We start from the raw sequence: 71,853 nt of genomic DNA, 5'->3' as shown, positions 1-71,853 counted from the left end.
GGATAGAGCGTCAGCCTGCGGACTCAAGGGTCCCAGGTTCGATTCCGGTCAAGGGCATGTACCTTGGTTGTGGGCACATCCCCAGTAGGGGGTGTGCAAGAGGCAGCTGATTGATGTTTCTCTCTCATCGATGTTTCTAACTCTCTATCCCTCTCTCTTCCTCTCTGTAAAAAATCAATAAAATATATATATATAAAAATCTAAGCGACCGTTAAAAAAAAATTTATTGGTCTTTTCTAGGAAATTCTTGAAAAACCTTATAACAGTAGTTTTGAACTCTATATCCAGTCGTTTGTTCTCCTCCATTTCTTTTGTTTGTGATCTGTTTCCTTGTCTCCTCATTTTTGCTGCTTCCCTGAGTTGGTAGGGTGGCTTTGTGTTCTTAGGTGTCCTAAATGGTTCAATGGGTCAGCCTCCCAGTTACCTGAGGTGGACACTCTTGGTGCACCCCTTTGTGGACTGTGTGTACAGCCTTGTAGTTAAGTCTTGATTGTTGTTGGTGTCACTGGGAGGAATTGACCTCCAGGCCAATTGGCTGTGAGGACCCGCTGTGTCTATAACAGAAGAATTGCTGTGGTGGAGACATGTTTATGGGGTAGGACTTGTTCCAGTGGGGCTTTGGTGCTCACTGAGTCTGCCTCTTGAATGTGTCCCTTATGAGAGTAGTTGAAATCTGGTGTCATCTCAGACCACTAGATACACTAGTTCTGGATCTCCAATGGGGTGCAGGTCAGCTACGTCTGAGGACACCCAGTAGGAGTAACAGCAAGAACTACAGTTTTCTCCTCTTTGCTTGGGATTTGGAGGTTTTGGAGCTGTCTGACTGGAGCTGCAGTTTATTTGGTTAAGCTTCAACAGGGCAGGCCATTCATATGCAAAAGCCGCTGCGTGGAGCTTGGGTGTGTTTGTAGATTGTGCGGGGCGGGGTCTCAGGGTGTCACTAGGCTAGGGCGTGGCAAACAGCGATGGCTGCTAGTCTGCCTTCTCTGCCTTTCCATGTTTCCAAGTACCTCGTCCCGCGCTCCAGCACAGTAAACAACGATTGCTGGGCGCACCTCTGCAAGAAAATCACCCTCACTTTCTGACCTGATGGCCGACAGTCCAGCTTCTCCCCGTAGGCGTCTGGGTCCCCTGCGTCTCCCCAGAAACTGGATTTCAGAGTAATTGGGAGCTTGTTTCCCTTCGGGTTGAAAAAAAGCATCACGCCACCAGCCCGATTTGCGTGCCTCCATACCTCAGCTTTTCAGTGCTGTGCTCTTTTCTCTTTCCTTCTAGATGTAGAACTTGCACTCAGCCAGCTTTCCTGTGGTTCTGGGTGATAGACGTTTTGTCTTTTAGTTGTAGTTTTGAAATTGTTGTGCGAGGCGGCAGTTTAGGAGTTTACCTTTGCTGCCATCTTGGTTTCTCCGAGTTTCACTTGTTTTGGCAGCACTTGCTGCACCTCCCACAGCCCATTAGCTACCCAGGAAGGATCTAGGGAGTGTCATAAGGTCAAACTTAATTATATTAAGAGGACTGTGCCCTCTAAGCTGGGACTTGTTTGTGGCTTTGCCAACAGGTCAGTCCGAGGCTTAACCCTATAGCTGCTCCCTACACAGCCATCCTGAGAAAGAAGAACAAGCATGGAAGAATCACAATACCAGATATCAAGTTGTACCACAAAACCACTGGAATCAAAACAGTCTGGTACTGGCACAAGAACAGGCATATAGATCAATGGAACAGAACAGAGACCCCAGAAATCTACCCAAGCCATTACACTCAATTAATATTTGACAAAGGAGGCAAGAGCATACAATGGAGTAAATATAGTCTCTTCAATAAATGGTGCTGGGAAAATTGGACAGAAATATGCAAAGAAATGAAACTAGACCACAAACTTACACATACACAAGAATAAACTCAAAATGGATAAAAGACTTAAATGTAAGTCGTGCAACCATAAAAATCCTAGAAGAAACTATAGGCAGCAAAATCTCAGACCTTATAGCAATATGTTTACCGATACATCTCCTGGGACAAGGGAAACAAAAGAGAAAATAAACAAATGGGACTATATTAAAATAAAAGGCTTCTGCACAGCAAAAGAAACCATCAACAAAATGAAAAGGGAGCCCACTGCCTGGGAGAACATATTTGGCAATGATACATCTGATAAAAGATTAATATCCAAAATATATAAAGAACTCATACAACTTAACAAAAAGAAGACAAACAATCCATTTTAAAAATGGGCAAAGGACCTAAATGGACACTTTTCCAAAGTGTACATACAGATGGCCAAGAGACATATGAAAGAAAATGCTGGAAGTTATTAATCATCAGAGAGAGAGATGCAAAATAAAACATGAAAATGATGTATTACCTCACATCTGTCAGAATAGCATTAACAAATGACAAATGCTGGCGAGGATGTGGAGCAAAGGGAACCCTAGTACACTGCTGGTGGGAATTCAGACTGGTGCAGCCAGTGGGAAATAGTATGGAGTGTCCTCAAAAAATTAAATATGGAACTTCCTTTTGACCCAGTGATCCCACTTCTTGGAATATATCCTAAGAAACCCGAAATACCAATCAGAAATAATGTATGCACCCCTATGTTCATAGCAGCACAATTTACAATAACTAAGATCTGGAAAGACCCCAAGTGCCCATCAGTAGATGAGTGGATAAAAAAGCTGTGGTACATTTACTCCATGGAATACAATGCAGCAGTGAAAAATAAGGATCTCTTACCCTTTGAGACAGCATGGAGGGACCTGGAGAATATTATGCTAAGCAAAATAAACCAGTCAGAGAAAGACAAATATCACATGATCTCATTCATACCTGAGATCTAAAGAACAAAATAAACTGATGAACAAAATAGATCCAGAAACCAAGAAGCATGGAACAGACTGCAGAATCGCAGAGGGAATGCGGGGGTGGGTGGGAGGGAAGAGGTTAACCAAAGACCTTGATGCATATATGAATAATCCAGGGTACACAGACAATAGTGTGGTGAAGGTTTGGGGCGGGGGTGGGTGCGAGCTAGAAGGTCATTGCGGACAAAAAAGAACATCTGTAATATTTTCAACAATAAAGATTTAAAAAACAAACAAACAAATAAATAATTAAAAAGAAATTGTACGACTGAAGTCCCTGTTTCTTTGTTGCCTATCATTTGTTGTCTGGGCTTTACTCCTAGAAGCTGGTCACATGACTTCTCATGCTTTCTATATTTCCTTCCTCAACCAACTATGGATCAAGTCTCATATTTTGAATCTCTTTGACTTCCATTTCTGCCACATCTCTCTCACACCAATGGGAGTTCTCTGCTTTTAAGGACTCATGTGATTAAATTGGGTCTATTTGGATAATCCAGGATAATTTCCCATTTTTAAAAGTCTTTAACCTTAATGACATTACAGAGTCCCTTTTGCCGTGTAAAGTAACATATTCACAGGTTCCAAAGATTAGGGAGTGGACATCCTTAGGGAGCCATTCTGCCTATCGTAGAAGGCTATGTTCTGATTTTAAGGTAGTGGCTATCTATGGGTAGATGAAGGGAATAGTATAAAGAAAACTTCAGGATGTAAGGGTGATCTGGCTGCGACATTTGTCACCCCACTGTTTGCCAGGGTTGATTAGGCTGATCTGGCTGGCTAGTTGGGTGTCCCCCCTCCTCCGTCACCGATCCATGTGTGTCCCTCCCAAAGCTGCTCGCTCAGTATGTCAAAGAGGACTACCTTACCCCCAGAGGAGAAGACCAGTCTTCAGTCAAGGGTATACAAGTAGTTGTGCTCCCCTGTTAGAACCTCCAAACAAGCTCTCAAGAAGACTTCAAGCCTATAATGTCCTATTTTTTAAAAGGAATCTAAAGCAAATATGGTAAAAGTTATGATTGTTAAGTATGCATGGTATAATGGAGGTTCTTTATATTTTCAAGTCTTTATGCATGTTTGAAAAATTACATAACATAAACACTTTTAAAAAATACACAACAAAAACATTGGAAAATATATAAAATGCTGTTTTATACATCTCAGGGTTGAGAGCAAATTCATACTGGTTTCAGAGATCATTAGTAAACCATAGAGATGCTTCAGGAGAGTGGTTGATGCAAAAATGATAGCCAGGTAATACAATTATTACTTTAATATACTTGGGTGTGAGAAAATGAGATAATTTAGTCAGAAGCTACAAGGGTATGTGGGGCTGGGAAAGTATTTTAATTTTAATTAATTAATTAATTAATTAATATATATTTTTATTGATTTCAGAGAGGAAGGAAGAGGGAGAGATAGAAACATCAATGATGAGAAAGAATCATTGATTGGCTGCCTCCTGCACGCCCTCCCACTGGGGATTGAGCCTGCAACCCAGTTACTTTCCCATGTGCCCTTGACCGGAATTGAACCTGTAACCCTTCAGTCTGCAGGCCCACGCTCTATCCACCGAGCCAAACCGGCTAGGGCATGGGAAAGTATTTTTAGAAAAAAAAAAGTTATGATACATGCAAATGGAGAAAATAGTTTGAATGTGCTAATTATTAAATGCAAAACACGAAGAAGAAAAATTAAATATCAACTGGAGAAAGAACAAGTTTGAAGACGCTAGATCCCAGAGGAAGCAGAATGGAATACTGTCTAAAGCACAGGTGGAGACATTTGTCTTGGATTGAGAAGGAACATCTCCTGTAGTATATTAGCTCAGGCTGCCATAAAAAAATACCATAGACTGAGTGGTGAAGATTGACAGAAAGCAACTTCTCTGGTCTCTTCTCATAAGGGAGCTAACCCCATCATGAGGGCCCCACCCTCATGACCTCATGTAAACCTAATTACGTAAACCTAAAGTTAATGGGAAAAATGGATTTCAGGGACCACCAAAGGTGTGGGTTGGAACCTCAAAGGGTAACACCCTGAAGTAAAATTGGATTGGAAGCTGGCTGGCTTGGCATGGGCTGAAACTCAGCTTCATCTCAGCCCCTGAAGTTACAAATAATGATCCAGAACTGATGACATCCATGCTAAATGAAAATTCTCTCTGGACGAAGAGACTGCAATCCAGAGTCTTTTTTTTTTTTTTTTTAATATATTTTATTGATCTTTTACAGAGAGGAAGAGAGAGGGATAGAGAGTTAGAAACATCAACGAGAGGGAAACATCGATCAGCTGCCTCTTGCACACCCCCTACTGGGGATGTGCCCGCAACTAAGGTACATGCCCTTGACCAGAATTGAACCCGGGACCCCTCAGTCCGCAGGCCGATGCTCTATCCACTGAGCCAAACCGGTTTTGGCTAGAGTCTTGATTAATTTCCATAATTTCATAATAATATCCTGTTCTCAATAGAAAAAAATTAAACAAGAATATGGGAAACAAAAACTAGAGTCATTAGAAACAGATCCAGATACACTACTTTAAAGTTTAAACTATTTATGGAGATTGAAAACAGATTGAGAATTTTAGCATATTATTTTTGGAAACTATAAAAATATCTAAGTGAAAATTCTAGAAATAACTCAATGGCTGAAATTAAGATCTCAATGTATACATTTAAAGGAGATTAGACATTGTTGGGAGTATACTAGTGACATGTAAGATAGGTAAGAAGAAAATAAGTACAGCAAGACACAGAGAAAATAAAGAAAAAAAATACAGTATGACATACATAATGTATAGAATGCATTTTCTGTCTTGTGAATTTTTCCTGAGCTCAGAGTCATACCCATCATGTATGTGGAGTTCCAAGGAAGAGAGAAAGAATGAGTAATGGATGAGAAAATGGGGCAATATATAAGATAATGGGTGAAATTTTTCTAAACTGAAAAAAAAAATACAGGGTGTCCCCAAAAATATATACATACTTGAACAGCTGATAGCTCAACTTTAAAATGTATTTTAATACAAAATGAAATGTATTTTAATAAATGCTGCCTTTTTAATTATTCAAAGTGTGTGTATACATTTTTGGGACACACTATATGTCAATTACAAATGCTAGAAGTCCTATAAATAAATTCCAAATATGATAAATAAAAAGAAAGTCACACATTTTCACATCATAATAAAATTACTAAATCAAAGGACATAATACTGAAAGTGGCAAGAAAAAAAAAAAAAGACAAATTAACTCCAGAGAAGTACAATTAGACCAGAGATTTTCAACCTTTTTCATCTTGTAGTACATATAACATCTATATATATAAAAGCCTAAGCGACTGAATGACCGAACAACCAGTTGCTATGATGTGCACTGACCATCAGGGGACAGACGCTCAATGCACAGGATTGGGCTCCCTCCTGTCTGGATTGGGCCTGCAAGGATCAGGCTCCCTTCTGTCTGGATCAGGCCTGCGAGGATCAGGCCGAAACCAGCTATAAGACATCCCCTGAGAGGGCATAGGCCAGGCCAGGGGACTCCACCAGTGCACGAATCTGTGCATTGGGCCTCTAGTATTATTATATTTTTTGCCAATCCAACAAAAAATTAATATAATTTTACTCATTCACACCAGATAGCTTTTGTCGTGTTGATTGTTGTCATTTTCTTATTTGATAATCTAAGGGAAAAGAGATCAGTGCCCCTGGCTAAATAGTCAAGTATTGCTAGTTTTAAAAATTCTTGGGGCATACCAGTGTGCTACAGCACATCAGTTGGAAATCACGGAATTAGACTAATAGTTGACTTCAGGAGAAACATTAGATGAACAAGGAGATAGAGGACAATGAAATATTATCTTCAAAGCACTGAATTTTAAAAAAATAAGATTTTATGTCCTTTAAGAATGAAGGTGAGATAAATATATCATTAGAAGACTTTCACTAAAGGAATAATGAAAAAGAGTTCTTAAAGGAGAAAGAAAATGCTCTCAGATGGAAGCTCTTACTTTCTTCTGACTTATCGCTAATACTTTTCTGATTCGCTAATACTTTTTAACTCTGTCTAATTTGTGTTAAACTCATCCATTGAAATCTAGTTTCAGCTTTTGAATTTGCAATTGCAGATGAAGAAAAAACTGAGCAACAAAGTCAAATATGTAGGAAAATTTAAATTACTGTTGACCGGATAGTGTTTCTATAATAATAAATGTCTTTACTATATATAATAATTAAACTCATGACAAACATTAGCAAGATGATCTAAAGGTAAGCTGTGAGTCACTGAGTTTCAGTGGGAATTCGCATTGGGATCTTCCGGTACTCATTTTTAGTTAATGAGTACAAAGTATGCTTCAGGCTGAGCTTCCCAGCAATCAGGGTGGACCTAGACATCCCCTGGGCTTTCAGGTCTTACCTTGCCAACCTACCTATTGGGCACCTTCATCCAAAAGCCCTTATGAATGGCTACATCTGAGCCTCCTTTGTTAGGAAGGTGCTTTTAGCAATGTAGTAACAGTCAAAGACTGTGTAATTGTGCTAGAGGAAGTATGAAAGAATAGCTGTAATACTTATTAGGAATTTGAAATTTTCAAGCTTTTCTTTGTCATTTTTGTGGAGCAATTAGGGGATAAGGGTAAAAATGCTATCAAAGTTTAGAAGAGCTTTCTGAAGTCTTTATTTGCAGAGGCTTTTGAGTATTGAGCTTACATATTTCTATTTATGCACAAAAAGTCTCCCATAGAAAAAGCAATGTCAGTTCACATGATTCAATGTCGTGGAACATTTTCTGTCTTGTGAATTTCTCCAGAGCTCAGAGTCATGCCCACCAACTCAGAAAAACAAGATGCACTCAGTGCCAGGAAAACACAGAAACCAGGTAATGTTTTCCCTGTTCTCTGACGGTTTTCTCTGTGTTCCCTGTAGGACCCCTTTACCCTCTTTCCCACCACTTCTCTTCATTCCGCATCAGGCACTCTGTTCCCCCTCAGTCCTCTCAACTTATATCTTCATTCTCCTGGTCTGGAGGTAGGAGAACATTTCTCTCTGACTTAGTATTTGTTTCTTTTACCTTAAATGTTTTGGTCTGCTCCTCAAAACCACTTCTCTTTTTCTTTTTGGGAAAATTACACACTTGGATTGGGGGTGAAGACAAGAGAATCCAATGATTCTTCAGCACCTCAGTTGTCTTCAGCACTATACTTAAGTTAGTAAGTTAAGAACTCACAACTTTCCAAGGTAATTATTTTTAGTCTTCATATTACACGTGGGACAATTGAGACAAGTCTGTTTGCTGTATTCCTTGTTTCTGGTGCTGAAAGCCCACATTATACTAGAAATCTGGCCGTTTGGGGAGGCTGATACCTGAGAGCTGACTGTTATGGTTGGGAGGAGATTAGAATATCAGTGATAGCTTTTGGGCACCTCGTGTCTAAAAAATAACCCTCTCTAAGCACTTCAAACATATAGGGTCTACAAACATATTAGATACTTTAGTCATAGTTATCCCCCATAATAATGTATTTTGTGGTATGTGGACGTTCAGAACAGGGCACAAGACACAGCTTTGGTGCAAACCTTTCCAGTGGGTGAAATTTTTATCCAGTATCCTTTCTACATCTGGTTTCATGGGAGTCTGGGACGTCCAAGTCCCTTCCTGGTTTCTAATCAGATCTGTTCTCTTGTGACTCCTCTCCTCCTAAGTCTCATCCATTCCGTTACTCATGCACACATTCACTTCTGTTTTTAAACAACACTTTTGAGCAACTTCTTTGAGGCAGTTACAATTCCTAGGTGCTTCTGCATGTCTCATTCTGAGATGAACTCCTCTCAGGCAGCTTTTCTTTGGAAATGACCTAGTTAGCTAACTCCACCTAATTGTGACAGTAACTGAAAACTTAAAGTGGCAGCATTCTCAGAGCTGTTCCCATTCCACATCTGGACTCACTAGTGTGAATAAACGAAGCATCGAGAACAGTAAAATTGTAGCACCAGGTGAAAGTGATGATTTCATTTACTTCTGTGGCCCCTCAGATAGCTAATATAGTCCACCTCTACCTGTGAGGGAGTCTGGCCCGACAGGATACAATTTCCAGGTTTGTCCTCTGCAAGAGTTTTGTGCTTTGGCCTTTATTTCTAAGAGAGGACGTTTCCCCAAAGTTCAAGGAATTTCTAGTGCTAGTAGTGGGGCTCCATTTGGAGATGAGTAGAACAGAGGGGAGCTTTCTTTCTGCTGCCCTCCGAAATGATAACGGGCGGTTCTCTGTCTGTATTTCATGGTTTGATTCCTTGCTTTTCCAGCATCTTCTGCCACTGGTGTACTGTTCTGCGGATGAATCCAGTCACTATAGCTAGAACGTGAGTGGTGAGTAAAAGAAAAAAATAAAATAATAACAAGAGATAATGCAATCCCCACATGGCTGGAAGTATTTAGGTTTTTACAATTTATCCACGTATTTTCCTCTTTTAGAAATCAAGGAGGAGAGCTATTTCAACAGGAATTTTTAAACTCCACCTTAATACCAAATTCTCACACTGATATTTAAACTTATTTATCTTCTGGACTACTGGATTTTCAAAGGTTTTTCTTTAACTCAGTGTTAGTTATTGCTCAACGAGGCAAGAAATGCAGGTAATGTGGAATTGATTTATAAGAGTAGCTTTAGTGCTGTGTGTTGTTTGGATAAACAGTGGGGGGAGGGAATCATGGCTTTTGAGAAACTGAATGTGCTGGTCTTATAGTATAAACACAAGAGATAGAGCAGGACATTAGGGTCAAGATGGTGTGTTAATAGTGTTGAAGGGTTATCCTGAGCTGATCCTTGTAATCTGGGTTGTCAGATCACAGTTGGAAAAAAGGGTCAAGCTTTTGGAAGTTAGAGGGTAGTCTATACGTACAAGTGGCCTGAAGGCTCTGACAAGAGCTGACTCTGAATAGATCACACAAACGGGCATGGAGATTATGACCAAAGTATGTTTTCAAATCCGTCAGCAGTTTCTTGTGGTAAATTACATAGTATCTCTGTGCTGCTTTCTCTCTAATTAACCTCATTTCTCCTCACTGGGCAAATGTCCAGCCACTACCCCTCTTCACTTACCATTAATGATCTCAGTGAATAACAAAAGCCATCAGATGAGAAGTGCTTCCTTCCTAACACCAAATCTACTGACTTCATGCATGTTTTGTGGATGAAGTAAACCTAAGGCCATCCATGCTCTGTTTCTGCTCTGAAACCCAGCTGCTCTCAGAGACACCATTTCTGCAATTGTATCTCATTCCTCCTGGAATTTCTCTCTTTCTACTGGATTACTAACAACTGTTTACAAACATCCTTCTATAGATTTAATAATAAAACAACAACAAGTTAACTCTAAGACATTACAGAAAGAACAATAAATGTGGACAGGGAGTTGATCTATCATTGGGATTTGGTAGAAAAGATTATTACAGGTTTTAGGAAATCTAGAGACTTAGCATTTCAGAAATGCATTTTTGAGTAGGCATGAAACTTTGTGAATGGAGAGTAGGGTTAAAACACTGAGATATCAGACATTAGAAGAGGCGCCACCCCGTTTATTTCTGACATTCCCAAGAACATACTGAAGGCAATGAGGAACCACAGTGTTATCTCTGAGTTCATCCTCATGGGGCTGTCTGCGGACCCCCAGATCCAGGCTCTGCTCTTTGTGCTGTTCCTTGTTATTTACCTCCTGACCCTGATGGGGAATCTGATGCTGCTGCTGGTGATCGGCTTTGATTCCCATCTTCACATCCCCATGTACTTTTTCCTGAGGCAGTTGTCCTTCCTGGATCTCTGCCACTCCTCTGTCACTGTGCCCAAGCTGTTGGAGAATCTGCTGTCTGAGGAGAAAACTGTCTCAGTGGAGGGCTGCCTGGCTCAGGTCTTCTTTCTGTTTGCCTCTGGGGGCACTGAGTCCTGCCTACTCACTGTGATGGCGTATGACCGCTATGTTGCCATCAGGTCTCCTCTGCTCTATGGCCAGGTGATGAACAGACAGCTGTGTATGGGGCTGGTGTGGGCCTCATGGGGTTTGGCTTTTCTGGATGCTCTCATCAATATCCTTGTAGCTCTCAATTTAGACTTCTGTGAGGCTCAAAATATCCACCACTTCTGCTGTGAGCTGCCCTCTCTCTACCCCTTGTCCTGCTCTGATGTGACTGCAAGTTTTACAGCCCTGCTCTGCTCCAGCATCCTGCACTTCTTTGGAAATTTTCTCCTGATATTTTTCTCCTATGTTCGCATTTTGTCCACCATCCTGGCCATCAGCTCCACCACAGGCAGAAGCAAGGCCTTCTCTACCTGCTCCTCCCACCTCACTGCAGTGATCTTCTTTTATGGTTCGGGACTTCTCCGTTATCTCATGCCAAATTCTGGATCCACTCGAGAGTTAATCTTCTCCTTGCAGTACAGTGTGATCACCCCCATGCTGAATCCCCTCATCTACAGCCTGAAGAACAAGGAGATGAAGGCTGCTGTGAAAAGGATGTTGAGAAGATGTTTCTGGTGCTTCAAATAATAACATCAGAATGATGAGGATTCTGGGTAGAACTGCAATTAAGTAGTGCCTGGATATTCAGAAGAATTCTCTGATGTCAGGATCTGCAAGGTTCCCTACAGCTTTTCTTAAGAATAGTTAAGCAGAGATGGAGTTAAGTTTTTTAGAATGATACCAGTTGAGTCCGAGTCAGAGAAAAGTGGTCCTAGGTATTTTTCTTAGAAAAATATTTAAATTATTACACACAGTATGGTACACATTTTTATTACACTCCATCTATCTTTGCCATGCTTCTAGCAGCTAAATTCCACTTGCTCAATATGGTTCCATAGAGGCTGTTAATCATAGATTCTGTTAACCATGGTGACCCAAAATTCTCCCCGTCCCTGCTCGTTATTCATTCATTCTTCCTGGCACAGTGTCTGGTACAGGAATTAGTACATGGTCAATGTCAGACCGTTCACTCTGTAGGAATTTTAATGAGGAGAGATTCAGAGAGGCAGAGGTCATCCATTTTGTTTACAGTACTCTGACAGCCAATCCCAATGGCCCACTGATAAGATCACTAGCGTTATCCTAGATTCTTCCTTTTCAAGGCAGATTTATAAACATGAATTGTAATAAGAACACATAATCAGATATTTGCATGATGTCAGGGACTGTGCCAAGCATTTTATGATGTGTATTTAACCACAAGTGCTTTAGGTAAAGGCTTTAGTTATCGTTATTTTAAGAAGAGGGAGGAAACTGCCTCAGAGAGGTATGTGGTGGGGATGGAATTTGGAACCAAATGGACTTACCCCTAAGTCTATTTTTTTACCACCTCACCACACTGACTCTCCCCTGGATGCTGTGAGCTACCCCAGACCAAATTCATGAATTCCCTCTTTAATTATTGTTGTTGTCTTAATTTCCGTTGTTTAAGCAAGTCAGAATTATATTCTGTCATTTGCAAGGAAATGACCAAAAAGACATATATTGGTGCCAGCATGGCATTGCAGGTATAGACAATGGAGAATTTGAAAGTGTTTGTTGGATCTATGCATGTCCAATAAAGACCACAAATAGCACATTTGTTTATCCTCTTCAAACCATTTACCTAATAGCCAAAAATCCTGTGAGGGGGCCCCATGATAAAAAAAGATTCCCCAGCTCGTGTGCACTGCTAGACAAGTAGCTCTGGCACTCAGCCCAGTGATGCTATAGAAATAGCATCAATAGCAGAGCAAATGCTGCACAAGGCCAGTGGCAAGTTCAAAAAGAAACCAACAGAATTTCAGCAGAGGTCTCTTAGATCATGAAACACAGTTGGAGAATTAGTGAGAAGGAAGTTTGTGAGAGATATGTGGGTGAAAATTGTGGTAAAAAATTAATTATTATTTCTTTTTGAAATTACCTTTGGTTTTTGCTTATTTACAACCTATCAACTGTCATTGTTCCCTTCAATTTGCACTCTCAGCTGCAGAGAATATAAACTCAAAGAGGTCAAGGACATTTTTTGGCACCTGCACTACCTTTTTAAGAATCTTAAAAATTTTTAAAATATGCTTGCTGCACAATAAATAAATTTTGAATGTGTCAATTATGGGCAAAGAAATGAGAATATATCTAGGATGGAGTCTCACCAGAGGGACCTCACTGCCAAAGCAGTTTGAAATAATTATATGAGTAGAATAGTCTACTATGTGATGCAAATCTCTTCCTTCCTTGTGAGCCTAGTTCTGGGCCATGGACTCACAGTTTGGTCATGGCTGGGCAATGTGGTGGTTATGCAAAGGTTCAACAAGATTTTCATGCATGAAGGATGTTCTGTTGTTGCCATTGGTGAATTTTATTTTGATAAAGGTCATACACTACTTTTGTTAGCTATATTACCAAATACATTCTAGTTTTTGTTCTCATTATGAATTAAAAATTCAACTACATTTATTACTTTGTTATTTCTAGTATGTAGGATTGCTTGGTGGTTTGTACACTGACCTTGTACCTGTCAGGTTTGTTGAACTATTTTCCTAGTTCTAATGGCTTAAGATACTATTGGGTTTTTAATTATTTCATCATAAATGAAGGGAAATTACATTTTAATTTTTTATCTTAAAGTATAGTTTAATTATTTTATCTTAAATAAAGGAAATAATTTATTTTTTCATTGCAATTTTTATGTTTCATATTTTAAAGTTAATTTATTGGACATCAGTCTCTAATATGGACATCTTTTTTATTGGGTCAGTGAGAAAACTTCTCATGTTTCAGCATTAAGGATGATGTTTGTTCTGGTTTTGATCAATACTGTTGACTTAGTACATGAGATCTCTTTTAACTATACTTTGCTGAGAGTTGATGTAAAATTTTATCAAATGTGTTGTTTTTATTTTTTCATAATATATATTTTTTATTGATTTCAGAGAGGAAGGGTGAGGGAGATAGAGAACATCAGTGATGAGAGAGAATAATTGATTGGCTGCCTCCTGCACACTCTCTACTGGGGATTGAGTCTGAAAACTGGGCATGTACCTTGACTGGTAATGAACCGGGTCCTCCTTGTTCATAGGAAGAAGATTAACCACTGAGTGACACCAGCTGGGCTCATATGTGTGTTTTTTATTTCTATTGAGTACCAGGACTTTTTATCTTTTGTTTACTATTGTCACATATTAAGCATGGAATAAATACCTGTTTAATAAAAAATAAATTTATCAAAATAGTCATATGGTTTTTATTATTTGATTTTTTAATAATAAATTGTTACAGTAGGTGTTTGGTGTTGAAGAATTGTTGCATTCTTGAAATAATGCTACTTAGAATAGTAAAAATTGAATTAACTTTCATCAATATTTAACTTAAGAATTTCCTAGTTATGTTCATAAGTGAGATAGTATAATTTTTTTTCTTGCATTCATCTGGTCTTTCTTTTTTTTTTTTAACTATATTTTATTGATTTTTTACAGAGAGGAAGGGAGAGGGATAGAGAGTTAGAAACATCGATGATAGAGAAACATCGATCAGCTGCCTCCTGCACACCCCCCACTGGGGATGTGCCCGCAACCAAGGTACATGCCCTTGACCGGAATCGAACCTGGGACCCTTGAGTCCGCAGGCAGACGCTCTATCCACTGAGCTAAACCGGTTTCGGCTGGTCTTTTCTTTTTAACAGCTTTAATGAAATTATGTTTCACACATCACAGAGGATGGAGTCTCACCAGAGGGACCTCACTGCCAAAGCAGTTTGAAATAATTATATTCAATGCCATGGTCTTTAGCACATTCACAGAGTGTGCAAACATCACCACAAACCAATCCCAAATTATTTTAATCATTCCCATAACTATAGGCAGTAACACTCTAAACCTTCCCCCTAAGCAATCACTAATCTGTCTTTTGCCCATATTCTCTAGATTTGCCCATTTCAGACATCTGACCTTGGCATCAATAGTATGTTTTATTTCATCTTTGTGTTTCCTTAAAATATTTTCAGTAAAAAGGGGTTATTTCCTTGAAGGCTTTATAAAACTCATCTATAAAATTTGAGTACTTCTTTTCTTTTGTTGTTGTGTAGGGAAAATTTTGACTGCCAACTTAATTCCTTTAATGATTAGTGTTATATTTGGGTTTGATATTTGTTCATGAATCAATTTTAGTTATTTGTAATTTTTGTCTATTATTCATATAGTGTGTTAAACTTCATTGATATTTTTTAAATCTTATTTTATTGTTGAGAGTATTACAGATGTCCCCCATTTTTCTCCCTTGCCCCCCTGCACTTATCTCTCACCCATCCCAGGCCTTCACCTGTCTATTGTCTGTGTCCATGAGCTATGACTAATTTGTACTGCTAAATTCCTTCTTTTTCATCCATCCTCCCACCCCCCTCCTATCTGGAAAATGTCAAAATGTTCTCTGTATCTATGAGTCTGATTCTGTTGTGCTTGTTCATTTATTTTGATTTTTAGATTCAATTGTTGATAGATATGTATTTATTGCCATTTTATTGTTCATACTTTTTGTGTCTCCTCCTCCTCCTCTTCCCATTTCGTCTTCCTTTTCTCCTTCTCCTCCTCCTGCTCCTCTTCCTTTTCTCCTTTCATCTCCTCCTCCTCCTCCTCCTCCTTCTAGAAGACCCTTTAACATTTCATGTAATACTGGTTTGGTGGTGAGCTCCTTTTTCTTATCTGGAAGCTCTTTAGCTGACCTTCAATTCTAAATGATAGCTTTGCTGGGTAGAATAATATTGGTTATAGGTTATTATTGCTTTTCATCACTTTGAATATTTCTTGCCACTCCTTCTGGCCTGCAAAGTTCCTATTGAGAAATCAGCTGACATCATATGGGCACTCCCTTGTAGGTAACTAACTGCTTTTCTCTTGCTGCTTTTAAAAATATATATATATTTTATTGATTTTTTAGAGAGAGGAAGGGAGAGGAATAGAGAGTTAGAAACTTCGATGAGAGAGAAACATTGATCAGCTGCCTCCTGCACACCTCCTACTGGGGATGTGCCCGCAACTCATGTACATGGCCTTGACTGGAATCGAACCTGGGACCTTTCAGTCCACAGACCGACGCTCTATTCACTGAGCCAAACCGGTTAGGGATCTCTTGCTGCTTTTAAGAGTCTCTCTTTGTCTTTAACCTTCGGCATTTTAATTATGATGTGTCTTGGTGTGGGCCTCTTTGGATTCATCTTATTTGGGGCTCTCTGTGCTTCCTGGACTTGTATCTCTATTTCTTTTACCAGGTATAGGAGGTTTTCTGTAATTATTTTTTCAAATAGGTTTTCAATTTTTCGGTCCCTCCTTTTTCCTTCTGGCACCCCCCCCCCCCCCCAATTATGCGAATGTTGGTATGCTTGAAGTTACTCCAGAGGCTCCTTACACTATCTTCATATTTTTGGATTATTTTTTTATTTTTGCTGTTCTGATTGGGTGTGCTTTACTTCCTTATATTTTGAATTCTTCCTTTGATTCTTGGCACCCTCTATTCTACTGTTGATTCCCTGTAAATTATTCTTTTTCTTTTTTTATTTTATTGATTTTTTACAGAGAGAAAAGGAGGGGAATAGAGAGTTAGAAATATCGATGAGAGAGAAACATTGATCAGCTGCCTCCTGCACACCCCCTATTGGGGATGTGCCCACAATCAAGGTACATGCCCCTGACCGGACTCGAACCTGGGACCCCTCAGTCCACAGGCCGATGCTCTATTCACTGAGCCAAACCAGTTAGGGCTGAAAATTATTCTTTATTTCAGTTAGTGTATCCTTCATTTCTGACTGGTCCTTTTTTATATTGTTGATGTTCTCACTAAGTTCCTTAAAGTTATCACTAAGTTCCTTGAAGTACTCAGTAAGATCCTTGGTCATCCTTATAACCATTATTTTGAACTCTGTATCTGGTAGTTTTTTTGCTTCTATTTTATTTAGTTCTTTTTCTGGAGATTTCTACTGTTCTTTCATTTGTAACACATTTCTTTGTCTCTGCATTTTGCCTGCTTCCCTGTGTTTGTTTCTATGTGTTAGGTAGATCTGCGATGTCTCCTGAACTTAATAGAGTGGCCTTGTGTAGAAAGTATCTTATAGGGCCCAGGGGCTCAGCCTCCTCAATCATCTGAGCTGGGTGCTCCAGGTGCACCTCTGTATGAGCTGTGTGCATTGTCCTATTAAAGTTGAGCCTTGTCTGATATTGTCACGACTAGGAGGGATTGACCCCCAGGTTACAAGGATTGCCTACAGCTATAGCAGAAGAGCTGCTGTGCAGGAGCTGACCTGATGGAGTAGGACTTGCTTGAGTAGAGCTTTGGTGCTCACTGAGTTCGCCTCTTGAGCATGTCACTCATGGAGGTGGTAGGTTGTAATCTGGCATGGTCAAAGCTGACCACCAGGTGCACTGACTCTGGAGTCTCCTGGGAGGTACAAAGTCAGTCACTCCCATTGCCTTGCCCAGGGACACCTAGTATGAACTACAAAGCAATCTGCAGATGGCTGCTACTTGTGTTGGGCTTGGGGGTTCCCAGGAGAGGCCAAGCTGTGAACCAAAGCAGGCTGCCAATAGTGCTGGGCCTGGGGCCACTTATTGAGAGGTATGGGGCATGCTGGAGCTGGCTCCTGCTTGTTTGAGAGATTTTTAGGACAGTCTGAAGCATGAGACAAGAGAGACAGGTTTTATGGAAAAGACACTGGAAATGGCTTGGTTAAGCCTGCAAGAAGGGAGGGACAGGGTTTCAGGGACTCACCAAGGTGGGGTGAAAAGTATGAGCCAGTTTGATGAAGATTCATATATGGCAATGCCTGTTGCCTCTGTGGCGGGGAGGGCTCAGCAACGGAACAATGGCCTCTGCCAGCACTTCTGTCTGGGAGAAAGCTGCCCGTATAGCTCTCACCCTGATTCCAGACAAGTTAATTCCTCCCCAGTTGTCCCAAGTTCCTTTCAAGCTGCTTCCTCAGTGGTAGAGCTCAGAGGGAGTGAAATGGTGTGTGGGCCCTTTAAGAGGAGCTGCCTAGGGCTCCAGCTGTCTCTGTGCCACTCAGCCACAATTATTGCTGGTTTTTACAGCCAGAAGTTGTGGGGACTTCTCTTCCCAACACTGGAACCCTGGGCTGGGGGCCTCGGTGTGGGGCTGGGACCCCTCATTCCTCAGGAAAACCTCCACCGTCAAGCTATCCCTCCAGATTTTAAACCACCACGTGTGGGTGTGTGCCCAGCTGGTTCCTCAATTCCCCCCTCCCCCCCCTCTTTCAGCTAGATTTCAGGTATTTCTGAATGATGGTTGTTCTATGTTTTAGTTATAATTTTGATGTGGTTGTGGAAGGCATTGAGTGCCACATTTACCTACTCCCTCATCCAGGGTCTGCTCTTTGTGCTGTTCCTGGGGCTTTACCTGCTGACAATGATCCTGGTGATCAGAGGGGACTATCACCTCCACATACCTATGTATTTCTTCCTTGCCCACCTGTCCATCCTAGATATCTGCTTCTCAGTTATTATGCCCCAAATGCTATAGAACTTCCTGCCTCATACGAAAGGTATCTCAGAGACAGAATTCGTGAGGCCTGCTTGGAAGTATCCTTTTTCTCCCCTTTGGGTGTGTTGAAACCCATCTTCTCTCTCCCATGCTTAGGACCACTATGCTGCTGTCTGCCACCTGCTGCTCTACACCGTGGTCATGAACAGGTCTCTGCACTGCAATGGTCAGTGTGGCATGGGTGATGGGGTTTCTAAACTCACTAGGGAATAATCTTTTCATCCACAAGTTACATTTTTGTGAGTCCACCATTATCTCCCATTTCTGCTGTGAGCTGCCTTGGCTCTTCCCTTTGTCCTGTCCCTCCGTTCCACTTCCAAAGAATTCCTTCTCTCAGGGTCCAGTGCTTTTCTGCGGCTGCTGACACTTCCCCTGATCCTCTTCTCCTACTCCAGAATCATGGCTGCCATGCTGAGCATCTGCTCCTCGGAGGGCCAGGACAAAGCTTTTTCCCACCCCCCTGTGGTGCGCTTGTTCTTTAGGATGTCTCTGTTGAGGGACATCAGTCCCCCCTCAGTCTCAGTGTTGGAGTGAGTGGCCTGCACTCAGTTCCGTGTGATCATGTCCTTGCTGAGCTCTCTCATCTACAACCTCAAGAGCCGGGAGGTGGAGCTGCTTTGCAGAGGGAGCTGAGGCCACAGAGTGTGCCCGAGGCTCAGAAAACGCTGTGCATACTCTTATCGGAAAACAAAAATTATCTCTAGAGGAGAAAGATTATTATAGTCACAGAGCACTTGGAAAAATTACATTTTAATGAAATTAAAATGTTTTGTCTGGATTTTGAAGTAAATGAACTTCCACAAAAGCAGAGGCTGAGAGGAAAAAAAAAGCTTGGTATACTGGCTCCTATCCAGCAGCCCTTTGCAAAATAGTCTGAGAGTGGCATCTTGGCTCCATCTTCGGAGATAACAGGGCAGACACAGATGAAATATATTGGAGCAGAACAGGGTCTCTGGCCAAATTGCTAACTTTTCTTGGAATTTTTACAAAGGAACATAATAAAGAAAGGGGCTACAAGAATGAAGGAATCAGTTACAGATAATGCTCCAGAATGGAGATAGTCAGAGCTATTCATTCACCTGACCTTGTGCTATTTACTGGAATAAATTGGCAAGTATGCTTTCAGATAGGGTGGTACAATGGTTAATTTGTGTGTTAACTTGACTGGGCTAAGGGATGCCCAGATAGTGGTAAAACAATTATTTCTAGGTGTGTCTATCAGGTTGTTTCCAGAAGAGATTAGCATTTGAATGAGTAGAATGAGTAAGAAAATTGCCCCCATCAATTTGGGTGGGTATCGTCCAATCTGTTGTGGGCCCAAATAGAATGAAACTGTGAGGGTAGGGTGAATTTGCTTTCTCTGCTTGAGCTGGAATACCCATCTTCTCCTGCCCTCAGATATTGGTGCTCCTGGTTCTTCAGATTGGGACTTACCCCACTGGCTTTCCTGGGCCTCCAATTTGCAGACTGCAGATCATGGGATTTCTCAGCCTCCATAGTCATTTGAGTCAATCTCTAATAATACATTATCTATCTATCTATCTATCTATCTATCTATCTATCTATCTATCATCTATCTAATCTAATATATCTCTATCTCTATCTCTATCTCTATCTCTATCTATATCTATATCTATCTATCATCTATATCTATTAGTAATCTGTTTTTCTAGTTCTGTTTTTCTGGAGAACCACGACCAATACCTTAAGGAAAAGAAAAATGAATAGATTGTCAGATGTGGAGAGCAGCTACAGCATTTGGACAGGTTCAAGCTTCAGACTGACTTGTGGAAAAGCCACATACAAGTCCCAGCTTAGAAGGCAAAGCCCTCCCAGCATAATTATAGCCAAAGGCTATGGTTGTAAGCTTGACCTTATAGTCCAACCCTGCAGTCCTAGGTAGCTAAGGGATGTGGGCTATGGGAGGTGCAGCAAGTACTGCCTAAACAAAGCTTGATAGAGTTCAGAGAATGGCAACAACAGGAAAGAAGCAGATTTGAAACTCACAAGAACATTGTAAACATCTTGCCCTTGTTTTGTTTTGTGTGATCTGACTATAACATAAAGCTTCGGCTTACAGACTGCGTCACTGTTTCCTCATCCAGGCACAGTGATCCACCTGGTCCCAACTATATTCTCTTGTCTGTTTTCTTTAATCCTTCACCACCCCTCCTCAGGTTCACCACTGGCCGTTCTGGATGCAGTTCAGTCAGATTGGAAATCAGTATATTGTTCCTATTTTATTTTTCCTAAGCTCTCCTACCTGAGGCCTTACATTTTAAAATATAGAGTATGCATCTGATCCAGGTACATTTGAATCAGGTACAGTTTATGGAATGTGGGATAGAAGTGAATAATTATAGAAGCAAATTTAAAAGATTAATAAGCTACTCCTTTGCATCTACTTAATTAATAAATACAAATATATAATAGCAGCCTACTGACAAACTTCTAAATATATGGAGAATAGTATCCTCTGCTTATGGACAGGTAGAATGACTATTATAAAGATGTCAGTTGTTCCCAAATCAGTTTATATGTTCATTATATTAATCATAATTTCAGAATACTTTTATTATTTTTAAAAATCTTTATTGTTGAAAGCATTACATATGCCTCTCTTTTCCCCCCATTGACCTCCTACTAGCCCACCCCTGCCTCCTGCCCCAGGCCTTCACCACCCTATTGTCTATGTACCCTGAATTATGCATATATGCATCGAAGTCTTTGGTTAACCTCTTCCCTCCCACCCACCCCTGCCTTCCCTCTGAGATTCTGCAGTCTGTTCTATGCTTCTATGTCTCTGGATCTATTTTGTTCATCAGTTTATTCATTAGATTCCACACATAAGTTAGATCATGTGATACTTGTCTTTCTCTGATTGGCTTATTTCGCTTACATAATACTCTCCAGGTCCCTCCATGGTGTCTCAAAGAGTAAGAGATCCTCCATTTTTACTGCTGCATAGCATTCCATGGTGTAAATGTACCAAGCTTTTATCCACTCATTTACTGATGGGCACTTGGGCTGTTTCCAAATCTTAGCTATTGTAAATTGTGCTGCTAATAACATAGGGGTGCATGCGTTTTTTCTGATTGGTGTTTTGGGTTTCTTAGGATATATTCCTAGAAGTGGGATCACTGGGTCAAAAGGAAGTTCCATATTTAATTTTTTGAGGACACACCATATTGTTTTCCATAATGGTTATACCAGTCTGCATTCCTACCACCAGTGTACTAGGGTTCCCTTTTCTCCACATCCTCACCAGCATTTGTCATTTGTTGAAAGGTGTGAGGTAATACCTCATTGTCATTTTATTTTGCATCTCTCTGATGATCAATGACTTTGAGCATTTTTTCATATGCCTATTGGCCATCTGTATGTCCAATTTGGAGAAGTGTCTATTTGCCCATTTTTAATTGGATTGTTTGTCTTCATTTTGTTATGTTGTATGAGTTTCTTATATGTTTTGAATATTAAACCTTTATCAGATGTATCATTGCCATATATGTTCTCCCATATAGTGGGCTCCCTTTTTGTTTTGTTGATGACTTCTTTTGCTGTGCAGAAGCTTTTATTTTGATGTAGTACCATTTGTTTATTTTCTCCTTAGTTTCCCTTGCCGCAGATGTATCAGTAAACATGTTGCTATGAGAGATGTCTGAGGTTTCTTTTAGGATTTTTATGATTTCACGACTTACATTTAAGTCTTTTATCCATTTTGAGTTTATTCTTGTGTATGGTATAAGTTGGTGGTCTAGTTTCATTTCTTTGCATATTTCTGTTCAATTTCCCCAACACAATTTATTGAAGAGACAGTCTTTACTCCATTGTATGCTCTTGCCTCTTTTGTCAAATACTAATTGAGCAAAATGGCTTGGGTATATTTCTGGGGTCTCTGTTCTGTTTCATTGATCTATATGCCTGTTCTTGTGCCAGTACCAGGCTGTTTTGATTCCAGTGGTTTTGTGGTACAACTTGATATCTGGTATTATGATTCTTCCACGCTTGTTCTTCTTTTTCAAGATGGCTGTAGCAATTCGGGGTTTTGTTTTTGTTGTTGTTCCATATAAATTTTTGAAGTGTTTGTTGTATATCTGTGAAATATGCAGTTGGTATTTTAATAGGAATTGCATTGAATCTATAGATTGCTTTGGGTAGTATGGACATTTTAATGATGTTAATTTTACCAATCCATGAGTATGGTATATTCTTCCACTTGTTTATATCCTCCTTTATCTCTTTTTTTATCGTCCTGTAGTTTGCTGAGTACAAGTCTTTTACCTCTGGTTAAGTTTATTTCTAAGTCTCTTAATTTTTTTGTTGCAATGGTAAATGGGATTGTTTGTTTAGTTTCTCTTTCTAAGAATTCATTATTGGTGTATAAAAAAGCCATTGATTTCTGGGTATTAATTTTGTATCCTGCTAAACTGCCAAATTCATTTATTAAATCTATTAGTTTTTTCCTGTGTGGAGTCTTTAGGGTTTTCTATGTATAATAACATGTCATCTGAGAATAATGAGAGTTTTATTTCCTCCTTTCCAATTTGGATGCCTTTTATGTTTTCTTCTACTGATTCCAGTGGCTAGAAATTCCAGTACTGTCCTATATAATAAAATACTAATATGCAAATTGTCCCCTTGACTGGGAGTTTGACTGGGAGTTGGACCAGGGGATGGGGCCAGCCTGTCAACCACCCATGACCCCTCCCCTGGCTGGCCCCGCCACCGACCAGCCCCTTCCCACCAGATCGGGGGTGGGGCCAGCCCACCAACCGCCCACAGCCCCTCCCGCCACCCGGCTGATAGGCCCCAATTGAGGCAGGCTGGCTAGATACCACCTGTGCACGAATTCGTGCCCTGGGCCTCTAGTGTTGAATACTAGTAAGAGTGGTGAAAGTGGACATCTATGTCTTGTTCCTGTTCTTAGGGGAAATGGTTTTAGCTTTTACCCATTGAGTATGATGTTCGCTGTAGGTTTGTCATCTATGGCCTTTATTATGTTGAGATATGCTCCCTTTATTCCCACTGTGCTGATAATTTTTATAAAAAATGGGTGTTGGATTTTTGTCAAATGCTTTTTCTGTATCTATTGATGTGATCATGTGATTTTTGTCTTTCAATTTGTTTATGTGATGTATCACATTTATTGATTTGGGAATATTGTACCAGTCTTGCATCCCTAGAATAAATTCCACTTGGTCATGGTGTATGATCTTTTTAATATATTGCTGGATCTGATTTGCTAATATTTTGTTGAGGATATTAATATCTATATATATCAGGGACAGTGGCCTGTAATTTTCTTTCTTTGTAGTGTCTGGCTTTGGAATTAAGATAATGCTGACCTCATAAAAAGAGCTCTGAAATGTTCCTTCCTCTTGGATTTTTTGAAGTAGTTTGAGGAGGCTAGATGCTAGTTCTTTGAATGTTTGGAAAACTCCCCGGTGAAGCCATCCAGGCAAGGACTTCAGTTTGCTGGGAGTTTTTGATTACTGCTTCTATTTCCTCAGTTGTTATTGGCCTATTTAGGTTTTCTGATTCTTCCTGATTCAGTTTTGGAAGATTGTATTTTTGTAGTAATTTGTCCATTTCATCCACATTGTCCAGCTTGTTGGCCTATAGTTGTTTGTGGTATTTTCTTACAATCCTTTGTATTTCTGTGGTGTCAGTTGTTACTTCACCACTTTCATTTCTGATTTTATTTGTTTGGGTCCTCTCTCTTTGTTTCCTGATGTGTCTGGCTAAAGGTTCATCAATCTTGTTTATTTTTTCAAAGAACCAGTTCTTGGTTTCATTGATTATTTTATATTATTTTTTTTAGAATCTATGTAATTTATTTCTGTTCTATTATTTCCTTCCTTCTCCTTACTCTGAGCTTTTCTTGTTGTTCTCTTTCTAATTCTGTAAGTTGTAGGGTTAAATAGCTCATTAATAATTTTTCTTGTTTTTAAAAATATATATATTTTATTGATTTTTTTACAGAGAGGAAGGGAGAGGGATAGAGCGTTAGAGACATCGATGAGAGAGAAACATCGATCAGCTGCATCCTGCACACCTCCTACTGGGGATGTGCCCTCATTCAAGATACATGCCCTTGACCGAAATCAAAGCTGGGAACTTTCAGTCCGCAGGCCGACGCTCTATCCACTGAGCCAAACTGGTCAGGGCAATTTTTCTTGTTTTTTGAGGTAGGCCTGTAGTGCAATAAACTTCCCTCTCAGGACTGCTTTTGCTGTGTCCCAAAGGTTTTGGGTTGTGTGCTCATTTGTTTCCAGGAAGTTTTTGATTTCTTTCTTGATCTCATTCATTGTTTAATAACATGCTATATTTAGCCTCCACGTGTTTGAATGTTTTTGTTTTTACTATAGTTGATTTCTAATTTAATTCTATTGTGATCTGAGAAGATGCTTGATATGATTTTAGCCTTCTTGAAATTATAGAGACTTGTTTTGTGTTCTAACATGTGGTCTATCTTTGAGAATGATGCATGTGCACTTGAGGAGAATGTATATTCTTCAGTTTTGGAGTGAAATGTTCTGTCAATGTCAATTAAATCTATCTGATTCAGTGTGTCATTTAGAGTCACTGTTTCCTTGTTAATTTTTATCTGGAAGATCTATCCAGTGATGTCAGCAAGGTGTTAAAGTTTCCTACTATGACTGTATTGCTGTTGATCTCTCCTGTAAAGTCCTTCAGAAGTTTTTTTTTTTTTTAATACATTTAGGTACTTCTATATTGGGTGCATGTATGTTTACCAGGGTTATATGCTCCTGTTGGATCAATCCCTTTAATATCATGTAGTGACCTTTGTCTCTTGTGATGGCCTTCATTTTGAAGTCTATTTTGTCAGATATGAGCATTGCTACCCCAGCTTTTTTTTTTTCAATTTTCATTTGCATGGAAAAAATTTTTTTCTATTCCCTTCACTCTCATCCTGTGTGAGTCTTTATTCTGATGTGGGTCTCTTGTAGACAGTATATAGTTGGGTCATGTTTTTGTATCCATTCAGTCACCCTGTATCTTTTTATTGGAGCATTTAATACATTTACATTTAAGGTTAATATTGATAGGTCATTATTTATTGCTAATTTAATTTTATATGCCTACATTTCTCTCTCTCTCTCTCTCATTTTTTCTTCTCATTACAGCAGTCTCCTTAGCATTTCTTGCAGTGCTGGTTTGGTGGTGATAAAATCCTTTAGCCTTTTTTTTTAAATCTGGGAAGCTCTTTTTTCACCATCTATTTTGAGTGATAGCCTTGCTGGATATAGTAATCTTGGTTTCAGATCCTTGCTTTTGATTATCTTGATTACTTCATGCCATTCCCTTCTGGTGTGTAGAGTTTCTGATGAGAAATCATCTCATAGCTTTATGGGAGCTTCTTTGTAGGTAACAAATTGCTTTTCTCTTGCTGCCTTTAAGATTCTCTCTTTGTCTTTACTTTTTGGCATTTTAATTATGATGTGTCTTGGTGTGGGCCTGTTTGAGTTCTTCTTGCTTGGGAGTCTCTATGCCTCCTGGACTTGTGTGACATTTTCCTTAACCAGGTTAGGGAAGTTTTTTGCTATTATTTCTTCAAACACATTCTCTATCTCTTGCTCACTTTCTTCTCCCTCTGGTACTCCTATGATATGAACATGGTTACATTTCATGTTGTCCAACCGCTCCCTTAAGCTGTCCTCCTGTTTTTAATTGTTTTTTTTTTCTTATTGGTTTTCTGATTGCATAATTTTTATACCCTGTCTTCTAATTCATGGATCCAATCCTCAGCTTCCTCTCATCTGCTGTGTATTCCTTCCATTGTGTTCTTTATTAGTGCTATGTCATTCTTCATTTCTGACTGGCCATTTTTTCATAGTTTCTCTATCTTTTCTCATGCTCTTGAGAATCCTTGTAATCATTATTCTGAACTCTATAGCTGATAATTTATCTCCATTTCATTTATCTCTTCTTCTGGAGAATTCTTTTGTTCTTTCATTTGGGACTTTTTTTTTTTTTTTTGTCTCCCCATTTTGGCCTGCCAGTCTGGGTTTGTTTCTATGTATTAGGTAGATCTGCTATCACTCCCAGTTCCTAGTGCAAGACAATGTCAAGCACTGTTTATAACTGGCCCTGAGTACCATTCAGAGCTATCAGCAATCCATAGTTTGTGGCTCTGTCTGCTGGGGCTGGGTGCCTTTGGAAAGGATCAAGATGTGCAGCAAGGTCTGCTTTTCCTAGCCTGGGGACCCAAATTAGATCAGGCAAAGACTCAAAGCCTTCAGAGACTCACCTCTGCCTACTGTCTGGTTGTTATTCAGTCTTGATTAGTCTCAGGCTATTGACCACAGCAAGGCATAGACTTCACCAGGTGAGGCAAGAGGTTTTCCCAAGGCAAAAGCTTCCTGGATGGTAGAGGTCTACTGGAGAAAGAAGTCCTCTGCAGTATGAGGAAATGATTCAGCACAGGAATCCAGGGTGGCTGCCCTCTGAGCTCTAACCTCAGAACCCCCAGCCTTAGATTCTCCTCACACAGCTCTAGTTCATTCTGCCCTCCCTCTGCCAGAGCCCAAGGTGAGTGGCTGCACATGAAATTTTGAGTGTTGGCACTTTAAGAGAGTGCCTATATTTCCAGCCATCTCTCCTTGCTTTTCACAGCCAGATGTTATGTGGGCACCTTTCTCAGTTCTGGTGCTCTGGGCTGGGGAGCCACGCTTGGGGTTTAGACCCCAGAGTTCTTAGTGGGAACCCCCCACAGCTGAGATATCCCTCTGGAACTTCAGCTGCTGTCTGTGGGAGCCTGGCCAGCCCTTTGGCACCTCCACACTTCCTACCAGTCTCATTGTGGTCTCCAGTTATCAAGGTTCTTTTTGGTTCTCTGATTGCGTGATTTTTTTCTCCCCTGTCTTCTAATTCACGGATCCAAGGAGTCATAGCAGATGCTTGTTATCAGGGTTCTCTCCAGCTAGTCTTCAGTTGATAATTCAGAATGGTTTTTCTTCATGTTAGTTGTAATTCCAGTTTGGTCCTGGGAGAGTGTCAGTATCTTCCCCTTACTCTGCTGCCATTTTTGAACTCTGATACTTGTGGACCTTTAAAATGGATGGTCGATGGCACAGAATTAGTCTTCCATCACTGTACGTGACCAATTGTGATGGAATCTACTGCAGCCCAAACTGTGATTTTTTTGCCTCACCTCTGATCTTTTCCCTTTCTCCATTATGTTGCCTATCTAAACCATTTGTTCAAATTAGGGTTCCTAAATCTCCTTTTACTTATTATGGGCTGGAGTTCTTTTATATTTTGCTAGAAAGGCAAATACCATTTTTAGATGTGGCAAACTGGAAAACCAAGTTTGGGTGATTGAGATTGTGATCTACTCCTCCATATACCATTGCCTTGTATTCCAAGTTTTTGCTAAACAGAGATGAGGTCTGGAAAACTGTGACCTTAACCCAAGGATACTTGGAGCTGAGAGAGAGAGAAAGAGAGAGAAAGAAACATCAGTGATGAGAGAGAAGCACCCCCATCCCTCACTGGGCATCGAGCCCAATACCTGCGCATGTGTCCTAACCAGGAATCAAACCATGACCTCGTGGTTCATAGGTTGACACTCAACCACTGAGCCAAACCCACCAAGCAAGTTATGTGTTTTAAGTGTTAATAGTTAATGGTCTTGATGGCCTGATGTCTATCCTATATCAGTCAACAAATATTTACTAAATCCAGAATATTCACCCAGCTGGCTTCTGAACAATTGCAGTGAGTGAGGCTGAGGTCAGTTTGTAGATAAAATTGGCTGGGGCAAATCATGCTGGAACTCACCAGGAAAGCCTCAAGGGCATCTTTTCTCTTTTGTGCATTTTTGATTCTTTTGTGGAGAGAAAGCTGAAGACAAAGTAGGCATCTGGCCAATTTCTTCAGAAGTCTCTAGATGAAGGAGGCTAACATCCTTGCTGTCAAGCAATTATTCCTGGGCTCAGACACTGGGGAGCTGCTTCCACAAACTTCTCTCAACTGAACTTTCTGTGATCTGTTGAAAGAGGCAGAAATTGCTGGGGCCTGAAGAGACGACAGTTCAGTGCGCCGTAACAAGACCCCAAGACGCTTGGCAGAATCTCACTCCACAGTAATCACTCCCTCAAAGGGCTGGCAATGCTCAAAGGGATCACACTTGCTTCTCCCAGGACAATATATCAGTGTCATTGTGAATGTAGAGAATGCCAAACAAAAAGAAGACCCAAAGCCAGAGATGGCAATGGACTGGGGAGGCTCACAGCCTTCTGGACATTGAGGCCGACTTAGCCATCCCACTAGAGAGATGGTCAGATGAGCCAAAGGCTATCAGAATAATGTCACTAGCTGAGGCTCTGGAGACACAGTTTTCGCTACTGCACTAGTTCTCAAAGTGTAATCCTCAGACAAGACGTATCAGGCTGCCTAGGGAATTGTTGCAGTCAAGGTTTCAGGCTCCACCCTTGGACCTACTGAGTCAGAAACTGGGGGTGGGGCCAAGCAACATTGCAATGTTTTAACATGTGATTCAGATGCCCGCTAAAGTTTGGTAACACACCTGTGGTTGTTTCTTTTTGAAAACTACCAAACACACAGTGGGAGGAGGTGAGCCATCTATCAGCTGTAACGCTCAGGGGAAAAAACAAAAACAAAAAAACTGCTTCTCTTTGCATTCATTTAAGTTTATGGTTCATTCTTTGAGTTCTAGGATGAGACCCTGATGATCACCTCTCACCCTAACCCACCCCCAGGTTGGTCAGATTCAATCTAATTCCATCATCTATGGAACGTCTTGTATGTGCTGCAGATTTTTTAGAGACCACATAAGAAAGAAAACTAAACATTAACCTTAATGTGTGAGTTAAGAACTATAAACAGAGTGCCTAGAAACCACCAGGAGGGGAAGGGTTTTAACAATAGGATCAAATCTAAATGTTAAGCATGGTATTACAGATTCCTCGCAGACTGGTCCTCTGCAAAGAATCTGTAATACCGGGATAACATATTTTCCTTTGTGAAATGCCATATATCTATATCTATCTGCCAATGATAACATACTTTCCTTTGATTCTAAGATGCACATTTTTCCTATTTTAGTGTTTCTGAAGTTCAGATGCATCTTACAGTTGACAGTAAGTTTAATATGGTTTATTGTGCTTGACCAAAAAAAAAAAAAAAGAGGAAAAAATATAATTACTAGATAGTTTACTCTTTTTAGTAAATGACAACTTACAAGTGAAATATATTAACAACTAGAGGCCCAGTGCACAAAATTCATGCACTTGGGGGGAGGGTCCCTCAGCCTGGCCTGTGCCCTCTCACAGTCTGGGAGCCCTTGGGGGAGTGGGCCTAATCTGTCAGTCGGACATCCATACTGCTGTCGCAGAGGCAGAAAGGCTCCCACCACCGCCGCTGTGCTCGCCAGCTGTGAGCCCGGCTTCTGGTTGAGCGGCGCTCGTCCTGTGGGAGCACACTGACCACCAGGGGGCAGCTCCTGCATTGAGCGTCTGCCCCCTGGTGGTCAGTGTGTGTCATAGCAACCGGTCGTTCTGCTGTTTGGTTGATTTGCATATTAGCCTTTTATTATATAGGATAAGCAAGTACTAATGGGTCAGATAATATGCTAAATATTATGTGCACATTTTATTTAATCCCCACAATCAAGCTCTGATGGGGTGCAAGACCAAATTCATTTTCCAGGCAAGGAAACGGGAGAAAGAGAAGTAGCCTGCCCAGGTGTAAGGAATAAGGCAAGCTCCCAAATTCAGGGGTCCTGGTAGAACACAAAGCATACTCGGGAGCCAGGCAGCAAGGCAAATATCTTTACTTTTGCAGAAGGGTGTGTAGCACATGGTCTGGGAGTACACCTACCCTGAGCAGGCCGTCTGCTTGGCTTTTTAATCCTGATGCATGTGACCTGTACCTCACTCTTGATTGGAGCTCAGGCGCACAATCTTTTGTGATTGGCTAATATAAAGGGTGGGGTTGGCCTTTGCCATTTCAAGATGGCGGCCCCGAGGGAAGTTGCAAGTCATGCGGCCAACATGGTGGCTGCCAAGTCTCGTGAGCCAAACTGGTGGCTGCCTAAACTGTTCTTTGACAGAAAAGGTTACTTGTTTATTCTCACACACGGTCACAGGCAGGTGAGAAGCAGAGCTGGGATGCAAGTTCAACCATGTTTAACATCAAAGTTCATGGTCTGAATTGCATACATTATACATTCATAGCTCTCTATCTTTGCTAAACTGTTTCTTCTGCCTGGAAAATATTTCTCTTTCTAAAATTTGATTATCTAAACCAGACAGAATCAAATAGTATTTTTCCTATAAAGATTTCCCGGACCATCTGGGATCTGTGACAACTCTCTCTCTACCCCAAGTTATGGCTTCTGTAACATTGGTTGCCCAAACTCTGATTTGAAAATATAAACTTTCAGTAATCAAACCTTGTAATTCTGAAATTGCACCACAAAGAGGCAGTGGTGTCCTAGCCATTAGGTCTGAACTTGTTGACATAATTACTCTCATGCCTCCACAGATTTATAAACTTGAGCTTCATATACTTCATTTAAAGACAAAATGTAAATCTCTGTTAGAATGGTTACTCAAACAATGTTTTTAAAATATGATATTTAGAATCAGTGTAACAAATGATTTAAATGTAAAAAATGAAGTCAGGGTTTAATTTTGTATTTTTCTCTTAACTTATCCTAATTACCATTAATTTTATGTGTATTAAAGAAGCATAAAAGAGGAAAATAATTCAGAGTAAGAAGAGAAAAAGTAGTCTATAGACTTTAATCTCAGCCCTCAGACTTGTATAGCTAAACTCCATACCTCCCAGGCCTTCCTAATCTGCCTATAGTTTATGATCATCTCTGCCTTGTTTCTATCTCAGGCAAAAATGGCTTTGCAACCTGTCAGATATAACTAGTAGTATTAAAGAAACGATCTTAACTTCATTTCCTGTAACTTAGAGCCCCTGCTTTATTTCTTAACAATAACAGCAGTTGCCTGACCCTATAGTGCCAAGATGCTCCAGGGTTACAAGAGCCTCTAATTCCAACCTACTTAAATCAAAAGAAGCCATTTCTCTTTTCAGTTCAGTTAAAGAATAAAATGTTACCTACTTGTTTTCCCAAGGCCAGAATAAATGAGTTGTAAATTATGTATGTGTGTGTGTAGATAGATAGATAGATATAGATATGACATTTCACTTATATGTGTTGTATATATAATGGTGTTTGCATATGTAGGAGAGTGTGTGTTTGAAGCAGACAACATGCCACGCATTTTAGATTTAAATGAATTTGAGGCTAAATTCCTGATCTTCACTACCTTTAAATTTCTAGCTGCAAGGTTTGGGCAAATTCCTTAATTTATTTGAACCTTATAATATGAAAAAAAATCGATATTGTTAGAAGGTATGTTTTTTCTCCACTTTTCTAGCTTTAAAGTGCTTGAGTTTATATCATCAATGCAAGAATTCTCTAATTTAAGCTTCAGATAATATTTTATTTAAATCCACTAATTGAAAATTTTAAGTGAAAAAAACATGTTATCTTAACAGATGCAGAATTGCATTCAATAAAATTTAGTTCTTATTTATTAGTAAGGTCTTAGCAAACTAGGAATAATAGGAAACTTTGTTAACATGATAGAGTAAATACAAAGCCTACAGTAAACTTTTGCTTAAAGAATATGTTTTAGAAATTTGTCTTCAATTAAAATAAGAAAGGATGGCCACTTTACTTTTTATAACTTAACTAGAGGCCTGGTGCATGAATTCGTGCATGGGTGTGGTTTGTCAGTGTGGCCTGCGGGGATTGGGCCGAAATCAGCATCCCAACACCACCTGCTGCTCCTGCCTGCTGCTCCTGCTCATCCTGGCCCTGCTGCGCCTGCCGCGGGCTTGCTTCCAGTCAGTCCTGATCGGGAGAGGCTCGTGCCACTGCATTGGCACTTGCCAGCCATGAGCCCTGTGTCTGGGGCCCATCTCGAAGGGGATGGGGGCGGGCAGGACTGATCGGCCCTCCGGGCAGGTGGTGGGACGCCCTTGCTGGCCTGGTATCCAAATCCGTCCAGCTGACATTAGCACTGGTTGTCGGGAGCCACCTGGCGGTCATTTTTATATTGTTTCTTCTTTGCGGATCATCTAGGGGGGGAAGTGCCCTAGGCTGACTTCCAGGAGGCCAGTGGCACTGTTGGGATGGTGCCGGTGGTGCCGGTCTGTGGGTGCATGGCCCATTCTCCAGAGATTGCACCTGCAGGACTACTGTGGGAGTGAGTGGCTGTCACTGGGCTCAGGCTGCTGGGTCAGTCAGCTGAATGGCACTCCCACTGTGGGAGCGCACTGACCACCAGGGGGCAGCTCCTGCATTGAGCATCTGCCCCCTGGTGGTCAGTGTGTGTCATAGCAACCACTTGTTTGGTCGTTTGGTGATTCAGTTGCTTAGGCATATATATATATATATGTTAGAGGCCCGGGGCACGAAATTCGTGCATGGTGGGGTGGGGTGTCCCCTGCACCCTCTCCAATCTGGGACCCCTCAGGGGATGTCCAACTGCTGGTTTAGGCCCGATCCACAGGATCGGGCCTAAACTGGCAGTCAGACATTCCTCTCACAATCCTGGCCTGCTGGCTCCTAACTGCTCACCTGCCTGCCTGCCTGATCACCCCTAACTGCCGCCGCCCCCCACTGGCCTGATCACCTACCCACCTCTGCCTGCTGGCCTGATTGCCCCTAACTGCCCCCCTACTGGCCTAGTCACCTCTGCCCCCACAGCCAGCCTGGTTGCCCCTAACTGCCTCTGCCTGCCGGCCTGGTCGCCCCTCACTGCCCCCCTGCTGGCCTGGTCACCTCCAACTGCCCCCCTGCCCCCCGCCGGCCTGGTCGCCTCTCACTGCCCCAACTGCCAGCCTGGTTGCCCCCAACTGCCCTCCCCTGCTGCCAGCCTGGTCGCTCCTCACTGCCCCCTGCCAGTCTGGTAGCCCCTAACTGCCCCCCCTGCTGACCTGGTTGCCCCTAACTGCCCCCCTCCTGGCCTGGTCACCCCTCACTGCCTCCCCCCCCCCCCCGCCAGCCTGGTCGCCCCATGCAGCCTGCTGTTCGGTCGTTTGGTCATCCCTCACTGCCCCTCCTGCCGGCCTCTTCGCCCCACACAGCCTCCTGTTTGGTTGACCAGTTGTTTCAGTCATCACGGTCACTGCCTTTTTATATATATAAATGTTGTATTGAAAGTCCCAGTTGATGCAATAAGACAAGAAAATAAAATAAATAAAATGTAAGAACTGGAAAGAAAGAAGAGACAAGGTTAGTTATTATTTGAAGATGATGTGCTTATCTGTATAGAAAAATCCTGTAGAATCTACAGATAAACCAAAATATATTCAAATTCATCACATGTGCTTTACTCTTCAGAAAAATGCATGAAGCATGGTATATTCATACAGTAGAAGACTATACATCAATTAAGTGAGTGAATTATTTCTACAGATCAACCTGGATAAATTTATGAAACATGTTGAATGAAAATAAAGCTAATTTCAGAATGTTTCATAGAGTGAGAGATATTTATCAAGTTTAAAAACATAGATATATATGTAGTAAAAATATAAAACCATGTATGATGAAGTGTATTAGTTTCTATCACAGTAGAAGAAATTACTGCAATTTTAGCAAATTGAAGCAATAAGCAACACCTATTTGTTATTTCAAGGTTCTGTAGGTCAATTAGAATCTCAGTAGGCAGAAATCGAGGTATCAGCAGGGCTGCAGTCCTTTCTGGAGGTTCTGGGGATGAGTCATGCCCAAGCTCAGATGGACAGCAGAATTCAGTTTCTTGAAATTGTAGGACTGAGGATGCTGTTTCTTTGTTGGCTATCATGTGGGGTCTGGGCTTTGCTCCTAGAAGCTGGTCGTATGACTTCTCATGCTTTCTATATGTCCTTCCTCAAGCAACTGTGGGTCAAATCTTCTCATGGTTTGAATCTCTTTGACTTCCATTTCTGCCACATTTCTATTTCTCTCACACCAATGGGAATTCTCTGCTTTTAAGGACTCATGTGATTAAATTGGACCCATCTAGATAACCCAGGATAATTTCCATTTTTTTCTTTATTGATTAAGGTATTACAAATGTGTCCTTATTCTCCCATTGTCCCTCTATCTCCCCAGTCCTGACCTCACCCTCTGCGTCCATCTCCATTTTTAAGTCTTTAACCTTAATGACATCTACAGGTCCCTTTTGCCACATAAAGTAATATAATCACAGGTTCCAAAGATTAGGGAGTGGACATCCTTAGGGGGCCATTCTGTTTATCTTAGGAGGCTATGTTTGACTTTAAGGTAGTGGTTATCTATGGGTAGAAGAAAGGATGAGCTAATGGTATAAAGAAGACTTCAAATCTATAATGTCCCATTTTTTAAAATGAATCAAAGCAAATATGGTAAAAGTTAAAATTGCTAAGTATGCATGATATTGTGGAGGTTCTTTATATTTTCAAGTCTTTATTCATGTTTGAAAAATTACATAATATAAACATTTTTTAAAAATAAGCAACAAAAAACATTGGAAAATACAGAAAATGGTGTTTTATGCATCTCAGGGTTGTAGAGCAAATTCAAACTGGTTTCAGAGATCATTAGTAAACCATAGAGATGCTTCAGAAGAGTGGTTGATGCAGAAATGATAGCCAGGTAATACAATTATTATTTTAATATACTTGGGTGTGAGAAAATGAAAGAATTTAGTCAATAACTATAGGGTATTTGGAACTGGGAAATTATTTTTAGAAAAAAAACAATGTTATGACACACACACAAATGGAGAAAATAGTTTGAATGTGCTATGTTCTAAACACAAAGCAAGAAGAAAAATATCAATGCGAGAAATAACAAGTTTGAGGGAACTAGGTCCCAGAGGAAGCAGAATGAAATAATATCTAAAGCACAGGTGGAGGCATTTGTCTTGGATTGAGATGGAACATCTCCTGTAGTATATTAGCTCAGGCTGCCATAACAAAATACCATAGACGGAGTGGTGAAGATTGACAGAAAGCAGCTTCTCTGGTCTCTTCTTATCAGGGAGCTAATCCCATCCTGGGGCCCCACCCTCATGACCTCAGGTAAACCCAATTATAGCCCAAAGGCCACATTTCAAATACCATCACATTGGGGGTAAAGACTACAGCATATAAATGTGTGTGTGTGTGTGTGTGTGTGTGTGTGTGTGTGTGTGTGTGTGTGTGGTGGGGGGAGAGGGCGGCACAATTTAGTCCATAGCTTGTACCACACTGAAGGAGGGAGTAAAAATAGTTGTTTGTATACAGGGGTATCTGATCACAGGCAGGAAGATAGGTAAACATGTGGTTATATATTGGCCACAAAAAATGCATAGAGTGAAATCTTCAAACTCTTAATCTATAGCAAAAAGAAAAGACAAATAGCAAGGTAAGGGGAACAATGAGAACTCTGGCATACTGTGGAAAAGAAAGTCAAAATTAGGAAGGAAAGAAACATACATATGGATGGACACTGTTGCTTACCTATTTTATTGTTATTGTACCCTTTTACTTACTAACAACTCTAACTTTATTTAGATACCTGGTACCAGGGGTATTTCACTATTGTCTAAACCATTCATGAAATTCTGCCCTCCTTTGCCAGATACTAAGTGTCCCAGTCTTTCTTGCAGCTAACAGTAGCCAATGAGTGCAAAGGGAACCCTCTGGTGGAATAGTCTTTGCTCTCTTCTCTAATTTGGACATGATGTATGAGAATGTGATACTAGGAGGTACAGGAGCCTTAATGAGACTATGAGGGAAAGAGCAAAAAATTACAGTTACATTGAATCAATAACTTGACTTTATCAAGTTAATGTGAAACCAAAACCCAAATCTCATACCCCCATACTTCTTCTTTTTTTTTTAATCCTCAAGGATACATTCTTATTGATTTTTTCTTCTAGAGAGAGAGAAAGGAATGGAGAGAGAGAGAGAGAGAATCATTGATGTGAGAGAGAAGCACAACCGGGGATTGAATCCACAACCTAGGTAGGTGCCCTGACCATGAATCCAACCCACGACGTTTTTTGGTGTATGGGACAATGCTTCAACCAACTGAGTTATCTGGCCAGCCCCCCCCCCCCATAGTTATTCTTAAGTGAAAATAAACATTCTTATGAGTTAAATTATGGCTATTTAGTTTTTTTCTTACTTTCATCCAAATGCATCATTACTGACATGCAATGCAAACATAGAAGAAGAAAACAAACTAGGAGAAAAATAAACTAAAAATTTTCAAATTATTTGCTTATGCTTCTTTTGATAGAAATATGTAATATGAACATTTCTTTAAAACGGGTTGGGAGGAAAGATAAAATGATAAAAATTGGGATTGGAGAAAAAGTCAGACAAAATAGTAAAGTAAACCAAATAAGGCCTGGAAAAAAATCAGCATTATCAAATATGTAAATTAGCAATACCTAATCCTATTTAATAAAAGCCTAATATGCTAAGTGTCCAGTCATCTGTTCAACCAATCAAAGCATAATATGCTAATGATATGCTAAGGCCACTCAACCGCTCACTATGACATGCACTGACCACCAGGGGCAGACGCTCCAACCAGTAGGTTAGCTTGCTGCTGGGGCCTGGCCAATAGGGACTGAGCAAGACGGGCCGGACACGCCCTGGAGCCCTCCCACGGTCCCTCCCCCGCTGGCCAACCTCCCAAGTCCCTCCCTGGCCCCAATCATGCACCAGTGGGATCCCTCGGCCTGGCCTGTGCCCTCTTGCAATCAGGGACCACTCGGGGGATGTTGGAGAGCCAGTTTCGGCCCAATCCCGCAGGCCAGGCTGAGGGACCCCACTGGTGCATGATTTTGAATTCGTGCATGAGGCCTCTAGTAATAATATAATAGGCATGTACTGAAACAATATCATCAGGGACTTTTACATCTGGAAACTACTAATTAGGTAATTTGGACCAATACACATTTAAAAAAACAAAAAGCTGAACAGCATATTTTTAAGATGTGCTCTGAAGATATCTGAAAGCTAAGAAAGCGGTGAAGAATTATGGAGCCATCCTCCCAAAGAAAATCCAGGGAAGTAAGCTCAGCATTTGGGGCTCTCTTTTCCCCATTGGGGCATCTTTAAGAGGTGGTTGAAAATATGAGAAGTTATTTTGACAGTTTCTTAAAGTTAATGGGAAAAATGGATTTCAGGGACCACCAGGGTGTGGGTAGAGCCTCAAAGGACAACACCCTGAAGTAAAGTTGGATTGGAAGCAGGCTTGCTTGGCATGGGCTGAAACCCATCTTCATCTCAGCCCCTGCAGTTACATAGAATGATCCAGAACTGATGATGCTCATGGTACTCTGACTAAAGCAAGGGAAAATTCTCTCTGGACGAAGAAACTACAATCCAGAGTCTTGAGTGATTTCCATAATTTCATAATAATATCCTGTTTTTAATAAAAAAATTAAACAATAATATGGGGAAACAAAATCTAGAGAAGTTGGTAATAGACCCAGATACACTACTTTAAAATTTAAACTATTTATGGAGACTTAAGACAAGATTGAGAATTTTGGCATAATATTTCTGGAAACTATTAAAAAACAACAACACCTAAGTAAAAAGCCTAGAAATAAAAAATGTAATCACTGAAATTAAGATCTTAAAGTATAAATTTACAGGAGATTAGACATTGTTGAGAGTATACTAGTGACACGTAAGAAGAAAATATGTAGAGCAAAGCACAGAAAAAAAAAAAAGACAGTATGAGATACATTATGTATAGAATGCAGGCACCATACATGTACATGGAATTCCAAGGAAGAGAGAAAGAAAAATAGTAATAGATGAGAAAATGGGGCAATATGTAAGATAATGGATGAAAAATTTTAAACTGAGAAAAAATTACAGGGTGACCCCAAAAATGTATACACACTTTAACAGTTGATAGCTCAATTTTGAAAATGAAATATATAAACACTACCTTTACAATTATTCAACGCATGTGTATACATTTTTTGGGACACCCTATATACCAACTACAAATGCTAGAAGTCCTATAAATAAATCCCAAATATGATAAGTAAAATGAAAGTCACACATTTTCACATCATAATAAAATTACTAAAGGAGATAATGCTAAAAATGCAAGAGAAAAAAAAAAAAGACAAATTAACTCCAGAGAAGTACAATTAGATCGGATCTTTTCAACCCTTTTCATCTCATGGCACATATAAATAAGTTACTATAATTCTGTGGTACACCAAAAATATTATATTTTTGACAATCTGAGAAAAGTAGGTATAATTTAGATTAATTCACACTGGCTGGCTATTGTCATTTTCTTGTTTGACAATAAAAGGGAAAAGAGGTCAGTGCCCCTGACTAAATAGTCAGGTATTGCTAGTTTTAAAAATTCTTGTGGCACATGAGTGTGCTGCAGCATACCAGTGGAAAATCACTGAATTAGACTAACAGTTGATTTCAGGAGAAACATTAGATGAACAAGGAGACAGAGAACAATGAGATATTATCTTGAAAGTACTGAATAAAAAAATAACTCCCCCATTATGATTTTATGTCTAGTAAAACATCCTTTAAGAATGAAGGTGAGATAAATACATCACTAGAAGACTTGAACTAAAGGAAAAGTGAAAAGGAGAAAGAAATGCTCACAGATGGAAGTTCTTACTTTCTTCTGACCTATCCTGATTCGCTAATACTTTTTAACTTTGTCTAATTTGTGTTAAACTCATCCACTGAAATCTAGTTTAAGCTTTTGAATTTGCAATTGCAGATGTAGAAAAAAAATTGAGCAAAAAAAAGTCAAATATGTAGGTAAATTTAAATTACTATTGACCTAATAGTGTTTCTATAATAATAATTCTTTACTATATATAATAATTAAACCCATGACATCATTAACATGATCTAAAGGTAAGCTGTGAGTCACTGAGTTCCAGTGGGAATTCGCATTGGGATCTTCCGGTACTCATTTTTAGCTAATGAGTACAAAGTATGCTTCAGGCTGAGTTTCCCAGCAATCAGGGTGGACCTAGACATCCCCTGGGCTTTTAGGTCTTACCTTGCCAACCTATTGGCCACCTTAACGCACAAGCCCTTCTGAATGGCTACACCTGAGCCTCCTTTGTTAGGCAGGTGCTCTGAGCAATGTATTAACAGTCACAGAGAGAGATTTGTGAAGAAATGACTGTGTAATTTTGCTAGAGGAAGTATGAAAGAATTGCTGTGCTACTTATTAGGAATTTGAAATTTTCATGTTTTTCTTTTTGTTGTCATTTTGTGGAGCAATTAGGGGATAAGAGCAAAAATACTCTCAAAGTTTAGAAGAGCTTTCTGAAGTCTTTATTTGCAGAGGCGTTTGAGTATTGAGCTTACATACTCCTATTTATGCACAAAAAGTCTCCCATAGAAAAAGCAATGTCAGTTCACATGATTCAATGTTGTGGTACATCTTCTGTCTTGTGAATTTCTCCTGAGCTCAGAGTCATGCCCACCAACTCAGAAAAACAAGATGCACTCAGTGCCAGGAAAACACAGAAACCAGGTAATGTTTTCCCTGTTCTCTGACGGTTTTCTCTGTGTTCCCTGTAGGACCCCTTTACCCTCATTCCCACCACTTCTCGTCATTCCGCATCAGGCACTCTGTTCCCCCTCAGTCCTCTCAACTTACCTTTATTCTCCTGGTCTGGAGGTAGGAGAACATTTCTCTGACATAGTATTTGTTTCTGTTACCTTAAATGTTTTGGTCTGCTCCTCAAAACCACTTCTCTTTTTCTTTTTGGGAAAATTACACACTTGGATTGGGGGTGAAGACAAGAGAATCCAATGATTCTTCGGCACCTCAATTGTCTTCAGCACTATACTTAAGTTAGTAAGTTAAGAACTCACAACTTTCCAAAGTAATTATTTTTAGTCTTCATGTTACACGTGGGACAATTGAGACAAGTCTGTTTGCTGTATTCCTTGTTTCTGGTGCTGAAAGCCCACATTATACCAGAAATCTGGCCGTTTGGGGAGGCTGATACCTGAGAGCTGACTGTTATGGTTGGGAGGAGATCAGAATATCAGTGATAGCTTTTGGGCACCTCATGACTCAAAAATAACCCTTTATGAGCTCTTCAAACATGTAGGGTGCAGAAACAAATCTTTCGTCATAGTTATCCACCATAATTATGTATTCTGTGGTATGTGGAAGTTCAGAACAGGGCACAAGACACAGCTTCGGTGCAAACCTTTGCAGTGGGTGAAATTTTTATCCAGTATCCTTTCTACATCTGGTTTCATGGGAGTCTAGGGTATCCAAGTCCCTTCCTGGTTTCTAATCAGATCTGTTCTCTGTGACTCTTCTCCTCCTGAGTCTCATTCATTCACTTACTCATGCACACATTCACTTTTGTGTGTTTTTTTTAAAAAAATTATTTATTGTTGAAAGTTTTACATATGTCTCCTTTCCTCCCCATTGACCTCTCCCCACCTGCTCCCACATCCCCAGCACATGACCCCACTCCTCTATTGTCCATTGGTCATGCTCATATGCATGGATCCAAGTCCTTTGGTTGATCTCTCATTTTTGTTTTTATTTTATTTATTTATTTTTAATTTATTGTCTAAAGTTTTACATATGTCTCCCTTTTCCCCGCTTGACACCCCCTCCTGCCCCCAGCCATTCCCACCCCGGGCAATCCCCCACCGCCCCATCACTTTTGTTTTTAAATAACATTTTTGAGCAACTCCTTTGAGGCAGTTACAATTCCTAGGTGCTTTTTGCATGTCTCATTCTAAGATGAACTCCTCTTGGCCAGCTTTTCTTTGGAAATGACCTAGTCAGCTAACTCCACCTAATTGTGACAGTAACTGAAAACATAAAGTGGCAGCATTCTCAGAGCTGTTCCCATTCCACATCTGGACTCACTAGTGTGAATAAACGAAGCATCGAGAACAGTAAAATTGTAGCACCAGGTGAAAGTGATGATTGCATTTACTTCTGTGGCCCCTCAGATAGCTAATGTAGTCCACCTCTACCTGTGAGGGAGTCTGGCCCGACAGGATACAATTTCCAGGTTTGTCCTCTGCAAGAGTTTTGTGCTTTGGCCTTTATTTCTAAGAGAGGACGTTTCCCCAAAGTTCAAGGAATTTCTAGTGCTAGTAGTGGGGCTCCATTTGGAGATGAGTAGAACAGAGGGGAGCTTTCTTTCTGCTGCCCTCCGAAATGATAACGGGCGGTTCTCTGTCTGTATTTCATGGTTTGATTCCTTGCTTTTCCAGCATCTTCTGCCACTGGTGTACTGTTCTGCGGATGAATCCAGTCACTAACTAGAACATGTATTTAGCTAGAACATGAGTGGTGAGTAAAAGAAGAAAAATAAATGCAATTGCCACATACCTGGAAGTATTTAGGTTTTTAAAAGTGATATGTACAATTTATCCATGTATTTTCCTCTTTTAGAAATCAAAGAGGAGATCTATATCAACAGAAAATTTTAAACTCCACCTTAATACCAAATTCTCACACTGATATTTAAACTTATTTATCTTCTGGACTACTGGATTTTCAAAGGTTTTTTCTTTAATTCAGTGTTAGTTATTGCTCAACTAGGCGAGAAATACAAGTAATGTGGAGTTGATTCCTAAGAGCAGCTTTAGTGCTGTGTGTGTTTTTTGGATAAACAGTGGGGGGAGGGAATCATGGATTTTGAAAAATTGAATGTGCTGGTCTTGTAGTTTGAACACAAGAGATAGAGCAGGACATTAGGGTCAAGATGGTGTGTTAATAGTGTTGAAGGGTTATCCTGAGCTGATCGTTGTAATCTGGGTTGTCAGATCACAGTTGGAAAAAAGGGTCAAGCTTTTGAAAGTTAGAGGGTAGTCTATATGTACAATTGGCCTGAAGGCTTGACAAGAGCTGACTCTGAATAGATCACACAAACGGGGCATGGAGATTATGACCAGAGTATGTTTTCAAATCCGTCAGCAGTTTCTTGTGATAAATTACATAGTATCTGGGATAGCTCTGTGCTGCTTTCTCTCTAATTAACCCCATTTCTCCTCACTGGGCAAATGTCCAGCCACTAACCACTCTTCACTTTCCATTAATGATCTCATTTAAATACTTAGTGAATAACAAAAGCCATCAGATGAGAAGTACTTCCTTCCTAACACCAAATCTACTGACTTCATGCATGTTTGATGGATGGAAAAAACCTATTCTCACTTAAGGCCATCCATGCTCTGCTTATGCTGTGACACTCACCTGATCCAGAGACACCATTTCTGCAATTGTATCTCATTCCTCCTGGAATTTCTCTTTCTACTGGATTACTAACAACTGTTTACAAACATCCTTCTGTAGATTTAATAATAAAACAACAACAAGTTAACTCTAAGACATTACAGAAAGAACAATAAATGTGGACGGAGTTGATCTAGTGTTGGGATTCGGTAGAAAAGATTATTTCAGGTTTTAGGAAATCTAGAGACTTTGCATTTCAGAAATGCATTTTTGAGTAGGCATGAAACTTTGTGAATGGAGAGTAGGGTTAAAACACTGAGATATCAGACATTAGAAGAGGCGCCACCCCGTTTATTTCTGACATTCCCAAGAACATACTGAAGGCAATGAGGAACCACAGTGTTATCTCTGAGTTCATCCTCATGGGGCTGTCTGCGGACCCCCAGATCCAGGCTCTGCTCTTTGTGCTGTTCCTTGTAATTTACCTCCTGACCCTGATGGGGAATCTGATGCTGCTGCTGGTGATCGGCTTTGATTCCCATCTTCACATCCCCATGTACTTTTTCCTGAGGCAGTTGTCCTTCCTCGATCTCTGCCACTCCTCTGTCACTGTGCCCAAGCTGTTGGAGAATCTGCTGTCTGAGGAGAAAACTATCTCAGTGGAGGGCTGCCTGGCTCAGGTCTTCTTTCTGTTTGCCTCTGGGGGCACTGAGTCCTGCCTACTTGCTGTGATGGCGTATGACCGCTATGTTGCCATCAGGTCTCCTCTGCTCTATGGCCAGGTGATGAACAGACAGCTGTGTATGGGGCTGGTGTGGGCCTCATGGGGTTTGGCTTTTCTGGATGCTCTCATCAATATCCTTGTAGCTCTCAATTTAGACTTCTGTGAGGCTCAAAATATCCACCACTTCTGCTGTGAGCTGTCCTCTCTTTATCCCTTGTCCTGCTCTGATGTGACTGCAAGTTTTACAGCCTTGCTATGCTCCAGCGTCCTGCACTTCTTTGGAAATTTTCTCCTGATATTTTTCTCCTATGTTCGCATTTTGTCCACCATCCTGGCCATCAGCTCCACCACAGGCAGAAGCAAGGCCTTCTCTACCTGCTCTTCCCACCTCACTGCAGTGATCTTCTTTTATGGCTCAGGATTTCTACGCTACCTCATGCCAAATTCTGGATCCACTCGAGAGTTAATCTTCTCCTTGCAGTACAGTGTGATCACCCCCATGCTGAATCCCCTCATCTACAGCCTGAAGAACAAGGAGATGAAGGCCGCTGTGAAAAGGATGTTGAGAAAATGTTTCTGGTGCTTCAAATAATAACATCAGAATGATTAGGATTCTGGGTAGAACTGCAATAAGTAGTGCCTGGATATTCAGGAGAATTCTCTGATGTCAGGATCTGTAATGTGCCCTACAGCTTTTCTTAAAAATACTTAAGCAGAAGTGGAGTTAATTTTCTTGGAATGATACCAGTTCAGTCCTAGTCAGAGCAAGTGGGGGGGGGGGGAGGGGGTATCGCAATTATTCCTACAAAAATATTGAATTTATTACACACAGTATGGTAGACAATGTTATTACACTCTATCTATCTTTGCCACTCTTCTAACAGCTAAACTCCATTTGCTCAATATGGTTCCATAGAGACTATTAATCATAGATTCTGTTATCATGGTGTCCCCTAATTCTCCCTGTCCCTGCTCATTATTCATTCTTTCTTCCTGGCACAGTGTCTGGTACATGGTCAATGTCAGACCATTCACTCTGTAGGAATTTTAATGAGGAGAGATTCAGAGAGGCAGAGGTCAGCCATTCTGTTTGCAGTACTCTGACAGCCAATCCCAGTGGCCCACTGATAAGATCACTAGTGTTATCCAAGATTGTGCCTTTTCATGGAAGATTTATAAACATGAATTATAATAAGAGCACATGATCAGACTCTGCTGAGCATTTTACAGACATGATCCATTTAAATACCACAAGTGCTTTAGGTAAAGGCTTTAGTTATCGTTATTTTAAGAAGAGGGAGGAAACTGCCTCAGAGAGGTATGTGGTGGGGATGGAATTTGGAACCAAATGGACTTACCCTTAAGTCTATTTTTTTACCACCTCACCACACTGACTCTCGCCTGGATGCTGTGAGCTTCCCCAGACCAAATTCATGAATTCCCTCTTTAATTATTGTTGTTGTCTTAATTTCCGTTATTTAAGCAAGTCAGAATTATATTCTGTCATTTGCAAGGAAATGACCAAAAAGACATATTGGTGCCAGCATGGAATTGCAGATATAGACATCTGAGAACAATGGAGAAATCTGAAAACTTTTGTTGGATCTATGCATGTCCAACGGAGACGACAAATAGCACATTTGTTTATCCTGCTTCAAACCATTTACCTAATCGCCAAAATTCCTGTGAGGGGGCTCCATGACAAGAGAAGATTCCCCAGCTCGTGTGCACTGCTAGACAAGTAGCTCTGCCAATCAGCCCAGTGATGCTGTAGAAATGGCAGAACATGAGAGCATCAATAGCAGAGCAAATGCTGCACAAGGCCAGTGGGAATTCCAAAAAGAAACTAATAGAATTTCAGCAGAGGTCTCTTAGATCAGGAAACACAGATGGAGAATTAGTGAGAAGGAGATTTGGGAGAGATGTGTGGGTGAAAATTATGCAAAAAATTAATTAGTGTCCTTTCCAATCTGCCATCTGCAATGGAGTCACCACCAAGATGCAGATTTTCATCACTCTGGAGGTTGAACCCTCAGATACAAGAGAAAATGTAAAGGCCAAGATCCAGAATAAGAAAGGAATTCCCTCTGATGAGCAAACTGATCTTGGCTAGCAAGCAACTGGAAGACGAATGTACTTTATCTGACTACAACATTCAAAAGGAGTCCACTCTTCATTTGGTGTTGAGACTTCGTGGTGGTGCTAAGAAAAGGAAGAAGTCTTACTCCCAAGGAGAATGAGCGTAAGAGAAAGAAAGTTAAGCTGGCTGTCCTGAAATACTACAGAGTACATGAAAATGGCAAAATCAGTTGCCTTTGTTGGAAGTGCCCTTCAGATGAATGTGGTGATGGAGTTTTTATGGCCAGGCACTTTGACAGACATTATTGTGGCAAATGTTGTCTGACCTATTTCTTCAACAAACTGGATGACAAGTAATTGTATATGGTTAATAAAAGACATGAACTAAAAAATTAAAACAAATTATTATTTCTTTTTGAAATTACCTTTTGGTTTTTGCTTATTTACAACCTGTCAACTGCCATTGTCCCCTTCACTTTGCACTCTCCAGCCACAGAGAATATAAACTCAAAGAGGTCAAGGACATTTTTTTGGCATCTGCACTACATTTTAAAGAATATTATAATTTTTAAAATATGCTTGTTGCACAATAAGTAAATTTTGAATGTGTCAATTATGGGCAAAGAAATGAGAATATATCTAGGATGGAGTCTCACCAGAGGGACCTTACTACCAAAGCAGTTGGAAATAATTATATGAGCAGAATAGTCTACTATGTGATGCAAATCTCTTTCTTCCATGTTAGTCTAGTTCTGGGCCATGGACTCACAGTTTGGCCAGGGCTGGGCAAGGTGATAGTTATTCAAAGGTTCAACAAGATTTTCATGCATGAAAGCTGTTCAGCTGTTGCCACTGGTGAAATTTATTTAGATAAAGGTCATATGCAACTTTTGTTAGCTATATTACCAAATACATTCTATTTTTTGTTTCTATTATGAATTAAAAATTCAACTGCAATTATTACTTGTACACTGACCTTGTATCTGGTCAAGTTTGTTGAACTATTTTCCTAGTTCTAATGGATTGTTTATAAATACTATTGGATTTCTAATTATTTTGTCTTAAATAAAAGGAAATTAGATATTCATGTTTTATCTTAAATTACATTTCACATTTTAATGATTTCATCTTAAATAAAGAGAAATAATTTATTTTTCTATGTAATTTCTAGATATTTCGTATTTTACAGTTAATTCACTTTTTAATGATTTCATCTTAAATAAAGGGAAATAATTTATTTTCCTATGCAATTTTTATATGTTTCATATCTTAAAGTTAATTCACTGGCCTGGACCTCTAGTGCAGACATATTTTTTATTGGGATCAGTGAGAAAGTTTCTCATGTCTCAGCATTAAGGATAATGTTTGTTCTGTTTTTGATCAATTTTGACTTAGTACACGAGCTCTCTTCTAACCATATTTTGCTGAGAATTGATGTAAAGTTTTATCAAATGTGTTTTTTATTTCTATTAAAGTACTTTTTCCCTTTTGTTTACTAATATATAGTGTCTGTCACATAATAAGCATGAGATAAATACCTGTTTACTAAAAAATAAATTTATTAAAAACAGTCATATGGTTTTTATTATTTGGCTTTTCTTTTAAAATATATTTTTATTAATTTCAGAGAGGAAGGGAAAGGGAGAGAGAGTTAAAAACATCAGTGATGATAATCATTGGTTGGCTGCTTCCTGCACGCTCCCTATTGGGGATTGAAGGTGCAATCTAGGCATGTGCCCTTGACTGGAATTGAACCTGGGATCCTTCAGTCTGCAGGCCGGCACTCTATCCACTTAGCCAAACAGGCTAGGTAATTATTTGACTTTTAATAATAAATCGTATTAGTAGGTGTTCTGGTGTTGAAGAATTTTTGCATTCCTGAAATCACCCTACTTAGAGTAGTAAAAACAGAATTAACTTTCATCAGTATTTAACTGCAGAATTTCCTATTTATGTTCATAAGTGAGATAGTATGATTTTTTTTTTCTTGCACTCATCTGGTCTTTTCTTTTTAACAGCCTTAATGACATGTTTCACACGTCACAGTGTTCACCTATTCAGTCCAATGCCATGGTCTCTAGCACATTCACAGAGTGTGCAAACATCACCACAACCCAATCCCAAAACATTTTCATCACCCCCATTCGTATGGGCGGTAACACTCCAACCCCTCCCCCTAGACAATCACTAATCTATCTTTTGCCCATTTCAGACACCTGATCTTGGCATTAATAGTATGCTTTCTTTCACCTTGTATTTCCTTAAAATATTTTCATTAAAAAGGGATTTTCTTGAAGGCTTTATAAAACTCATCTATAAAGTTTTGAGGACTTCTTATCTTTTGTTGTTGTAGAGGGAAAATTTTGATTGCCAACTTAATTCCTTTAATGATTAGTGGTATATTTGGGTTTGATATTTGTTCATGAATCAATTTTAGTAATTTGTAATTTTTGCCCATTATTCATATAATGTATTAAACGTCATTGATTTTTCTTTCTATGTCTATTTCTTTCACCAGGTGAGGGAATTTTTCTGTTATTATTTTTTCAAATAGGTTTTCAATTTCTTGCTCCATCTTTTATCCTTCTGGCACCCTCATTATGCAAATGTTGGTATGCTTGAGGTTGCCCCAGAGACTCCTTACACTATCTTCATATTTTTACATTCTTTTTCCTTTTTGCTGTTCTGATTGGGTGTTTTTTGCTTCTTTATATTCCAAACTAGAGGCCCAGTGCATGAAATTTATGCACGGGGCGGGGGGTCCCTCAGCCCGACCTGTACCCTCTCCAATCCGAGAGCCCTCAGGGCATGTCCTGCTGACCTTAGGCCCGCTCCCTGTGGTTCTCTGCTCTCTGCGGGGCTTGCCTGCTCCACACCATAGCGATGGGCAAGCAAGCCCTGCTGGGTGCTGCCTGCAGCTGGGCTTGTCTGCTCCCGGGTCGCCGCGGCAACAGCCAAGCAGGCCCTGCTGTCTGCTGTCAAGCTGCGCCGCTGCACCCACCCCCGGGCCCACCCTGAGGTTGCCTGTCCAGCCCTGCCTGGCTCCCTGGGCCCCACAGCAGCTGCGGCCGCTGGGGTCTGGCCCTGCCTCCCTCTTTGGCCCTTGAAGCAGCCTCAGCGGCTGCTGACCGGGCTCTCCCCCAGTGCAGGAGCATGGAGGCGGGTCCGGGGGCGGGCGTCGCCCCAACCCTCGAACGCTGATGGGGGCGGGTCTGGGCCAATCCGGCCGTTGAGAGGCCACCCCGAGTCCCGCCCCCCAGCCTCCCGCCAGCCCAATCGTGGGCGTAGCGGAGTGATGCTTATTTGCATATTACTCTATTATTAGATAGGATTCTTGATTTGATTCTCGGCATCCTCTACTCTACTGTTGATTCCTTGTAAATTATTCTTTATTTCATTAGTATATCCTTCATTTCTGATTGGTTCTTTTTTATGTTGTTGATGTTCCCACTAAATTCCTTGAAATACTCAGTAAGTCCTTGTAAAGTTTGTCAAATTAATTTAAAACCAAATGAGTATATGCTCCAGTTTATTCTAATTAATGCGATTTTTCATTTTACAACTGCACCAGGGGGCCAGAATGTTGGGGAACATCTTAGAAATCTGTCTACCATAGCCCTATATTAGGAAAATAATCTTAAACTGATGTGGAAAACAATTTGAGTCCATATTATTCCAGCCATTATATGCTATAGGCATTTGTAATCTCAGAAGAACTTTTAACCCAGCTTCTAACTCTTTTTGCCACTTTCTGGGTATTAGATGGTGCCAGGTATTTGTCTACAATGATTCAACAATCTGGTCTACTTAAAATAGAAATTAAGAGTTAGAAATAATAGAAGTAAACATTATATTTTCTATAACTTATAAATAAACAGCTAAATTAAGAAACTCTACTATGTCAATGAGAAGTCTGCTTAGAGTAAGTTTTTGTACTATTTGTTAAAATGACAGTTTGGCATTACACCACATTGAAGCTGTCTTAGTGTAACATAATATTTCACAAGTGACCCAGTCTTAATGCCATGGCTAAAACTCTCAATTCCCCTTCTCTGGCAATATGTCAGCCCTTCACCCCAGCTACTTCCCTTATCAGGCTCTCACACGCCTGGGTTACAATATACATACACCCAACTGCCAGAGGCCCCAGATACCTGCGCCCAGGGGTGGCCTCTTCTTAGGCCTGCAGAATTATTTGAAACACCCAATCCCCAGGAAGCCGGTGGAACCTAGCTAACTCCATTCTAGCTGACTGCATTCTGTTTGCCACACATAAGCACCTCCTGTAGGTCCAGCTTACTGTTACCCTGTCCTTGGGTGCAACCCCCTTGTGGCCCCGCATGACAGCTTTCTCTGGTTTGCAGCTGTAAGTAACAAAGAGTTCTGCCTTTCATCTATCTGCCTTTGAGTTGGGTCTCACCATCAAAAAAATCTTAAAATCTTATAAAACATCTAGTCTTAACCTGATTACAACACCGGTTGTTACTAACTGACAGCTCCCTACATCCGTCCACTATTTGCACTGACTACAGATTATTTCTGCCAAGTAATGTCCATTACCAACTTCTTGCCTTTGAATAGTGCTTCACAAGTTTCACACCGTAGGTCTACATTTTCACTTAATTTAATTCTCACAACAGCTTTTCGGGAAAAGAAGAATGACATTAATACCAATTTGATAGATGAGGTTAAGGCTCTAATATGTCACCCAGAAGCACAGCCAGAACTAAAAAACCAACTCTTTTATTTTAGTTCTTAGTTTAGTGCTATTTAATTTAGCAGTCTTTTTTGTTTTGTTAATCCTCACCAGAGGATATTATTTTCTACTGATTTTTAAGAGAGAGTGGAAGGGAGGGAGCAGGAAAAGAGAGAGGAGAGAGATCAATGTCAGAGAGACACATGGATTGGTTGCCTCCTGCACTCACCCCGACCAGGGCCAGGGATCGAACCCGAAACCCAGGTACATGGGAATCGAGTCTGGTCCAGGAGCGGAGGCTCTAACTTCTGAGCCACACTGAGTCTTTTAAATTAAAAATGTCCTACTTAAAGAGCACACAAGAAACTGTTACTATCTTGTAAGGACACTTCTTCCCTCCCCCTCAATATCAAGGACAGGAGGATTTAAAGGTAAGCCACAGAACTTGTTAAGCCTTGCTACCACCACCCCCCATCGTCAAGCAGGATTTCAGGGGCCCTCAGAGCTCTGGCAATTTTGGAAAGATAGCCCCTCTAGCCTAACTCAGTCCACAATAGGATTGAAGAAGATCCACAGAGCTCAGGACACTTCTGGTGAAGTCATCATCCTACCACACACACCTCATCTTACTCAAGCCCAACCAACCTTTATACCTCACCTCACAAGTGACTAAGAGATGTCTCAAGAAGGGGACTATAATTAGAACTGATTACCCACCTCTCGCCGAGAGTACTAATTCCAGCATGCCCTATATCTCTGCTTATAACTCGCACCACAGGGATCCTTTGCCTCCAGATCTTCACCATGAAGATTCTTGCCCTAGTATAGTCCCTACATTGCCTAATTTGAATCAAACTCTAACCCCCAAAGCAGCCTCTAACTCCTTCCACTGAGAACTCTGGAATTTAGGGTTGGTCATTAACAAAATCCCTTGCTATAGACTGAATGTTTGTGTCTCTCCCCACCCAATATTCATATGTTGAAACCTAACCCTCAATGTGATGGTATTTGGAGGTGGGCCTTCAGGAAGTGATTATATCTTGAAGGCAAAGTCCTCATGAATGGGATTAGTGCCCTCATAAAAGAGATTCCAGAGAGTTCCCTCACCCCTTCCACCATGTGAGGACACAGTGAGAAGACACTGAATCTGACAGCGCTTTGACCTTAGACTTCTCAGCCTCCAGAAATGTGAGAATTAAATGTTCGTTGTTCATAAGACACTCAGTCTACGGTCAGTCATTACAGCAGCCCGAACAAACAAAGACACTCCTATATTCTTCAACCTCTTTGATAGGTGTTTCTTTCACCTCCATTATCTAACTGAAACCTGGCTACCCCTTGAGGACCAAAGCACACTTCCCTTGCAGTCCTCTCTAGGGGTGGCTATTTTTTCTTCTACAAATTATATAACAATGCTTTGCAAACATTAAACTGCAACCCATTAGTGTGTAGTATAAATAGAATACTTATAAAATAAAGTAATAAAATAGAAAACATTAGTATATGCTGCATGTAGTTAAGGTGCATATTGTTTCATGAAAGTTTTGTTTCAATTATATAAGTGATTGCTTTCAAATAAATATTCATATTCAGATAAATATCTATATGAAAATCACTGCTTTACACCACCTAAGGTTAGAAGTAGAGGAAGTGTTCTCTTCGCTGCCTCAAGTACCAGTTCCCTCCTTCCTCCCTAAATAATGCTCTGCTACTTTGAAGCACATGCCATCAAACCATTGCACACACTGCCTTTCCTTATTATTATCACCTGCCATCCTCCTGGTCATTCTCCTTCTTTCATTAAAGACTCCCTCAACAGGATTGCTCTTTCACTCTCCACAGTCCCACCTTCATTCCTGGTGACTTCAATACCTATGTGGACAATTTATCTTATGCCCTGGGTTAAATTGCACAAGTATGATTATTAAAATACTGAAATATTTTCACAGACCCTGGTGCCTCCAGGAACCCACACCAGCACTTTATTTTTTTATTTTTTAAAAAAATATATTTTATTGATTTTTTACAGAGAGGAAGGGAGAGAGATAGTTAGAAACATCGATGAGAGAGAAACATCGATCAGCTGCCTCCTGCACACCCGCCACTGGGGATGTGCCCGCAACCAAGGCACATGCCCTTGACCGGAATCGAACCCGGGACCCTTCAGTCCACAGGCCGATGCTCTATCCACTGAGCCAAACCAGTTTTGGCCCACACCAGCACTTTAACCTACATTCATTTTGATGTATTCATGTCCATGCCATTATCAGTAGTTAAATACTTTGAGTATTATCCCACCTAACTCCCTAGCCTCTCAGCTCCTTGACTTTCTCTTACCTTAAATGATCTTTTTCCATCACTGCAGAAACTCACTCTCACGGTCATTACCAACAACTGCAACCCCTCCCTATCTCCAGTTCAAGCACCCCACTCTGCCACCTACATCTTCAGCTCACTCCATTCCAATAGTCTGTCTACCTCATTGAGACTCAGGAATACATTTACCTTTCATCCCATCTTGGCACTGTCCATTATCCTAAAGTCCTCTTTTCAACCATTATCCAGCTTCAGTTCCTAGGTGTTATCATTTATTGAATTCTTACTATGCATTAAATTGTTTATTTACATCATCTTATTTACTTTGAAAACAACCTGACAAAGTAGGTATAGTGATATCCATTTTGTTGATTAAGAAACACACACACACACACACACACACACACACACACACACACACACATCTGCCCAAGATTATAGAAATAATAAGTAGAGTTTCTACAATTTTAAATGGCTGAACCACTATTTCCTTAACCTTAAACTAGGGATAAAGATAATTTAACTCATTGAGTTTTGAAGATCACATGTACACAAAAGCACTTTGTACATTGTAAAGTGTTCTACAAATGTTAGTTACAATTATTAACTACTGACTAGAGAGGCCCTGACCCTTTCTCTCCACAGGAGTCCTAACCTGAAACTTCCCTCAGCCTTCCTCTTTCCTTCATAGTCATGGACATAGAGGAAGCAAACATTTCCACTGCTCTGTGGATAGAAAATTCATCTCTGATGTCAAGCTTCAAAACTTTGAATGGAAGAAAAGCAGTGTCATGAATGGTGGTTAGGTCCTAATTAGTAATTGAAGGTATGGTTTCATTATGGAGAAACAGGCTTTTATAAGCCAAGCTGATAATTCATTACACAAATTGGTGAACACTTTCTTATTCAAACCACATCAGAACAGGAGTTCCGAAATGAAGGAGCCAAGACTGACAGGCAAGAGACTCAATCTCTTAGGGTTTTTTGAAGTCCTATAGAGAACTTGGAACCTTAAGTGTCTGGGGCTCTTCCTGAGCCCCAGGAAGAACATTGTTGTGTTCCATGGAACTCTGTATTCCATGTGCTAGAATCTGGCCATTGACCAGTTCATCCCATTCTGTTGTTCGGAACTCTATCCACAGGGCAGCCAAGGACCAAGAATGGTATAATTAGACCCATCAGGTATATCACATCCTTATAGTAATAAATATAGTGACTCCCTATTACTTGACATGGCAAATAAAAATCCTTGACCCACTATTCTAATCTTTCTGTCAATGTCCCCATTTCATTTTTTCCTATACTCTAGACATCCCCACAATTCTGTTCTTCATCCCATAGCATGCCACACAGCATGTCCATTTCTCCCTTCTGATTCTAGCCAAGATGCTCTTCCTACATTTTGCCTTCAAAGCTGATCTTGCCGAAACCGGTTTGGCTCAGTGGATAGAGCGTCGGTCTGCGGACTAAAGGGTCCCGGGTTCGATTCCGGTCAGGGGCATGTGCATTGGTTGCGGGCGCATCCCCGGTGGGGGTGTGCAGGAGGCAGCTGGTCGATGTTTCTCTCTCATCGATGTTTCCGGCTCTCTGTCCCTCTTCCTTCCTCTCTGTGAAAAATCAATAAAATATATTAAAAATTAAAAAAGCTGATCTTGAAACAATTCCACCAGAAAGTCTTAAAAAGATGGAATCATCTGCCTACTACTCAGTGCATATTTAATTACTCCACCTTATAACATTACTAGTATGTAGGAGTTTGGGCTTGTCCGTATATTACTGTGAAAGGTTAAGATACCACTCTGGTGACTAGTGCACCAGATTATAAGTCTAAGGCCAGGCCCAATTCCCAATTTTGCCTTTTGGCTCACTTAATGCCCCTGAACCCATGCTGAGATAATATCTACACCTCACAGTTTCTTGATTAACAGCTGAAGAGATGACACATTGAAAGCATAATATAAAGGTATTTCACACACACACACACACACACACCCGCCCCAGTGATGTTTAAGACAAGGTTCTGGCATAAAGTAGATATTTATTAAATATTAATGACTCATTATGGTGCCATTAGGCCAAAGCTTATTTTTCTCAGTTTTGTTTGTTTTGGATACAATCTCACATCAATTTATTTCCCAAAGAAGAGGAGAGGAGAGTCTATGCTGTTTCTCATATATATCTACCTGCCAGCTCTCCCCAAATATTCCTTTTAGGTAAAGTCAGATTTAGGTACTTGGTTATGTTCAATTTAATATTGTGTGGCAGAGGCAATGCTAAGTGTTCATCAAACCCCATTTCCTTTTCTACTAGGCACACACGCTTCACTTCCCAGCCACCCCTGCAGTTAGGCTGGGCCATGTGACCACACACCTGAACTCTGGCTAAGGGAACAGGGTGAAAACATGTACACCATTTCCAGGGCTGGCCCCTGATAGCTCAGGCACAGCTCTCCTCTCTTATCTGAGGCCTATAGATGGGACGATTCCAAGGCAACAGGGGATGTGGAGCCACAACATAGAAGCAGCCTGAAGTAGACACCCCACCCACCGGCCCCACTACACACTGTGACTTGTATGAAACAGGCATTTATTGTGTTAAGCCACAGAGATCTGGTATTGTTAGCCTACCCCAGTTGTTGGCAAACCGCGGCTCCCGAGCCACATGCAGCTCTTTGGCCCCTTGAGTGTGGCTCTTCCACAAAATACCACGTGCGGGCGCGCAGGTACAGTGCGATTGAAACTTTGTGGCCCATGCGCAGAAGTCGGTTTTCGGCCTGGGCGAGTCTATTTTGAAGAAGTGGCGTTAGAACACTCAAGGGGCCGAAGAGCCACATGTGGCTTGCGAGCCGCGGTTTGCCGACCACTGGCCTACCCTATTGTTAGTAATACACCTCGTATTTCTCACCAGTGCTAACATCAATGAAAAGAACCCCTGGACTTAGTTCCAGGACCTGAGATACAAATCTTGGTTCTACCACTCCCTTCCCCCCACCCCATATCCTAGAATCTGCTCTCTACCCATTCCCAAGTGCATGTCTAGTACATTCTCCTCCTCCTCATTATGGAGCCCTCCCCACTTTTCTGCCTCAAGACTTCTGTGAGGTCTTCTCTGACCTCTCTCCCATACATGTTCACTCCTTTGCTCCCAGTGCGAAGTATATTCCTCCATTTTAGCATCCGTTACATTTTATTGCAAATATTTCTTGACTGAGTCCTTAAATCCACAGACAGTTCCTTTAGGATCTCGGACTCCCACATTTAGTTACAGTGCCTGGCACATAGGAAAAAAAAAAAATATATATATATATATATATATATATATATATATATATATATATATATGTTAAAGGAATGCTTGTCACCTGCGACCTTGAGTGAGTCACGTATTTTTGAAGTCTGTAAGATTTTACAGAGTTGTTGTGATGAGGAATAATGAATGTAATTTATAGATTATAAAGAAGATTCTAATGGTAATGTGTTTATTATGTTTGTAGGCCTTTCTCAGCTTTCCCAGCCAAATTCACCTTAATGCTTTGAAGTAGCTCTAATGAAAGTTAATGCAAGCCACATATATAAAATTTAAACATGTTAGTAACCACATGAAAAAGTTAAAAGTACATAAAATTCATTTGAATAAGTTGTAACCCAATTATGCCCAAAATACTGCGTATTAGCTATTTTACGTTTTGTTAATGAAGTCCCGCACAACAAGAGCTCAGCAGCCACCTGCGGCTCGCGGCTCCTGCAAATCGGACAATGCAGCGGCAAGGCCGGTGGTCCCAGTGCAGTCACCCGGGCCGTCCCCGTTGGGAACGAGTGCCTCCTCCCCGGTGCTCCCTCTAGCCCGCCGTTCCCGCCGCTCCCGCTGTCCCGCCCCCGAGAAGGTAAGCTCCGCGGGGAGTTCCAGGCTGGCGGGCACCGAACCGGCCGTAATTAATGAACCGTGAGCGAGGAAGCCCGCGGGAGGGCCCGGGCCGGGCCGGGAAATGGTCAGACGGGGAGCGGCCGGCGGCCACGGCAGCCGGGACCGGGACGCTGGGGCCCGCGTCGCCCCCGGGGTGGCGACCTCCGGCGGCGGGAGCCGACGTCTGGGCCCCGCGGCCCGCCCCCCGCACCCCCCGCGCCGCCGCCGCCGCCGCCGCCGCCGCCGAGCCCCGGAAGCGGGCGGGATTTCCTGTGCCCGCCCCGCCGCGCCCGCCGGGCCGTCTCCGCCTGGCGCTGGCTCCGCGGCTGCAGCTCCGGCGCGGCGCGGGGCGGAGGGAGGGGCGGGCGGGGCCTGGAGGAGGCACCGGGCCGCGGGCCAGGCCGACCGGGTGAGTGGGGGCGGGCGGGCGGCAGTCGCGAGTGGAGGGAGGACGCCTGGCTCCCCGGGGCCCGCGGCGGGTGGGGGCCGGTCACCCGTGGGGGCGGGGAGGAGAATCGCCGCGGCCTCCGGGTCGCTGCCTTCCCCGGGGTCGGCCCCCCCTGACATTTTTGCCCGCCCGCCCGCCGCCCAGTGTCCCGCGTCCCCGGCGTCGCTGTCAGCCCCGCGGGTTCCCGCCGCTGTCACTCGCGCGCAGGTTGCCCGCGGCCCCTTTCTCGTCCCTCGCTCCTGCCCCAGTTCTCGGGAAACCTGTTTTCTGACCTCCCTTCCCCGGCTCCCGCTCGGCCAGCCTCGGATCCTCTGAAATGTGACCCCCTCCAGGGCACTGTGACAGGAAGGAGGGAGGGAGCAACCCTCCTCCCGAGCGGCGCCCATCGGGCCCGCGCCCGCCCGGGGCGGGGGCCTGGCTGCCCGGCTGAGCGCCGCCCGTCCCTGTGCCCTTGGGCTACTCGTGTCAATACCGTGGTCCTTTCTCTGTCCTGCCGCACTGGCTGCAAAAACTAACTTCGGCAGGTGCCTGCCGCGGCCTCCTCCCTCCGCCCCGCCCCCCCCCCCCCCCCCCCCCCAGATATGTGAGAAAAAAGAGGAAATGGGCCTGGGGTCGTCCTGGGACCAGGAGAAGCCAGGTTAGGGCTGGCACCTTAACTGACAGGTGCTTGCTCTGAGAGAGCAAACATCTTGGGAGATGCAGTCTGAGGACAGGTGCCTCCGCCCTCCCTCCTGTGCAGAGATTTCTTGCCAGCACTTGGCCGGTTTTGTCAGTGGTCTGGGGAGGCTCACCGCTGGCCCATGGGCTCTGCGGGAGAGGCCTCCTATCAGGGCTCTCCGCTGCTGGGGAGATGGAGAAATAGGTTGGAGACAGGTGTCCAGATACTTAGCTCGAGGTCAAGTCCTGAGGGAGGGTTTGTGAAGGGAGCTAGAGAACACGGAAGACCTCCGGTGAAGAGGATGAATTGGTGCCTTCTGTGTATATTAAAAGTGAAGCGAATACAGGGGCCAGAATTCAGAGGAGAAAACGAAAATGGAAGTTTCTCTTTCTTGCTTTATTGGGAATTTTCCTTTCTTATGAGATGTCTCTGACAAGGAAGCCTAAACTGGGAATCAGTCCAGGATGCTCCCGTGAGGCCCTGGGGCGTCAGGACTTCTGAGATTTAAGGGGAATTTGTTCTCTTTCTGTGCATTGGGCTTAGGGTTCCCACCTACCTCTTTTGTCAAAGAGAAATGGCAAGAAAATAAACAACTTGATATCTGTCATTACCCATCCTGGGATCTTGGGTTCTTGCAAATGTTGTTGGGTAGATAGGAGTGAGCCAGAGTAGTTACCAAAGCTCTGCCAAGGAGAAAGGGACTCTGTGAAGTGTCATAGACTGTTTCTGTGCCATAAGACAGCAAGGCCTGTACCACAACACAAGGGGGACCTGTCCTGCTTTTAAGATGTCCAGAGAAGAGGAGAGCCCACACACCCAGTCCTGCGCACTGCTGGATTATTATGAAGAATTTTTAAAAACCTAAACCTCTTCTCTTGCCATCAAAAGAAGAGATCTGGCCCTGGCCGGTGTGGCTCAGTTAGTTGGAGCATCGTCTTGTACACCGATCGATGGTTCTCTCGCACATGATTGATGTTTCTCTCGCATATGGATGTCTCTCTCTCTCTCTCTCTCTCTCTCTCCCCCCCCCTCCCTCCCTCTCCCCTCCCTCCTTCCCTCCTTCCTCTCTCCTTCCTGCCTCTCTTTCTAAAGTCAATAAGCATGTCCTTGGGTGAGGATCTTAAAACACAAACACACACACACACACACACACACACACACACACACACACGCACGCACACACACGCACACACACAAAGAAGAGATCCGTATAGAAATTGAAAACGTTTCTCTTTATTCATTGGTAGTATCATTCATTAGCCTTTCTTAACCAACACAAAACTATGTCCATGTTTTTAACTTTTCCCCATGGCCATATTTCCTGTTTTCTTCACTTTTTGTTTTTTTCCCTGTTAGAAACAAAAGTGTTTTTGACACAAATACATGCTTTGGCTGGGACTTTTACCTATAGTAATAATCCATTCTAAACTAATCAATGTGAATGGAATTTGTGGCAGAAAATCTTATAAGTGATTATATCCATTTTTGTTGGGTGCAAGTCTGTGTGCATTCCTTCCTGCATGTTTCCAGATTGTTTACTTTACTGTCTTTTCAGTGGTTGGAATTAACGGATAGCTTTTGAATTTCCAGGATTGTTCCTTTATTTTTCTTCAATGAAGTTCTTGTAGCCTTCAGGGATATTCTGTTTCTATCACAAGGTTCCCCAAATAGCCATTAATGAGTTTGCTCTGTGCCACCTGTTCATTTCTTAGTTCCTGCAAGAAGCTTGGCTCAGGCTCAGTTGATTGGACTAAATCAAGCTTTTAAAGTCCATCTTCCATCAAGCTCTTATCATCCAGTTTCATCTTTTATCCCTTTGCTGTCTCCCTAACTCCCTTAGGAATATCAACCCTTTCCATTTTCATGGGAACTGTTGATATGAATTTGTTCCAGGTCACAATTTGGGTTCGCAGCAAAAATGCTTTCAGAACAGACAGCAGCCCTAGGGACAGGATGGGAGTCGATGAATGTCCAGCTGGATGGAGCAGAGCCCCAGGTGGAAAGGGGAAGCCAAGAGGAGGGGCCGTGGAGAATGGCACCAGGGCCCCTGGAACACCTGTGCTGTGACCTTGAAGAAGAGCCACAGTCCCTTCAGGAAAAGGGTGAGCGTCTGGAGGATGTGTGTGGGGGGAGCACAGTGCAGAGTAGTCTCCTAATCTCTCTGTTCAGAGAGTAGAGTTAAAAATCCCCAATTGCCTTGAACTGAACAGCATAATCAATATCACAGCTAGTTCATTCTTCCTTGGCCCTGGTCACAGGAATATAAGGAGCTCCTGTATTCTGCAAGCCACACAATAGGGTTTTCCCCACTTCTTATATAACCACTCCCTCCACCTGCTGCAAGTGCATCTTAGTGGTACCAAATGTGGGAGACTAAGGAAGTGACAGCAACACTGATTGCTATTGGAGAACACACCCCGTAAGATACACTTTACCAGATGAAAATTAAATTTAAATAATATAAATTCATACCATAGCCAGTTTAGTAGAGATGGTCGACAGGAAAGATCTACTGAAAGCCACTCAATACTCTTACTGAACATTTTGAGTGAAGGTCTCTTCTACTATATTTCTGCATTTGAGTCTTACCAATGGGCATAGATATAGAAAAACCGTGACCCTTAAGCCCCGCTAAAATGGGGCCTCGGCTCTTATTGGGAAAGGATGAATGGTACACCTCTAATGGTTCCTTTCTCCCCTCACCAGCTCAGTCGGCTCCCTGGGTTCCTGCCGTTCCCCAGGAGGGGAGCACCGGAGACTGGGAGATGGCAGCTGCACTTCTTGCAGCCGGATCACAGGTGGGCTGTGTGCTGCCTTGGGCCTCTCCCAGGGGTCTCATTACTGCGGCGGCCTTTCTGTAAGCCTTACCATCCTCCCACTGAATTGTTATGTCACATGATCACGAATAGTATGTTCATCTTATAAGTGAATAGATTCTATCCCTTTCCAAGAGGCTCAAAATATCCTTTAAAAATGAATGAAGATATAACAAGAAGAGGAGAATTCCTAGAAGTCAGGTGTGTTGTTGTTTTTATTAGATGGCTGTGCTATCCACAGGGAGATTTTAAGAACAATTCATTAATATTCTTTAAGAGATAAATTTGTGAAGATTAGGAAAAGAGAACCTGAAGGAAGCTTGGAAGAGCATAAAGTAGACAAGATTGGGTGGATGATGGGGCATTTATGGAAAAGGGCAGGAAGAGACTAAGGCACGTGTGTAAGGCCATAATGCTAGTAAATGGCAGAGCTAGGAGTTATTTGGCTCCAGAATCCGGACTCTTAAACACCATACTATGCTGCCTCAGATGATAAAGATATGACATGGTGGTGGGTGTGGGGGTGAATGTTTTATCTATATCATTAAAAAAAATTTTTTTCTTTATTGATTAAGGTATTACATATGTGTCCTTATCGTATCTATATCATTTTGTGCTGATAGAAAAGGAACGGTCAAGTGGAGGAAGGAGAGCAGAAAACAGTTTTTTTCAATGGAAATAATAAGAAGAGACTGGGCAGACACATATAGTTAACAGAGAGAGCAGTGATTTTCTGGTGTCTCCGACTTTTAGTCCCATTTGGGAGACTCCTCTAGAGACACTAACCTCACTTACTGACCATTACCTTTACCCCTCTCCTCATTTCCCCTTCACCCATGGGCCTACCCAGGGGCCTCTCTGGGTAATTATTTTTCCAGATCTTCTCTTGCCCTCTTTCTTCTATTACCCCATCTTTTTATATTGGGATCACATTTTCCTTAAGGAACAGCTGGTGACAGATGATGCTACATTTTGTTTCAGGGCCTGGTAACCATCAAGGATGTGTCACTGTGCTTCTCTCAGGAGGAGTGGCGGAGCCTGGACCCTTCTCAGACAGACTTCTATGGAGAATATGTCATGCAAGAAAACTGTGGGATAGTGGTCTCTCTAAGTAAGCATGATCTTCCCCAGCCACTAAAAGACTGCACTCTGGGAGGATGAGCCCTGTGCTCTAGCACTGTTGGATAGTGTCTGTCAAGGGTTCTTTCCTTGTCAGGGGATCTGTCTATCCTTGTCAGGGGATCTGTCTATCCTTGTCAGGGGAGCTGTCTGTCCTTCCACCAGAAAAAGAGCACTAGGACTAATTCAAGGAGAATGGAAGTGAGGGTCATTTTTAAAGACAGCGGCAAAATAATGCTGACCCATGGAGAAGAGGCCTTTAGGCTCTTCTCCGTTGGGAATTTGCAGGTTTTTACAAAACAGAGAGCAGGACATCTACGAGATAGAAAGAAGTCCTTGGAAACTCAGAAACCATCTAGGGAAAGAGGGGAGTTGGGGAGGGGGAGGGATGGAGAGATAGCTGTGTTAGAGCTAAATAAAGGAAGTTGTGACCAGAAAGGACACTTGGGTTGGAAATATTTGAAATGTAAGTGGAAGAGAACACATGCACTGGGGAATAATGTGTGATTTTCTGGGGAAAACAGAAGAGCAATTTAAAAAAATGGGAGGGGATGAGGAGGGTGAAGCTTGTATCTGGCCTTTTATCTAGAGTTCTAAAGAATAATATAGGAAACAGCTTTTCTCAGAAATATAGAATTACCATTGTACTAATTGGCATCCCTGTTTTCCTTTCCCATGGGCAGGATTTCCAATTCCTAAGCTGGACATGCTTTCTCAACTAGAAGGAGGGGAAGAACAATGGGTCCCTGACCCACAGGACTTAGAGGAGAGGGACATCCTGAGGGTAACATATACAGGTAAGAGCCTAGAGTGGGCTTTCAGGCCCAGCCTTCATCCCTCTTGGAATGTGATCATTCCATGTCCCTCTAATCCTTCCTCTGCCTTGGAGAGCTGGAGAATCGAAAGGTTTAGAGGTCTTTTTCTTCAAAAGCAAGACAGTATAGCAGAACGGTTTTGGAAGGCAGGTTTCTGGAGCTAAACTTGGTGGATTTGAATTCAGGACCTTAGAAAAGTGATTAACCTCTCTTTGGGTTCCTCACGTGTAAGTTATTGTGAGACTTAAATATGTTGACATCGTAGAACAATACCACCAGGTACATAAAAAGCACTCAATAAACATTAGTTGCTGCCATGACTGTTGGTGTTGTTGCTGTTCAACTTCCCTCCTATTACAGAAAGGGCTTCCACGGCGTCTCTGGTATTGCTGACAGGTGGCCAGCCAGCCCGTGATGACTGCAGCACATTCCTTAATTCTCTATTTATGCTTAGGCAGGAAGATGGTAATTAATAGTAAAGATCAGTGGTAAATAAGTAATCACAATAGCACAGACCATTTACTAAGTGGTTACTATGTGCAGGTACTGTGCTATCTATCTTATAATTATTTACATCTTACAGAAGAAATGAAGGCTAACAGAAATTAAGTAAGAAAGCTGAGATTCAAAATTAGGTAGTCTGTCTCCTAAGCCTAGGCTTCTAACTTCTACACCTCCTGCACTGTCTTGTACAACATTAAAATCTGTTCTCTCAGTCCTTGTTGGGTGAGGGTTAGGCCCTAACAGACATCATACAACCTCACCTGTGACTTGGGTCCTGAGGTCCTCTCTGGTGACTCCCATCATGGGGTTGGTATTTTCCCTTCTCCACAGGAGATGGAAGTGAGCAGGAGGGGGATACCCCTGAACTAGAAGCAGAACCTCCCAGAATGTTATCCAGTGTATCTGAAGATACTGTTCTCTGGAACCCGGAGCAGGAGGAGAGCTGGGATTCCATGCCCAGAAGCTCCAGAGGAATGCTCCTGGGCCCACCTTTTCTTCAGGAAGATAGCTTCTCAAATCTTCTGTGTAGCACAGAGATGGATTCCCTGTTAAGACCACACACATGCCCCCAATGTGGGAAACAGTTTGTGTGGGGCTCCCACCTTGCCAGGCATCAGCAAACTCACACTGGGGAGAGGCCCTATAGCTGCCTTAAGTGTGAAAAGAGCTTTGGGCGAAGACATCACCTGATCCGGCACCAGAAAACCCACATGCATGACAAGCCCAGCAGGTGCTCTGAGTGTGGCAAGAATTTCCGATGCAGCTCCCATCTGGCCAGCCACCAGAGAATGCATGCGGAAGGCAAATCCTGCAAAGGCCAAGAAGCTGGAGAGAGCCCTGGGGCTAGGAAACGGCAGCACACCCCACCGGTGCCCAAGTGCCACGTGTGCACTGAGTGTGGGAAGAGCTTTGGCCGACGGCACCACCTGGTGAGACACTGGCTGACCCATACTGGGGAGAAGCCCTTCCAGTGCCCTCGCTGTGAGAAGAGCTTTGGCCGTAAACATCACCTGGACAGGCACCTGCTGACCCATCAGGGACAGAGTCCCAGGAGCAGCTGGGACAGAGGGACATCTGTCTTCTGATTTCTGTTTTTGCTGTAGCTGTGGTCACATCTATCAGCTGGTGCTGCCAGGCGTCTCTGCCAGAGCTGCCCCTCTCTTGCCCCCGATGGCCAGAATCATGAGGCCTGGCCTCATCCCTAGAAAGATGAGGGTTCAGCATGGGCCAGAGCATTTTTCACCACTTCTGTGAGATACCACATGAAATAGAGTTCTTTGGGCAAAACTTTTGGGAAACAATGCTTACTACATGGGCTGATATTCAGCCGAGTCCATTCTCAAGGGTACAGTGGTACCAGCGTTTATGGCTGAGGTCCATTCTGACTGATTGGAGCCTATGCCATACCAGTTGTTAAATATTTTTAGTATCACCACTGTATACTGTAACTCTTATATTCTCTTTACATTACACATGAGAGAAAGACCATGTTGGCATATTAAAGGCTCTGAAAATGGATGTAGTAAAGCAAATTTTAAGCCTCTTAATGCAGCGTTTCCTAAATGTATTTGACCTCAGTATTCTTTCTATCTCACATCCCACAGAACTGGTGACTCCATGAAACACTCTGATGACACTGGGTTAGAGTAATGAGGAAACAGAAAAGAGCCCCCCTTTTTATCCAAGTGAAAGCTGAAGGGCAGATCTCATTCCTGTGTGGGTCCATCATCTTCACCCCAATCATCCAAATATACATCCACACCTCTCAACCCCACCTGATGGAAAATAGAAATAATAACCTTTTCACCCATTATTCCTACTCCTTTATCCTGCACATATGTATATCCAGTTGAGAGATCATACTACCATGCTAAGAGATGGACCGTATACTCCTAAGTAACCCAGACTCACACAGAAGAAAAAACTTCATCTCCTTGGACAGTCCCCCTCTTCTCTTGACTGTGTCTTTATGTGTCAATGTGTATCTGTATGCAGGGTCTTTGAAGAGAGCATGCAAAGTACAAACTGTAAAAGCTAGATTTTCTAGGGGCTGTGTTCTGGTGATGAGGGTAGTGGGAATTTTATGGGGTTTTTGTTTTGTTTCAAGATAGGAAGTAAGCTCATCTATTACAGGAGCCCTAGTGGAAAGGATTATGTGATGGGTAATGTTGTGGAAGTTGAGGTATAAAGACTTCTTGAATGTCACTGAGATCAAGACAACTGGATATTCTATGTCCGAATCTCGGGGCCACAGATTCTTTTTGCTTGGGTGGAGAGAGAAAGAAACATCCTCGGTGAGGTGAGCTCTTTCTTGTGGGTTTCAAGCAAGATGCATATAGAAGCTTTATGCTGAGTGAGGGTTTTTTGTTTTTGTTGTGTGGTGTGTTTTCTTGTCTTGTTTTAAGTGCTGAGAAATTAGGGCAGGAATCACAGTGCTTACAGGTTGTTTCATTACTCTTGTGTGACCTTGATTGCCTCATCAAGGGGGCAGAGTTATTCTTGAGGATCTTATTCTCTCTGAAACAGAACTTATAGGGGAAATGGCTGTGGTTTAATTTTGCAGCTGATGCAGGGTAATGAACTTCCCAGTTGGTATTCCTCACAATTCTGGGAAAGTGTCCATGCTAAGACTCTTAACTCCAGGACTTGCATAATATTCTAGCATCTGTTAGTTGATGAGTTGGTCATTGTTTCTCTTTATTGATGATGTGTTAATACCAGAGTTACAATTTAAAAACTACCTTGTATGTAAGAGCAGTTTGGGGTTAGGGAGGGAGAAGAGTGGAGAGGAGCAGAGAGGATGAAAGTCAGTATTTTTCTCTTTAATGCTTAGATTCTGGTTTTTCCTTAACAGACTTATTTTTCAACCACAATTGGTGGAATTAACCAGAGAGGTAATAAAGGGAGCTGCAACAGTCTAGTTTCATGACTGTCCCATTTGCTAAGGGAAAATGGGGTGAATCACAGCTCCTCAGAGCCCTGGACCCAGATGGACCTGAAAATAAGGTCATTTTTCTGAATGGACTTCTTAGAGTGGATATGACTTGATCAATCCAGTCCCTGCCTTCTGCTGCTCAGAGCAGTCTTCCTTCTTTGCCTGGAATGCACTTCTCTTGCTTGTATTCATATGACTAGAGCAAAATGGCCAGTCCTTTGTAAGGCAGCCTTGTTCTAGGTTCTCATAGACAGGAGTGTTCTAGGATCAGTATTAGGAGAAGCCCCAAGGAATAGGAAAGTATTGCCTTCCAGTAGTGAAACTGGACTATGCCATTTCTTCTACCTTCCCACTCTGCCTCATTCATTCATGCAAATCAGCTCTATTAAGCAGTGGTTCAGAACCTGTTTTGGATCACAGACTCTTTTGAAGATCTGATAAAAACCAGGAACTCCTTTTTGAAAAAATATACATTAGCAATTCACTCAGTTTTTCATATACATTTAGCCTACCCATGGAATCACTTAAACTGGGGTCAAAGAAAGGTCATTATATATTTATGTCAAGAATACAAGGCAGTGGTCACTAAATATTTTAAGGAATAAGATACCAGAGGCAGTAGGATATAAGAATAGTCTGGTCTATAATGACTAGAAGGGTATTGCTTACAATCTACTCTTTTTCTTTTTTTTTAAAGATACGGTATGCTAACAAATCCAGCTCCTCACAAACCTTGTTTTAAAGACTTGTAGGAGGTGACTCTCCATACTATCAGATCACACTCCTAATAATTAGATGTTAACCTCCAGCCTTTAATCTGTTTTAGTATTTGTCAGGCTAGAAAGTGAAGCCCCTAAAGTGTAGGTGCAGTGATAGCACCCAACTGAAAGGCACCATGGAGTTAAGGGCCTTGTGCAGAAGGGGCCTCCCTTTAGGTCATTTCTGGTGTACCACTCTCTTCTCTACCTCGGTCCAACACCACTTCCTTTGGACAAAAAATAAAATAAGCAACAGCCATCATATGGGCAAGTAGATTTGAATGATTTTTCCCACAGGGAATCAGCCTCAAACTACTCCCATCTTCCAACTGCCTCTGCCACATGTCCACCCTAACTGCTTTAAATAAAAAATGCCTCTGTGTTCTCTCTGGGCAAAATGTAAAATAGAGAAGTACCATATAAGAAAGCTGTCACCTTTTCCCCTCTGTGGTACCTCTATTTAGGGTGCAGGTATCTTCCCCTTTGCATCCCATCAAAGTATCTCTGTAAAGAATCCCTTACACAGGAGAATGTGACCCAAAGTGTTAGCTTTACCCAGATCTGTTTACATTTTAAGTGTTCTGATAGCTGGTAGTGGAAGTGGAAGGAAAATCTTTTCCCCTGTTAAAATGATGTTATGCCTTTAGGGAACTGAAGAGGTGATATAATTTGGGACAAAATCATTCCCTTTCCAGCACTCGTGCAATCAAACTGCTGTTATCTATTTATATCAAGGACAGGGTGAGCCCTGACGCAGAACCATAGGTACCAGAAGATAGATTCTTTCCATCTCTGGATGAGAGTGGGTGGGATTGGGCAATAACAGAAAAGTAAAATCTATTCTCTTAGACCCCTTAGAGATTCTGACCTGGCAAAATTTCTTTCTTTTCCCTGGAATGCTCTAATAGGCCTCGGCTCTCAAAATGTGTGATCTTTGGTCCAGCAGCATCAACATCGCCTGGCAGCTTGTTTTAGAAATGCAAATTCTCAGGCTCCACCCCAAACACACTGAATCAGAAACTAGGAGTGGGATAATACAGGGAAGCCCAGCAATTAGTCTTTTAGCCTATCTTCCTGGATCTCTGAGGTATGCTAATGTTTAAGAACCTCTGGCTCAGAGATTCAAATTCCATTTCAATCAGTGGTATTGCACCCTCTTCAATGTTGTCAGATTGATTTTCTGCAACCTCTCCAAGCTAGTTGTTTTTCAGTTCTGTTCCTCTTGAGTTCCAAGGCCTTCCTTCACTCTTTAATCAATGAAAGGACTGGGTCAGTCACCAATTTCAGAAACTGGTGGGGCAACTACCAAGTTGCTGTGATTGATTGGGGCTGGAGCTTCTAAAGTGGACACTGAGGATTTGTGGGTCCAAAAATCTGAAAGGACAAAAGGAACAGACACACCAAAGAGGGGAAATCCAATGTAAAGCTGAGAAACTGACAACCAAGGAAATGATCCTCCTTTGCTAGTTATCTGGTCCTTTTCTGGGCCTAATAGTTGCCCTGGAGGCAGACTAGGTGAGCATTCAGCACAGAGGTAGGGAGTAAAGCCAACTGTCCCAAGCCCTTAAGAATCCAAGTTTTCCAACTTCAGAATGCGTTGGAGTTGGAGAACACTAAGGTGCTATGCAAGGAATTTCTAACCAGGATTTGGTCTACTGTATGGGCAAGGGCAGCAGGAGCATCAGGGAGCCCCCAGGACACAAGAGGGAACCAGGCTCATTTAGTAAGATGTGACTCAAGGGAGATTTGAACCCAGACTCTACTAGGTAGAGATTGTAACCCATTAAGCCATGGCACCTATGTCAAAAATGCATTCTCCTGCCCTGGCCAGTGTGGCTCAGTTGGTTGGGCATAGGAAGGCAGCCAGTTGGATTCCCAGTCAGGGCACATGCCTGGGTTGTAAGCTCGATCCATACAGGGGATCGTGCAGGAGGCAGTTGATTGCTGTTATGCTCTCACATCAATGTTTCTCTCCCTCTCCCTTTCTCTCAAAATCAGTTAAAAAATATTTAAAAATTGTCTATTTAAAAACACACAACATTCTCCTACTTTGAAGATTCTGTCCAACTCAGGCTTCAGGAAGGGATTGTTACTTCCTCCAGCTCCTCTCCTAGGCCTCCTCATGAGGACAGGCTGAAATGAAAGTTGCAAACCTGCCACCCCTATGGAGATCTCCAAGGCCAAAAGGTTAGAATGAACCTACCTCTCTTTGGGGGAGGTGATCAGTCCCTCTCCCCTAAGGCAGAAAAAGCTTGGCTACTGCTTTCTTCAGCTCCAGACCTCAGGCTCTTTCTCTTCTTGTCACCACTTCCATATTCCCAATAAAAGGAGCTCTTCCCCTACTCTTTTTTAAAGGACATGTTTTATTTATTTATTTATTTATTTATTTATTTATTTATTTATTTATTTATAAAATTTATTTTAGAGAGAGGGAGAAACATAGATGTGAGAGTGAAACATCGGCTGCTGCCACACACCTTGACCTGGGACCGAACCCACAACCTGGGTATGTTCCCTGCCTGGCAGGGAATCAAACCTACAACCTTTTGGTATATGGGACAACAGTCCAATCAACTGAGCCATACTGGCCAGGGCAGCTTCCTACACTCTTAACTCCCACTTCTCTTTTTCAGATTGATTAGTTTGGTTTGGTATTTTCTTTTGTTTTGTCTGGGAAATACACCTTCCTGAGGGTGTTTGTTCTTCCCAGTCCCTGTCTTCCTTCCATCATAGTTCCTCTCTCTTGTCCAATTTCTTTTCTGTCAGCCTTAACCCTACTAAGCAGGGTCCATTAGGTCCTCGGGTTACGTCGGAGATCCGTTCCTAGGCGCGCGACGTAGGCGATTTTCGCCGTAAGTCGGAACCCACCTACATAAGCATCCATGTCACTCACATGGAGCACATACACAGCAGTAATGAAGTGAAACAGCAAAAAAATTTAAAAGATAACAATTCCTGACCTTTACTTGTGGTAAATAAATAATAAAAAGCATAAAGCACAGATGTACATACGTTGAAATGACGAAACTTTATTTATTTATTTATAAATAAATGGGAGATGGCAACGTAACCATGAAACGACGTACATCGAGTCCGACGTAACCCGAGGACTGCCTGTGCTTCCCACTTTCTTTTCTCAAATTCTTGGCTTGGCTATAGCAGCTCAGCTACCATCTCACCACTCTACCTCTCTCTCTCTCTCTCTCTCTCTCTCTCATATCCGGACTTGGCCAAAGTTGCTGGTACTGTCAAATCCAGGCCCTTTACTCCATTCCCTACAGGCTCTTCTCCCCTTGATGTAACTTACAAAGTGGCTTTCTACTTTTCACCATTTTGATTTATCCAGTCCCTTCCTATCTCTTGTGGCTCCTGAGAAGTAGTTCCAATTCTACGAGCCATCTTTTGAGTTCTTCGCTACATGCTAGGCCCTGGCTGTTCCAGGCCTGGGAGATGGTGGTCACGGACCTGCACTCAGCACGTTCCCCAGCGGAGCCCTCCCCTGCCACCCCTTTCCCGCCGTGCCTCATGACACTGTGCGCCAAGGTGCTCTTTTCCAGGAAGCATTGTGGGATATGCCTACTTGCCGTCCAGTCCAATTGCTCCGTGCCTGCCAGATTTCTAGCAATTGTCTGACTTAATTTCCTCAGATGGACTGTGCACCTCCCACAGATGACTCAGCGGAGGACCTTCGTCTGTATCCTTAGGGATCTATCATACACTCTTTATATTCCCTGTCATTGAATAAAGAATATATTGACTCAGTCACTGATTTCCTCTGTTGGGTCCTCTCCTCTACTCTCCCCCCATTCTCAGCAATTCAGTCCTGATTAAAAAACAACACAAAAACTGCAACAGAGTAGGGACCTGAGACAGCTCAGGGAGATCCCAGGGGAAGTAGGGCAGCCATGTGTGAGCCCCCTCACTGTCCTTCCTGAAACGTAAACCCTCAAGGCGTCACAATATAGGCCTCTCTGCCTCCCTCCTGAAGTCCCGGCTCCCAGATGTCACTCCCCAGTCAGTTGGGGATTCAACTCATCCCTTCAACTCATCCCGGAGGCTGAGGTAGCAGAGCATAGAGCTGGGCCAGGCTTAGGGGAAGGCCAGGTCAGGTGAGTGAGGGCCTAGGGCGCAAATTTAAGGAAGCCCTTGGTCTCAGGGTTATTCAAGTGCTAAGTCTCCTCTTGGGAGACCCTTAGAGTGCTGAGCCCTTAAAACTTAGACAGCTGAGTCTGGAACCAGCTGGTGGTGGTGACTGCAAAATGATCCCCTAGGCCAGTGGTCGGCAAACTCATTAGTCAACAGAGCCAAATATCAACAGTACAACGATTGAAATTTCTTTTGAGAGCCAAATTTTTTAAACTTAAACTTCTTCTAACACCACTTCTTCAAAATAGACTCGCCCAGGCCGTGGTATTTTGTGGAAGAGCCTCACTCAAGGGGCCAAAGGGCTGCATGTGGCTCGCGAGCCGCAGTTTGCCGACCACGGCCCTAGGCAAATTCACAATATTTGGTGATTTGGGGGGAGCCAGAGGAGATGCACACAGATGGGGTTAGGCACGAACTGGATCCACCAGATGCATTCACTTTTGAGGGTGAAGAGGTCGGGCATCTGGCAGGTTATGAAGAACGTAGAGTAAGAAACAGTGTGGGGAAAAGATGGGAAGTTGACAGGGAGAAACCACCTTTGACCCACTGACATGGCCTTCCAGCTCTGGAGCTTCACTGGGGCAGGGAGAGGGAACCGCTTGGCAGGCCTTGGCACAACCCAAAGGCTTTGCTCTTCCTACATGGGAGTTGCCTTGAAGAGCTTCAAGCCTCCTGTTTGGGGGGCTGCTTCCCCTCTGCAGCTTTCCCAACACCAGCCAGACTGTTTTGTTGCCTGCCTCCGTGCGTCATATTTTCCTATTTTCTTGCAGTTCACTTTCACTCCTCCTTCATTTCTAGTTTCTGTGTCTCCTCTACAAGTCACTTGGAGTAAAACTTTTGAATAGTCTGGTCTTTCCCCTAATTAAAAGGGGGAGGAGGGAAGGACTTGATAAAAGGGGGAGGAGAAACAGCTGTGATTGTTCATGGAGGTGCCTGTTCTCTTAGCCAGCTTCAGTGGACTGCTGAAGGCCTGACTTCCTTCTTCCTCTCAGATCACTGCCTTTCCCAGGCTCATCCAAGGCCTCACACTGACACCTCCCTCCCCTCAGTCTTCAGGTCCTCTCTTCCAAGTCCTTTCCTGACATGGTGCCCCTATATTAATTTCCAAAACAACCTATCTTCCTGTCCTTGCTAGGCACTTAGATTTTGGCTGGAATAATCTCCAGCCCAACCACACAGCTGTGCCATGTTAGAGTTCCCCAGAGGAGGAGAAAGAACACGCGAACTCTATTGCTTTGAGAACACTTTCAAATGGAAATGTTCTGAA

The 71,853-nt window shown here is 42.1% G+C and overlaps 3 protein-coding genes and 1 pseudogene across 5 annotated transcripts; all 4 read left to right on the top strand.

Moving 5' to 3' along the window:
* Nucleotides 1-10,472: 10,472 nt before the first annotated feature.
* On the top strand, nt 10,473-11,402 carry LOC307102363 (olfactory receptor 8S1-like; the record flags this gene model as incomplete). Its single annotated transcript, XM_079775913.1, has 1 exon — nt 10,473-11,402. One exon carries the CDS (start codon nt 10,473-10,475, stop codon nt 11,400-11,402), a length of 930 nt encoding a protein of 309 aa, XP_079632039.1.
* A 31,653-nt stretch (nt 11,403-43,055) lies between these two features.
* LOC307102362 (olfactory receptor 8S1-like) lies at nt 43,056-43,985 on the top strand (the record flags this gene model as incomplete). Its single annotated transcript, XM_079775912.1, has 1 exon — nt 43,056-43,985. The coding sequence occupies one exon, from the start codon at nt 43,056-43,058 to the stop codon at nt 43,983-43,985; it is 930 nt and encodes a 309-aa protein (XP_079632038.1).
* A 1,407-nt stretch (nt 43,986-45,392) lies between these two features.
* LOC307101033 (ubiquitin-ribosomal protein eS31 fusion protein-like) lies at nt 45,393-45,829 on the top strand (annotated as a pseudogene). The gene has a single exon. The product of its transcript is annotated as a ubiquitin-ribosomal protein eS31 fusion protein-like (transcript).
* A 10,841-nt stretch (nt 45,830-56,670) lies between these two features.
* Nucleotides 56,671-71,361, top strand: ZNF641 (zinc finger protein 641). 2 transcript variants are annotated; one of them, XM_079774993.1, is made up of 6 exons: nt 56,671-56,796; nt 59,387-59,595; nt 60,200-60,291; nt 61,291-61,420; nt 62,112-62,225; nt 63,078-71,361. In XM_079774993.1, exons 2-6 carry the CDS (start codon nt 59,412-59,414, stop codon nt 63,830-63,832), a joined length of 1,275 nt encoding a protein of 424 aa, XP_079631119.1. In that variant the 5' UTR covers nt 56,671-56,796; nt 59,387-59,411; the 3' UTR covers nt 63,833-71,361. The 2 variants fall into 2 exon arrangements, with proteins under 2 accessions (XP_079631119.1, XP_079631120.1); XM_079774994.1 differs by lacking the exon at nt 56,671-56,796 and adding an exon at nt 57,455-57,472.
* The last annotated feature ends 492 nt before the right edge of the window (nt 71,362-71,853 follow it).

This window comes from Cnephaeus nilssonii (genome assembly GCF_951640355.1).
Source record: "Cnephaeus nilssonii genome assembly, chromosome: 6".
NCBI lineage: Eukaryota > Metazoa > Chordata > Mammalia > Chiroptera > Vespertilionidae > Cnephaeus > Cnephaeus nilssonii.
This window is presented reverse-complemented; position numbering and strand designations above follow the sequence as displayed.

Bases quoted from the DNA above. Each gene is read 5' to 3' on its own strand.
- ZNF641 (XM_079774993.1), top strand. From the start codon at position 59,412: ATGCTTTCAGAACAGACAGCAGCCCTAGGGACAGGATGGGAGTCGATG. The intron at 59,596-60,199 runs GTGAGCGTCTGG...TCCCCTCACCAG, and splicing joins ACAGTCCCTTCAGGAAAAGG to CTCAGTCGGCTCCCTGGGTT. The intron at 62,226-63,077 runs GTAAGAGCCTAG...CCTTCTCCACAG, and splicing joins CCTGAGGGTAACATATACAG to GAGATGGAAGTGAGCAGGAG.